The sequence below is a fragment of the Ammospiza caudacuta genome, chromosome 11 (genome assembly GCF_027887145.1).
Source record: "Ammospiza caudacuta isolate bAmmCau1 chromosome 11, bAmmCau1.pri, whole genome shotgun sequence".
Classification (NCBI taxonomy): Eukaryota; Metazoa; Chordata; class Aves; order Passeriformes; family Passerellidae; genus Ammospiza; species Ammospiza caudacuta.
The window spans coordinates 11,003,094-11,064,413 of NC_080603.1; the positions used below are offsets into that span (position 1 = coordinate 11,003,094).

The 61,320-nt window shown below is 45.6% G+C and overlaps 2 protein-coding genes across 3 annotated transcripts in view; both read right to left on the reverse strand.

Annotated features, from left to right (window-relative positions):
• Positions 1-9,587, reverse strand: part of SCG2 (secretogranin II) — a 13,455-nt gene extending 3,868 nt beyond the window's left edge. The window contains exon 1 of one of the 2 annotated variants that reach the window (XM_058812349.1): positions 9,578-9,587. The gene's annotated coding sequence lies outside the window, so the exon portion shown is untranslated. Of the gene's footprint in view, positions 1-1,733; positions 1,787-9,577 lie in introns of those variants that run through there. The other variant, XM_058812348.1, reaches the window with a different exon arrangement.
• A 31,387-nt stretch (positions 9,588-40,974) lies between these two features.
• On the reverse strand, positions 40,975-58,635 carry AP1S3 (adaptor related protein complex 1 subunit sigma 3). The gene is made up of 5 exons (XM_058812391.1): positions 58,473-58,635; positions 44,787-44,965; positions 43,502-43,610; positions 42,401-42,538; positions 40,975-41,446 (listed from the first exon to the last, which is right to left on the reverse strand). Exons 1-5 carry the CDS (start codon positions 58,473-58,475, stop codon positions 41,411-41,413), a joined length of 465 nt encoding a protein of 154 aa, XP_058668374.1. The 5' UTR covers positions 58,476-58,635; the 3' UTR covers positions 40,975-41,410.
• Positions 58,636-61,320: the final 2,685 nt, after the last annotated feature.

The following is a 61,320-nucleotide window of genomic DNA, read 5'->3' on the forward strand; positions in this document are numbered from 1 at the left end:
ACTCCAACAACCAAAAAAAAAAAAAACCAAACAAACAAACAAAACACCCCCAGCCAAACATCACCTAATTTTCTATTTCTGTAGCAAATAAGTAAATTAAGGCTTTCTTTTTCAGCAGACTGGTCATTAACAGAGTTCATTTGTCAGCACACGAGAAACTGTCCTTTCCAAGGGATGGGGGAAGGGAGAGTCCTTCTATAATCATCTGCCAAGCACCTCCCACTCACAAGGACCAGGAACTCACCCTCCTTCTCTGCACACAATTGGGATTGTTACAGCCTTTGCAAGGGCTGTCAGCATCCCACTGAAATCAAAATGTGTGCGGCCAGGCAAAGTTTAGTTTAGTGTTCCACAAGGATGTTGCTCAGTTGGATATTTCCTTTGCAGGAATAACAGATCATTGGCTCCTTTCTACATATTTTCTGTGCATTTGCCTCTAGGTCAACTTTTACTTCTAATTTATTGGTAGATGATATTTGAAAGCCTTGTTAAACAGATTTGGGGATGATTTCTTTTACAAGCTATCAGTTCAGGTCATAAATCTTGTCATTAAATATACTGTGCTATCCAAGGTAAGAGTGTTCCTCCCCAGTCGTTCAGACTTTAATTCCACATTTGTTTTTAAAACAGGACATTTTAGCCTATCTTTAGGAAATATTGTAAACATTCTCTCCTGTGCTTCTCTAAAGATAATATGCCAAAACAGCTCTTTTGTCTTCAGATCAATAACTGTGAAGCCAGTCTAGATGGAGAGCATATTTTCTCCTCTATTAGAACCTAACAAACAGGAAAATCATCTTTTAGCCAGCAAATGAAGATGAAGAAGCTCCTCTTTACAAAATGAGGCAACCATTGTCAAAATTTAAGACATACAAAGGCATTACAGACTGAAAAAAGTTCCCTAAAAAACAGACACAGAAAATATCTTGTTTCTGGGATGTTTCCATGGTAGCAGTAATTTTCTCTCTCATTCTCCTGGCAGTTGTTTCTGATGTGAGTCTAACGTTTCCAGTGAAATTTAGCTATGAAAACTCATAGTTTTTTCCTATAGATGTGTCCCTGCTCTGACAGCCTTAGGTGAAACATAAGAGCAGTTATCCATAGGGAAAATAAGTATATCATGCACTCTTCCTCCCATTTCTTTTTTGCAATAAATAACACGACTGCAGCAAATCTGCCTTGTTTATAAGCATCCCTAACCTTTTACCCTGTGGAAGGAACCAAAACCACAAACAAAACAGCAACAAAGGGTAAAATCCCAAACCCACGGCAGTCCTAGTGACTCTAAGGACTGTTTGCACGCGGATCCATCTGGGAAGGGGCTCGGAGGGTGTTTGATCAGAGGGATCCCCCTGCCCATCCGTGAAGCGCTGTGAGCGGGCACGGCTGAGCGCCGCCGCTCCCGGGAGCGCTCCGAGCCGGCAGCGCAGAGACACAACAGATATCCGGTACAATACATATGCATTTATACATGCAGACATGCATTTTATATGTGTATAATACATATAGTGATAGGGGTGCATCTTATAGAAATGTGTTCCCTTGCAAGCCCAGCCCCGGCACCACCGGCTCAAGGTGCGACTTCAGCGCTCTCTCGGTGTCGGATCCTCCTGCGCAGCCCTGGGGCTCCGCGCATCCTGCATCCCAACCTACATCCCTGCATCCCCATCTACATCCCTGCGTCCCCATCTACATCCCTGCATCGCTACAGCCCGGCGGCCCTGCAGCCCTACCTGCGCTGCCGCCGCTCCGCCGCTCCGCCGCCTTCAGCACCCGGACAGCGCCCGCTTATACCGCCCCGGCCGCGCGTCACGGCCCCGCCCCGCCCGGCTCGGCACCGCCCGGATCGGCCCGGCCCGGCCCCGCCTTGCCCGGATCGGCCCGGCCCCGCCCGGCTCGGTCTCCGCCGGAGCGTCCGCGACCCCCAGCCCGGGCACGTCAAACCGGCAGCGGGAAAAGGACGGGATGGAAAAAAAAAAGAGAAAAGTAAAAAAATATAGAGGGGAAAAAAGGCACGAGGATAAACAAGGAGAGAAAAGGAAGGCAAGGAGGAAAGGGGAAAAGGTTTAAAAATAAAAAAGAAAGCAAAAGGCAGAAGTGATGCAGTCAGTGCCTTCTGCTTCTCAGGCTGGGAGGGAGGACTCGATAAACCCGACCCAGAGCAAACCAGCAGCAGGGCACACACCCAGGGCTGTGGGGCAGGAGCCAAACCCGATGTGAGAGCATCCCGGCTGTGAGGATGACTCTGCACCCAGGGTCAGTGTGAGTGTGCCTGGCTGTGCCCGTGCCTTGGCAGGAGACGGCCTTTCAACAGCTATGGCCAGCAGGGGTTTTTTATTTTTTCTCTTTAGTTCAGTGACTGAGCTGTTGTGGCACATTTCTGGCTTTGTCACAGGGCAGGGATAGTTCATGGCCCTGTCATCAGTGTAGGAGGCTCTGGAGCTCTGCACCAACAGAGATGGGCTGAGGGGGAAGGACACCCCTCCCTTGTTTGTCTGAGGTAGACGGACAAACTGAAACACGGTGGGGAAAGAGAAGGCAGAAGGCTCCTCCTGCCCCAGCAGCCCCACCCCAGCTGTGTGCCCTGGCTGTGGTGGCTGTGACATGGGACAGGGGCCAGGCTGGCACTGCTCTGGGATGGGGATGCAGCCAGAGAGGGACTGCCCATCCCTGGGGCACTGCTGAAAAGGCCCTCATGGTTTTACCTCCATTTTCAGCACTCAAAAAGGGCAGCACCTGCATGCCTGGATCAGTGGGATGAGTAAATACCAACATGCCATAAATCACAAAACACAAGATGTAACACATGGCTTCAGCTGATGCTCAGAGTTTTAGCTTGCTCCTTCTGTTTCCTTTCTATTACAGAAAGGTTGTTTTGCTTTGGCTTTTAAATAAGGATTCCTTTTCCCCAAAAATAAATCTTTCCTGACAATTTTGACCTTTTACAGCACAAAATGCAAAAAAACCTAGGATGAATGTACCTTCCAAGCCAATAAACATTACAAAATTAAATTATTGTAAGAACAGTAAGCTAGAAATAATTGTAGCCAGGAACAGACAAGAAGAAAATCCCAGCTGCATTTGCTGTAGCTGACACAGAAATCTGGAAATAAGAGATCTTGTTTCACCTCATGTAGTTTTATGAGTAAAATACAGTATGAGTTTTTGTGCTGAAACTCTTCAGCAGCAGCTGTATTCTGGCCCCAGATTCCATCCAACACACACTCACACACACACACACACACACTTTCATTAGCAGACCCAGGAAGAAAAGAGCCCAGAAAATACTGCATTAGGGCCTGTGTTGGCAGCCCTGAGGAAGGGAAACAAAGGCAATGCTGCAGTGAGCTGAGGGCAAGGTCCAGGTGCCCTCTGAGCAGCTGGTGCTGAATTGCTGGGCACCACATCCCTTCAGCAGGGCTCTGAGTGCCCACAAAACACAGCTCTGCAAACACTGATACACCTCAGCCCATGGACAGAATACTCAATGCAATCAAAACCAACAAACAAAATAATAACAAAGAACACCCAGCAGAAAATTACTCAATTCAGACTTTCAGGAATTTTCTTGTGCTTCTGCAGGTGTTTCCAACAGGCTCTCGTGCATTCTGTCACCAAATGAGTAATACTCATGGAGCAAATTCTTTCCCATGAAATCATCCTGTTGAACCCCATCCATCCATCCATCCATCCATCCATCCATCCATCCATCCATCCATCCATCCATCCATCCCTGATCTTCTGCATTAGAGTGCATTTCAGACAAACCAAATTATCTGGCACATGAGCAAGATTCCATCCTCCTTAGCCACTCACCTCAGATTTACAGCATTTAAAGTCAGCCAGATACTTGGCTTAGGTCTCTGCTGTGGCTATTCTGGGTTCAGTGGATAAAATTTTCCAAAGGCTCTCTACAATCCATCTGTCAATTTTACTCCATATCAAAAAATGTTGCCTGGACTTTGTGCTTATGATTGGTTGCATCCACACAGCCCTATAAGGAGGAGCCCTGAAAGTACATTACTGAATGTACTTTTTTTGGTCATATTGAATGTACAGCATTCTTTTCCTCAGAATGAGTCATGCAACTGAAAATTGGATCTGTTCTGTCATCAGAAGTTTCATGGCATTTTATACAGGAGTAAGATCACATCACAGCATCTCTCAGTTTTAGGAAATTGCATTAGAATTAGTTCAATATCAACTGCTTAAGCAAAAGAGCGGGGTAATCTCGTTTTTCTGAGTGAATTTTGACCATGTGCATCCTTTTGTGCATCCTGGGAGCAGCCCAGCTCTATCTGCAGAGATTTCTCTCAACAGCTTGCCTTGTCACATGCCCTCCCTCACCTAGTAATGCATCATGAGAAGATAAAAGTTAATCAATCAACCCTGTACCTTGCAGCAAAGGCTTTTCTTTCATTCCCTGCAAGAAGGAGGGCTGGGAGGAGAACTTCACTGCAGCAAACAGAGGCTGGAGGGCTCCAGCCCACTCTGGTTTGTCACAGCCCAGCTGGAATATCCTCATCCCTGCAGTCAGTGGGGAAAGAACAGCCAGGAAACTTGTCTTGAGAGGCAGCACGGTCTGGCAAAGGGCCCTGGGGTCCCTGTCCTTGTGCCCAGGCCCCAGCACACACCAGGGCCACAGCAGCCCATGGACCACGGGCTCCCACCACACCTGCCCAGCTCCAGCAGAGGATGGAACGATGATCTTGCTGGGATAACCATCCCAACAGAAACACAGAGGCAGCACATTTGTCTTTTCTAAACACCAGAATGGTTTCTGCTTCTGCAGCTCTGGCTCTCTCCTCCTCTAATTGGTGCCACCAAGATCAGCACTGCTCAAAAATAAAGCAGGGTTGTGTCAATATTGATTATTTCCCTCCCTTCTTCTGTTTCTAGTGGCAACTAAAAATAATTTACAATTCATTACAGACATGACATCTCCTGCAGAATAAATGCCATTATCACATTTAAAATTCAGTCCATATCTGACTTGAATATCTTCATTTTCTCTGAATATAATGAGAAAGAGGAGGTTTTCTTTCCTCTGAAAAAGCTCATCTGCCATAATAGATACAGATTCATTTAAATTATTTTAATTTTAAAATACTTGAACTCTGCTTGTATCAACATCAGACTCGTCATTTTCTGCTCATTTTGCATGCTTGAAAGATCAATCATATTTGTATGCAAATATTTTTGGCCTCCCTAAATTTAGTGCACAATAAATGGCTCAAATTTCATTTCCAAAGCCATAAGGGGAGGGATAAATACGGCATTGTAAGGAAAAAAAATAAGGATTTTGCAGTTTTTAACCACAGTCCCTTAAAAGCAGGGATGTCAAGGCAAGCATCCACTGGCTGTAGATCACTGGGCTTGATTCAACACTGCAATGAGATTAGGCAGGTTTAACACCAGCCTGCCCTGCACACCTCCCTGAGGGGACATTTCAAGAACAGGAAAAGCTAAGGAAAAACAAAAAACCCCAAAATCTGGACTTTTATTCAACATTTACAAGCTCAGGATTTCAAGCTGCCTGCTTGTAAGAAAATAACAGAAGAGGAGCCTTAGGCAAGGCTTGGCTGTGGGTGTGCCCCAGTGCTTATGGGATCATCCCTTCACACCAGGGCTGTGCTACCCCTGCTCAGAGCCCTTCCCTGGGGCTGTGCCACCCCTCCAGTGCCACCCCTGCTCAGAGCCCTTCCCTAGGGCTGTGCCACCCCTCCAGTGCCTGCAGGAGGAGCCCAGCCCTGCTGCCTCACTGCTATTACCTGCCCAGTGTCCCACTCTTGCTATGGGATGCTTGAAGCTTGGGATAATCTCTCCACCCCATAGGAGAGACCCCCTGCTCATGGGATCCATCAGCTCAGCCAGGGCCAGAGGGCAGAGCCTGGGCTGGAAGAGTAGCAAAAGCATCAGATGAACCAACAGGGAAAGCGTTTGCTGCTCCACTTGTTCCAGTATAGCAGCCTCCACTTTGAGTCCCCTGCACAGGAATAGCAAACACCAACGGATTAAGGAATATATGCCTTCTCATAGAAGCACGGAATTATTTTTGTCTCCAGGCCTCCCACACACATACTCACATATTTTCTCCCGTGGAGTTTCAAGGCTTTTCACGAGCCTGTGACATCTGCTTACCAACATTTGGTGTAAAAATATCGATATCTGCTCTGCATAGCTGTTCTGGGTGCTACATTTACCAGCCAGTAAAGATCAGGACTCTCCTGGGAGCTGGCTGGATCAAACTGTCATGATTTCAGCACTGCTTTGCGTCAGACAGCAGAATTTAAAGTCAAAACACAGATAGTTCAGGGAGGAAGACAATGTGAAGCCCTGAGTCATACCCTGCTGAGGGTGAGGAGAACAGATTAATAGACAGCAAACATGAATGAAACTGAAGGGCTCATTTAGTCATGCGGCTGCTTCTGAAACCCAAAATAGGATTTATTTTTAGTCGCCGGGCATGAAAAGAGGATTTCTTTGCACTTTGCCAAGGAGAAGTTGAGAGGAGAGTTTTAATTAGCATGGGGCAGGCTCCCCTTTGCCTTGACATCCCGAGGGCTCGGCTGCAGCACTGGCTGTGCTCAGGCTGGGGCTGCTGCTCTCAGCCTGCTCTGACAATTCGTCATCCAGGGCATGCTGCACGGCCCAGCGACTCTCAGCACCATTCACACATGGAAGAGGCAGCCTTTACTCCAGCCCCAGCCCACTCTGCTAAAGCTGAGGCACAATACTCTGCTTGTAGCCAGGGGGGTTTGTCTGGGGAGCTGCTCTGCTCCCCACTGCTGGCTCATGGGGAAGGGAGGCAAAGCAGCCCTGTCGTGGCAGCTGGAGGATCTGCACAGGCTGACCCCAAAGCATTGGAGATTACACAACTGAAACCCTCCAGAGCAGCAGCAGCCAGCTAAACTGGTTTGGCTGTGCCCTCCCAGTGCATGCCAGCTGCTCCTGCCAGGATCCTCAGCTGGTGTCAGTGCCCAGCCTGGGGTGTTGGGCACCTTGGGGTACCTGGCTCAGCCAGGATTGCCCTTCAGTGATGGTTTCTCATCAGAGAACACCAAGTGCTACCTGGGAGGGGAAAAGTTTGCACAGCAGTGATCTGTACACACATTTATGTGAGTTTTCATTTTAAATAAACAGAGAGAAGTGCTTTCACAGCTGTGCATAAGATTAGGGCCATTATTTAGTCCTCTCCTAAGTCATTCAGCAATTCTGCTCTGCAGAAACTTCATGATCTTGGGGCTAAGTCATTTCTATTCCTTACTTACATTAAACCCTCATTAATTTTTACATTAATCACTCACAAACATGGAGAAGCTCAGTGATTTTGGATCTCTGCGTCTCTGGCAGAAAAGTGCCCATTTTGTTATCTGCTGCCTTGTCTGACAACACAGAATGGGGGTTACAGGAGCCAAATTGCCACTCCAAATTAACACTTACTCTTTTTTTTGAGAGTCCAGCCATTCCCAAAGCACGAGCCAGCATGCTGGCATTACTGCACGTGGGCAAAGGTTCTTCCATCCCCAAGCCATCAGGGCAACAGGTGCTTTAGCAATGGAGCATGTGAGAGTTTATGTGCTGAAGCTGGGAGGGCAAAAAGCCCGGCTCTGCTCTGTGCCATAAAACATTATCACCATTTTCTTGTGCATTGTCCTTGTCAGGGTCATTTGTTTCCCTTGTTTCATCACAGCCCATTTTGTGGCCATAGGTTTGTCCTTTGCTCAGTACACATGTATGTGAATTCCAACCCTATTGCTACAGTAATTTATACAGATCTGGGTCAAAATCAAACCCAGTATTTGGTCAAGAATGTGACAAAAATAGGTGAAAGAGACTCAGTGAAAGGCATAGCACAGACACAGTGTTAAAGAATTCCTCCTTCTACAAGAAAAGAGCAAACAATTTGATTTGTTAGCTTGCCTGGACAAGGCGAAACCGCTTCGTGCCACATCCTTTTTAAAAAATATATACTAAATTAAAAGTTTAGTCAACATAATTATGAGTGATTGCATGAAAAAGAGAGTACGAATTCATGTCCTCCCACATGTTATGGCTTTTAGCTTTGTCACATCAGCATCAAAGCAGAAATCTTGTTGTTTTAGGGTTCAGCTGTGCTGACTTTGAGTTTCAGGATGTAGACCCAGGGAGCTCTGGCTGGCTTCAATGGCAGCTTCCCTATTCAGTGGCTGTGGAATGAAGGCAAGCCCAGAGTCTCAGTGCAAAAAGCAGAACAGATGCAGGTTAATCATTTACCCCTTACTGCTGCAGGCTGAACTCAGGGGTGAGCACAGAGCCAGCACAGCCCACTGACCCACTGACACCCACTCCTGGCTGCTGAGGGTTTAGTGCCATCCAACAGATGTGCAGGAGGCAGATTGTGGGCAGCAGGAGGCAGAGAAATCAAACAGTGATCTGTGAGCTGCACAATTCCTCCGTGGACAAGTGTACATGGAAAGGCACCACGCTCCATCCAGCTGGGTACATGGCACAACGTGGCATCCATCCACTGCAATATCAAGAGCTCTGCTAACATCTACACTTTGTTTTTTCTTATGACTCAGTCATGAAAAGGTCTCTTGAGGCAGGAAAAGACAGATGGGCAGGCTGCTCCCTTCTCTGGCAAAAGTCAACATACAAGTGGTGACATTGTTTCTCCAAAAAGCCTCCAATCTACAGGACAACTACTAACATTTCTGCAAGCTGGGAAGAACATTTGTTTGGATGTCCAAACTGTTTTAGATAGCAGTCTCACACCTCTCTCAGCTATAAGCCTTGACTGGCAAGTAAAATCCATATAATCAGGTGAAAATGCAGTGATTTTCCCCTGAGGTAAATACCTTCTGTTTTACATACCTGACTGGTAAGTGACTGAGATGGGCTGAGTGCCCTTCCCAGCCCTGAGGCTCCACTTGGGAGGGTGCATTTTTCAGACTTGTAGCTGGTGCCTTTATTTTGAAGCAGTTCTGGTGCTGCCACTGTGCTGCAAAACATCACCCCAGGTCCATCCCGACAGCAGCAGGGCTGCAAAAGCCAAAAAGCACAGCCCAGGAGCTGCTCACAGATGCAGCCTGCATCCCCAAGGACTCAGGGGCCATGTCCCAAAAACACACCAGGTATCCTGTCATCTGCTCCTCCTGCATTCAGCATGATGCTGCATCTCATAGAAGTGTTCTGCTCTCCCAAAATAAATGGTTTAAAATTCAAGGTAAAAGCAATTCATTGCAGCTGTTTGAAATCAGGTCACAAAGCCCTCAGTGAATTGCTGTAGGCATCACCCCAGTGTGGCTCACAGGAGCTCCTGTGTGGATATGGGGTCACAGTGAGCTCTTTGGCTGCCTCTGGGTTTCCACCAGAGCACCTCAAGATGGACCAAGAGGCCAGGTGCTCTGCCTGGCACTGGAGATCTTGTCTGAAGGACTAAATGGATTCCTTGTCCATGCCAGGAGGTTTTCACCATCTGTTGCAGATGTAATATTGATGAGGTTCTCAATTGTACGTAACCATTTCAGGATGCTATTGTATGAAAAACACACAAACAAACCAAACCCAGCCATTCCAGGTTGCTGATGCTTACTTTGGACCAGGGAGCCAGGACCAGTCTGTTTGCTGAGGTGGATTCCCCTCGGTTTCCCCCAGTGTAATGGTGCCTGTTGGTACAGAAGCTTTGTGGAGCCCCTGCTGGCTGGGCTCTCTCAGGTCTTTTTCCTGGAGAAGCACAGAGAGAAGAAAGAGAAAACAATTCTTATCTCTGCTTGCTGCTCCTGTTGCCTTTGCACATGTGGAATGTGTCAAGGAGATTGTTTACCTGAAGTGATTGGGCAATTAGAGTCTGCTGAGGATTGTTGGGTTTCCTTGTCCAGCTGGAAAAAGCTGTGTCCTGGCTGTCTGGGGAGAGTCACGAGTTTTCTTTAGTATGTAATTATAGCATAGTATCTTTTTAGTTTAGTATAGTATAGTATAGTTTTAATATAGTAATAGAATAATATAATAAAATAATATAATAAATTAATATAATAAAAATAATATAATAAAAATAATATAATAAAAATAAAATAAAATAATAAAATAAAATAATAAAATAAAATAATAAAATAGTATTACAATATTGTATTATAATAATATATAACATAGTAATTATACTATAATACAATAATTATAATAATATGATAATTATAATATAGTAGAATAGAATAGAATAGAATTTCAGTAAAGCAATTGTTTGGCATTCTGAATGCATGGAGTCAGATGCCAGTCATTCCCTGCATCAGAGGCACCCTGTATTACTGTACCTGGCAGTGCTGGCAGGTACAGACTTGGTCCTGTGCACAAGCAGAGCCCCAGAGTTCCTGGGAAGGACATCAACCCCATTTCATGATTTTTTTTTTAAGCATGGAGGTATTTTGTATGGGGCAGGAAGAAATGGGAAGGAAGAGCTGTAACGTGAGGAGGAGACACAGCAGGAGCTGGTAAGGGAAGGCAGCAGGCAGGGATGCAGCTGCAGTGCCTGAGCCAGCAGAGCACAGAGACCAAACTCCTCTGGAAACCACAGGCACAGGCTGGAGCTGGCAGAAGCAGATGGTGCAGGAGCTGAGGCAGGAACACTGAGCCTCTCTGGGAGGCTCTGTGCCAAGGAGGTGGCACCAAAGGGTAATTGGGCTGATGAGCAGTGATATTAAATGTATCAAATGAGGCTTAAATGTAAGAGAAATTGTAGGAATAATTAGTTGAAGGGAGAAGCATAACAGAGTAAATCCCAGCACAGGGAAGCAGAAATACAGAACCTGCTCCCAAAAGTAAATCCATATAAAAATTGATTTTTACCTGATTTTTACCTACCAAGCACATATATGAATTCTAGCCATTTATTTGCTTTTAAAAAGCAGTAAACCCACAGGATTCAAAATATATTCTTCAGTTGTAATGAGACCAAATATATTTGGAATGTGCACAAAATTAAAAACATATCTAAGAGCTTTGAGCAGCAGTCAGTGTTTGCTGAACGAGAGCCCTTAACCATGATTTTTAATTAGTATTGACAAAAACCTTAACGCTAAGTTTATGTTGTTACTCCTCACAGCTGCACAGACAGCCAGGGCTCAGAGATTATCTATCCACAGCAACACCCAGACAGCATTAACTTGGAAACCAAACACAGCTGCAGAGGCTTCTCTGTGCCAGTGGCATCAGACAAAACCAAACCAACAAACCAAACAAACCAAACCTCTTTTCGTAATTATTTTAACCAAGTCCAACCATTCCTTTTACAAAACAGTGACACTTCAGGAGAAGGGAGCCAAAAAAAACCACAAGCAAGCAAAAAATTTTCAGGCAGATAGATAATAAAACAAACATTCAAATTTGATTGCTGTTGATCAAAAAGCAACATCTACAAAGCTGCCTACAATCCACTGATAAATCTGGCATCTTCCCATAGCTATATTGCATATTAGCTTAAGACTACTCTGACCTGCAGAGTAGCTGTTGAATTCATACTTTGCATTGTGCTGAAGTAAGTCTTAAATTCATAAAGCAACATGAATTTTAATAATGCTGAGCAAGTCTTGCTTGACATATCAGCTGGATTATTTTAAAAAAGATGGATCACCAAATACAATAGTATATAACCACATGTGCAGAAAATTGTACACAGCCCAAAGAGGTGGTTTGATCAGGTTTTTGAGGCAGAAAACAATGCAAAGCCAAGCAATTCAGGCTACATAGCTTTCTGAGTCCCTAAATCCTTACACAGCACAGACAAAAGTTCTGAGATGACCCTGTGCCTTAATGAGGTCTCCAAGTAGTTAGGGTGCTGTGAATCATTCCTCTCCAAAACTCACTTTCAATTGTCTTGTGAGTACAGAGGTTTGCAAAGTAGTTGCCATTCCTATACATTTCTTTCTGCTTCATTTAGAGGCGACCAAGATACCTTAAAATAATCTGGAACAGCTGTGATATAGAAACAACTCCAACTGCAAAATAGCATCCTAGAAAGAACCAGGAGAGCTGCTTTTGCGGGGTGACAGCAAGGATGGACATCCACTGTTTTGCACAGACAGAGGAGGCAGACATGACTGTAAATAAGAGCAAGTGCAGCACTTGCAGGGGACAGAAGTGGAGGATGGTTAAATTAACCTTTCTCAGACCACTTCAATGCTGACACATTCTAACATATATTTTTTTCTGCAATCTTCCCTCTCCTTCATCACATTTCTGAGCATTCTCTGCTGTGTCTAACCCAATGAAACCCTGACTGGGACCAGCAGAATCTGCTATGAATAGTTTGTACTCTAGTACAGCTGTTTGCATAAGGATTAAATCTCATTGTACCACTCTGGGGGAACATACAGCATTTTCTTCTGTCTGACTGAATTCAGGTTAAAAAACCTTTATATCTAAGCAGGAATCTGTGCCTTTATATCTAAGTAGAAATCTGTCCCTCTGTTTCTTTCATCCTGGTTTGCAGTATTTAACAGCATCCTACTACACTGGAGTGTAACTCCTACAGAAACAACTGGCAGAGTAAAAAACAAAGCAGCTTCCATTGCACTTTTCTTACCAAACTTTCCATAATCTTCCTGCAGACTTTCTTGTAGCAGTTCCAGGGCAGTCAAAGGCTTGGTGGCCTCGCTGCTGAATGACAGTAACCCTGTGACCGTTCCATTAATGTTATATGAACAAAAGTTCTGTAAGACATTTGCCAATATTTGTTATTTAGAGGCATTTTGAACAGCCACCTTCACAGGAAGCCATATCACAAAGAGACAAGAATGTTTCCTTGACCAATTGTTTGCTGTCCTCTGGTGCAACCCTGAAATATTTTGAAGTGGTTTGCTTATGACTCAAGAAAGGAAAAAATAAGTGAATAAAGAAGGAAAGATCAGAGTCAAAGATTTTGCAGTTGATGCAGTCAGCTGCCATTCATGACCTCTTGTGCTATTTAAAACTAGACTGAAGGTGCAGAAGGCAAAGGCAGAGTAGCAGATGACTGGCAAGACTCATGAGGGAAAGAGAAGTTTCCAAAACTGCACTGTGGCACTGGCATTAGTCAGGCACACAGAGAGCTTCCATCTAAAGCAGCAATATTAGCATGCAGTGCCTGACTACATTTTCATTTGAAGCTCAGCAAGGCAGGCTCATTCTCTCCAGCAAAGTCAGGCTGATGCATTCTCCCAAGAATCATGTCTTACAGAAAAATAACCATGAAATATTAATCATTTCCTATTTAGAGCTACAACTGTCACAAATGATGCAGCACTCTCATGTACAACCTCTTGCTGAAGAGCTGCATATGGAGCACAGCAAAGCTCCCCTGCTTCCTGGGCAGAGAAAAAGCCTGGAATGTGAGAGCAGGAGCAGGGACAGTGCTGAGTCCTGTGGCCAGACCCAGCCCAGAGCATCCCCTGCCCACTGCCAGCTCAGCCCAGCTCCCTGCACCGTGTGACACGGGTTTGGAGCCAGGGAAATGCTGCAAGAGCCTGCTCAGCAGAGTTCTGCACAGAGAGGCTCAGGATTGCCCCTCACAGCAGGGAGCACTGCCAGCCCTGGGCAGCAATGAGCTCTGTCAGAATTCAGGACATCCCTGGCCAGCCATGAACTCTGTTGGAACCCAGGACATCCCTCTGGCTGCCCTGGATGGCTCAAACCCTGCCAGGGGGCTCACAGACCTTGGCACAGAGCCCAAGACCCCTGCGCCTTTGATTTTGACCCATGGAAAAAATTACCAACCTTATATGAGGATCTACAAGCCACGAAAGTTTAAGCAGAATAATAGATAGTTTGTCACGGGATGAAAAGTAGAATTTTGGGGTTTTTAGAATAGGGGCTGGGGTCCCCAAGATGGAGAAATTTGGGCGTGCCTCGTCCTTCTTTCTCCTTCTTCCTAGCCTCCATCTTCTGGGTGATAGTGGCACTTTTGGATTGGTTTAGGGTAGAGATGGACTGTCTAACATAGGTGATAGGAATTGGAAAATAATTGTAAATAATGTACATGTAGTTTTTAGTATAAAAAGACAACACTGCCCTGAGGGTGGGCAGTGTGCCTCTGTCTGACCTGCTGAATGGACCTCAGCAGGCCAGGGAAAGAATGTTATAGATAACAGAAAATAAACAACCTTGAGAACCAGAACAGAAGAATCCTGACTCCTTCTTCGGTTGCTGGGCTGGGAAAAGAGACTGTGACACATCTCAGAGACCACAGAGACCCCTGAGAGAACGCAGCACTGAACAGGAGGAGGGCACAGAAATCCCTGAGTGAGGGTTTGTGCTCAGAGCACACCCATGGCACTGCTGGAGGATCTCCTGGAAGCTCCATGTGAGCCTGGGAGCCACTCATTCAGTGACTTGCAAGGACTGTCATTCAGGCAGAGCTGCAAGTGATGAGAAATAATGTCTCTGCATAGCTGATAGGCAATCCAGAGCATGGAGCCATTTGCATAAAACACTCATTGTCATTTCACACATGCAGATCTCTGGCAGTCAAAACCTCACAGCAGATCATTCAGGCATCAAGCGAGAGAAATTAAATCAGCTGTTTGCCACAAATAACTCATCCAGTTGTGTCTGACAGGACACTGCCTCATCCCTGGATACTGTCAGTGCTCCAAGGTATGACCTGTGCCCAGGATCTCAGGGCATCAAACCCTGTGTGACATCTAAAAACACACGCTTGGCTGCTGCAGGCTGCTGCAAATGGGCCAGGAAAATGAAATTTTTCACATGGGTCAGGGGGAAAAAGCACTCCCAAAATAAAGGTGATGTTTACCAGGCAGAATTGGGTGATCTAGACCACAAGAAATTAATTGTAATTGAATGTTTGTAGCTGGGACACTTTCTGGTTTTGATGATAATTTTTTTCTATTATCAAATACACTCTCTGTCACATATTTAGTGGGTTTCTTCTGATCTTTCTCAATAACAATTATATTTTTATCTGAAATAGAGCCTCCTTTTCACAATATAGCATTTCTTACACATGCAATTTCTTGAAGCCATGTGATTCTGTAGCACTTTTCCCTCCTGATACAATGGAAATTAGTTTTTAGACAGAATCAAGACATCCAACTCTTACCTCTGTTACCAGGAATTTCTTGGAGAGAGAGGGAAGCCATTTCAATGGAGCTGGCTTCTCCTGTTCCCAGCTTCTGTCCCTGCAAACAGACAGCTTTCCCTGCCCATCTCAGCCTGAGCATTAAGCATTCAAGACTGAGAGGCCCCTTTAAAAAAAAAAGGCATTAAATTTTCAGCAGGTTTTGAGGGGGGTATGAAGGCAAACAACTCACAGGATAGAAAACTGCTCAAAATAAACCACATGAAAAGACAAATGTGACAAAATAGCCCCTTGTACTGTAGCTGAAATAAAGTCTATGGCTTTGTACAGAAGTTACCTGCAAAAATTTCTGTGTTCTACAACATTGTGGCATTATAGCAGGCTCTAGCTCTGAAGCACAATGCATTTAATACCATTTAAAACCTAGTTGTTTACAGCCTAACTGAAGAACTTTTAATAATCTCATATCACAGGCTTTACATTTCAAGCTGTACCACTGAAATCCAGTGGTGAGAACAAAAAGGCCAGGTTCAGCTCTTCAGAGCAGTGAATCTTTTTCTCCTGATGTGCCATGCACTGAAAGGCATCAACACTGTAACAAATATTAAGAAATCTGTCACTTGCTATCATCCAGCTGGAAAGAACAAACTCCCCAGGGCTCGCTGTTGACAGCACTGAAAGGAAGAGCCTCACCTGGAATCACACTTTATTTCATCTCAGGGAATGCTTCAGTGTGCAGCCCTTCCCCTTCAGATATGGGCAACTGGCTGTTTTCTGCACTAATTAAAGTATGTTAAAATGAAATCAGCCACTTCTCATTGCCTGTCTCACATGTTGTGTTCACAGGCGTGTTGAAGCACAGCCAGGGGTGGCTAAATATTAACCATGAACAGCTGGAAAAATGAAAATCAATAATTTCTAGATTAGTTGCCTTTTATTTCCCCATTCTAGTGGCTAGAATTTCATATGCCATTCACTTATTTACAATTCACATGGCTGAAGCACCCCTGGAACCAACGAATAACCACACACCCAGATTTCCCCCCTAAACTGAAGGACTGATGGGAGACGGAGCACTGGCTCCCTGTGGGCAGGTACATGTGTGTTTGCTGACAGGAATTAATGCTGGAATAACCCAGCTCTGGGGATGCAGGACTGGCCTGGCTCACCCCAGCAGGGTGCATGGACAGGAGCAGCTCCCAGCATTGCCTCACTGTGGATGTGTCCCTGTCTCACTCCCAGGTGTCTGGGCTCACTGTGGATGTGTCCCTGTCTCACTCCCAGGTGTTTGGGCTCTCTCTGCACCACACTGCTCCTTTCCTGGTGCAGCACAGGAGGGAGGGAGGGGACAGGCCAGAGCTTTACAAACAGCCAGGGCTGCACTGTGAGCATCAGCCCCGGGCACCAGTGTGCTCACACTCTGTGGGGGACCCAGAGCTAAATCAAGGCTGCCTGAGCCCACAGAAATACCTGAGCCCTGCCCCAGCCTCACCCTGAGCCCCACACAGCCCCAGCACATCCATGTGCAGTTACATTTCACTACCAAAGCACATCACAGCCTTTCATAGACCAGGCTCTCCTACAGAGACAAAGCCACACCAGACCTGAGTCAGAACAGGTACAAGAAATGCCAAGAATTTCCCCAATGGCAACCAGGCTCATCCACTCCCCTTGCTTTGCTATGGCCCTACCAATGCCAGCTAGGTCTGTTCCTGCCAGGAGCACCCAATGAAAGTCCAGAGTCTCAGTTCTGTGAGCCCCAGAGGCAGAGATGGGAGCACAGAGACACTGGGGGTGCAGCCAGGGCAGGGTGAGCCCTCAGTGCTGTGCCCAGCAGCACTGGGCAGTGCCAGGGCAGGCATGGGCAGGAGAGCAGCATTGCCTCTCTCAGGGCTCTGCTGCCTCAGCCCTGCCCCTCCCCAGCACCAGGAGTATCAGAGGAATTTCATCTGATTGGCAGGAGGAATGATGAGCAGGACTCCATAATATCAGAAGGCTAATTAATTACTTTATTATTCTATATTATTCTGTACTATATTAGACTGCATCTAAACTGAAACTGCACAAGCACTCAACTGAACAAAACCCTGTGACTGTCCCCTGACTGACAGTCTGGCCCTGATACACCAAGGAAACAAAACCCCATCACTGTGGGTAAACAATCTCCACATTGCACTCTACTTTGGCACAGCACAGGAGCAGCCAATGAAATAAGAATTGTTTGGATCATTCTCTTCTCTGCTTCTCTCAGGTTCAGAGAATGGGAATCCCAGACAGAGGAGCCCTGCTGTGCTTGCTCCCCCTCTGGAGCACTGAGCTGACTGCTGGGCCTCTCTGTCCACAGCACTGATGTGAGGATTCCTCTGCTCAGGAACCACTGGGAGCCCCAGTGCGGGATCAGTTGCTCAGAAAACCACCACAGCTGGCGTGATTAAGGCCTGCCAGGGAGGACAGAGCATGGTGATAATGCATGCTGTCCCCACTGTGTGACAGGCCAGCCAGCACAGCACAGACAGATGGCTGCTGCCTCTGACAGGCGCCACCAGAAATCCTCTTTCAGACAAGTCAAATCCATCCATTCCAGCTAAACACCCAAACATCCCAGCTCGGCAGCTCCGTCTCCTTACTGACAACAGTGAAAGAAAACAGCTCAGATATCAGTCACACAAGTTTCTTTTTGCTGTTGGCAAGTTAAGAAAGCGTGTTCAAAACAACAGTAAATAATCTGCCTAACAATTCAGAAATATCTGCATTGTTTTGTGCCTCTGTTACAGCATTCATCTCCCTGGAGATCCTTCAGTGGCATGGACTCACTCAAAAAGCACTAGTGCAAAACCCCACATGGCACACAGGCAGCTTGTTTGTCACACAGGCTGCTCTCTGGAGCCCAGGGTCTGAAATGCATCAGGATAAGACAGGAAACAAGATCAGCAGCAGTGTCTGCATCTGCCTGATAGCAGCACACAGAATAAGCACAAATTAAGAAACATAGGGCCTGCACTTGGCAATGTCACAGCAAAGGTTATCTTCGTGCCAACTTGTCACCGGGATTGATTCTAATGCCTTGTAAGTCTCTGCTAAGGGCCCAGAGTTACCCATCTGCAAACAGGAGAGAACACAATCTCTATATTACCAGGTACAAAATGTTTCCAGCTCAGGCGGCTTTCCCTGTTGGTGAAGCTGAGTCACACAGGTGCTGGGGGTGCACACAGGCCCATGCACATGGAGCTGCTCTCAGCCCCCAGCTTCTCTCAAGTTACCACAACAGAGGGTCAATAGTCACAGAAACTCATTGCTGCTGCTGCAGCTCCTCGAGGGGAGAGGTGAAACCAAGAGCGATTCTTGCTCCAGGGGAATTCTTGCCTTTATTACCAACTATAATCAAAGAGAGTGACCACTGCCATTTAAAATCCTCTCTCTATGCTTTAACTTCTGTTCCCATGGGGGGATTTTCCCACTGCTGCAGCGGAGCACCACGTTGCTCTGCCACTGTTGTTCAGCAGCACAGCGAGCACTGGGAAGCCATCCTTGTGAGGATGACCCTCCTCAGACACCCCTCCAGGCTGGGCTCCTCTCACCCAACACTCTCTGGGGCTGGAGTCAATGCCCTTCCCAGGCTGGCAGCCCAGCCCACCCCAGGGGCAGCTTGAGAGAGGTCAGAGCTGCTCCTCTTCCTCTGGCTGCCCACAGCTCACCTGACTGCACATTTCACATTAAGAGAGCTCAACCTGCACAAGGTGAACACCACCCAAAATGATCACATTTTGAAAAAGCCAGCCCAAGTGCTGGAACACATTAGTGACACTGTGTGGAAGATTTCTGCTCTGTACTATCTGCAAAAGGTGACACCAGGTAAAATTCAACCCACCCACCACACCCACACATTCCTGCTTATCAGCTTGTGCTCAATTTCAGCCACCATTCAAACAGGAGAACATAATGTTTTCATCAACATAAAAGATCAATTATATTTTTAATTAAAATGACTGGTTTCAGACTGAAATGGCCTTTATAATGTCTGTGTTGCACTGGAAAGGGATGAGAGGTGAGGAACTTCCCTAACTGCTGCTGGTACCAAACTCTGCTTCAAGGTACTCCATGCAAGAGTGATGTCAATGCATGGGCTCAGCCTTTAAATCCAGCTGAAATTTTAGAAGTGCCTGAGTTCATATGAAGAAATAGCAGCAGTGGCAATGACCACCATCAGTCCCAAAATAGTTTTAATCACTTCTTGCTCCACCTTTACTGTAATTAGCTGAGCCTTCCTTTGCAATAATTACAAATCATACCATGGACAGATGGCTTTTGATTTAGTGATCTCCTTCAGTAACTAATGGTAAGATTAAGACAGTCCTTCATTAAACATTAATGATTAATACATCAACGCATCTAATAGCTAAAGATATTACAGTAGTTTCTTCATATTCAATTATTGTCCAATAATTGACTGATGGCTCAGGAGGGCTTCCATAGGGATATGGGGGTTCTGGGAAAGGGTTAATCATCCTTCACAAGTCGCTAAGCAACACTGCTCTGCTCCTGTGGCCTGTTCTGCCAGCCAGAGCCTTGCAGTGATGCAACCTCTCTGCATCTCACCCAGAGAGTTGGCTGAAAACTTGCCTGCCCAAATAGCAAACCCCTGGGCTGCTCACAGACTTAAATTTAGCTTCTGGTAGCTATTAGTTTTCAGATAGATTTATAGCATTTAATTTTCTGTTCCAAAACATACTGTTTTGTAATATGAGTTAAGTGATGGAAAAGAGGTCTAACTAAAATGCAGCTGTAGAACTAAGAAGCACTAATATTCCTCAATATTCATATCCCACTAATAAGCCACTTCAAGAGACATGAAGTCAAATATAACAAATAAAAGCAAACTTGAAAGATTTCAGAAATTCAGAAGCCAGGTTCAGGCTTCAGGAACAGTTCCTTCTCCCTCCCAGAGGGAAAAGAGAGGTACAAGGAGGGTACAAAGAGCTTCAAGCAGCTGCACTGGAGGTGCAACCCAAACCACACCAAGACTGCATCAATCATCAAGAGTTACTGAGGGCTGGTAACTCATCAATCAGTCTTATTTGTGTTCATCTGGCAATACATAGCTCATAAAGACCTTAATCAGAGGGAAGGATGCCTTCTATAATGAGCAAGGCCAAAAAACCAGGGACCTGGGAAATGCATTTCCAGGCTTTGAAAGTTAATTTTCAGGGACTCACTTCTGCACAGACTTGGGGAATGTTTAAATCCACACATGAACTTCAAGATTGTTTCAGGCACAGCACATGTAAATCCTTGCTCAGCCTCAGTCACTATCAGCCAACCTCTGTGAAACAACCCAAAATCCCTGTGCTGCCAGCATTCACTAGCAAAAACTACTAATCAGATTTCATGGAGCCAGGTTTGGCTTTGTTTCCTGCTAATTTCCTCGCTGCCTTATATAACACTGTGAGACCTGCTTACAGTGATATTGTGCTCTGTGTTTGGCACAGGGGCTGTATCCTCAGTGATATTCTGCTCTGTGTCTGTCACAGGGGCTGCATCCTCAGTGCTATTCTGTTCTGTGTCTGTCACAGGGCAGAATATCACTGCCACAGTGATATTCTGCCCTGTGATATTCAACTACATCTGCTTCTGGACTTGCAGCTGGACCAGGGAGACCTGTGGGATGCAGTCACTGTGGGAAACCTGACTGGAAAGACAAAGCATGGGGAGCTGGCAGCATTTCTGGAAGCAGAACCAGCAGATGAAAAAAGAGCTCAAAGAGCCAGAAGGAAACCCAGGAAAGCTGAGGCAGGGTGGAGGTGCTCCTGATGGTTATTCCTCTCCTGTTCAGACACAGGAGCTCAAAGGCTCATAAATATGGCTGGGCACTCAGTCAAGGTCCTTCCTTCACTGCACACTTGAGCTTGGTGCTTGATTTGCAAGACTGATGATATTTAAAATCCTCATTGGAGTTTGTTTCTGCCCTGGAAACTTGCCCAAGCTGTGAAAGAGAAATTCAGCTCTAGCTCAGGTGTGAGCCCCTTTGAAGTCCTCACAGCTGTGTTTCAGTCCTTGTTCAGCTGTGACCCACCAGCCAAAGGAAACCTGAACATTTTTAAGCCAGGCTTTCAAACACACTGGCTAATCTCTGTAGTTCATGGTGGTTCAGAAGGGACAACAAGCTCCCCTGTCTCTGAGTGAACTCCCTCCAGTTCACTGAAGGGAGTGAAGCCAGGTAGACTCCAAGTGCCCAGGAATGTAGCCAGAGCCTTTCAGGTACCAGCAGAGGGATGGACAGTGACTCAGTGCACAGAAGTGGAAGTGAGTAATGAAGCAGCATTTCCCCTTACTGAGCCAGTGCCCTAGCTGAGCCAGGGCCTCTAACACCAACCAGATTACATTAGATTGCTGCTGCTTTTTCTGAAAAAGGTAATAAAGAGATAAACCTGGAGAGGAGAGCTCTGAATGCCCCTCTTGGAAAGGCAGAGCTCCTCATGCCACCAAGGCCACTCTCTCACACAGGAGTAAAACACCCTGCAGCAGGGACCTGCACTGCTTTTCTAGCAATATGAAAAGAGAGCTGGAATGGGCCTCTGAAGGCTCCCTCCTGCACAGCAGTATTGGAAACAATTAATTAATTTAATCTAAATTACTTCTATAGGATCAAGAAATGCATACAGACACCCTGAAAAACCAGGAAAGGAAATCTCAAGTAGTGCTCGAATGCATGAATAAGACATGCTCTCCCCCTACCCCCCCACAGGCATGCTGCAGTACAGTCAGACAAGAATCTGGGGCACAATTATTCTCTATATTTTGAAAAAAAAACAAGGAAAACTGGCAGCAGCATGCATTTACTAGGGAACAGTAAGGTTGTCTTTCTGTGTGCCATTAATGTACCTGTACCTTTTCCAGCCTCATAACCCACACTTCCCCATCAGTTTCCTGTTTCTGTATCCAGATCAGATCTGGTTTAGCTCACATTGCCACAGAACTCAACAAACCCTCACTCCACTGGGGCAGATGGCTCAGAATATATCAAACACTTCTCGTGCAGTTGCTCCCAGGCATCTTTCACTGAAAACCTTCCCCAGGGGAGACTGGGCTAACCTGTCACCTCTTATTTTAACTTATTTTAAAGGATGACTATTGAAGATAAAGAAAACTAGTTACTTATTTTTACTAGTTACTTCAAAAATAAGTGCTGACTTATTTTTTGGGAAAAAATAATAATTTCTTCAGCAGCTCTAAATTCTCATAACCCTATAATCCACTGCTATACTTATAGCTCCACATATAGCTACATTTGATATTTATGTCTAGTCAGGCTCCATTTAGCCAGGGAAATGCCACTCCATGGAAGGAAGCCATCTGTTCCACAACAATCAGGTTGACCTTGTTTTCCAGTAGGCTGGATGTAAAAGAAGGGCATGTCTTTGTCTCTCTGAGGACACAAGGAGCCACGCTCTCAAAATTCAGAGCAGCTTCACAGGGACACTCAGAATCCTGCACAAAGTCCTGAAGAACATGACAGGCAAGATCAGGCTGCCAGAGCAGGGGGTGCAACAGGTATTTCCATCTTCATGGTCATGGAGTGAAGGCAGGAGGGATGCTGAGCATCCTGCTGGTGTCTCCTGGGAAGCAGGGAGCAGTTCATCCCTGCACCAGAGCACGAGCTACTCATCTGCCTTTGAAACCTGGGAGAACAGTTCCTGCCTGATGCACTGGAGCCATCTGATGTGCTGGCTTCCATGGGACAGGGCCCTCTGGAAATCCCACAGTGCCTGATCAAGGATGGAAGATGAAAGAGAAACTCATTTCTGACCTTAGAAGGAAAGAAACTCATCCCCTCAGGCACGGGAGAATAGGCACCTCTGTAAAGTTCTAAACTTTTAAAATTTAACTTCTGAAGCTCTTCTTTTTATTGTAAAAGAAACAAAGAACAGAACTATCAGAATCCCATCTCTGAGTGCTCTGTCAATAATTAATGATGACACACCTAATGAAGCCAGCTCTGGCATTACAGGAACTCCGTGGTGCTTTGCTGTGTAAGGCACTGGCTGCAGCCCTGGGCAGAGCCTTGGCCAGCTCTCCCAAGCACAAACTGAGGGCCAGGAGTGAGAGAAGAATCTGATGATTTGACCAGCAAACTGTGGTGCCTTTTCCTGCACAACACTGGGATCACTAATGAGCACCAAGGCAGGCAGCAGCCAGGATGCGCTCGGATGAGAGGGCCTGAGGGAGGGAACACCCACCCTGCGATGCCACAGGGCTCAGGCTTGGACACTGATTTGTGCCAAGGACACTGATTTGTGCCAAGGACACTGATTTGTGCCAAAACCTGCTGGACAATTTCTTGGTACTGTTGACTTGGTCTGGAGAAAGATTCCTGAACCCATCCTTTAATCCCAGTTTGTTTTGGTCCTTTGTGTTAATCTTTCTCCAATTATTATGTTTCCAGACAAACTCACATTTTTGCTGAGCACAGAGAGCAAAAGATTAAATGGCTGGCTGAATCAGTCATTAAAAAAAACCCCAAAAGCCTATACTTGCTTTGCAATTAAGAGAAAAAAATGTGTCTGGAGAATAGGGAAAATTTTCAGACTTGTTTTTAAACCTTTCCAGCCCTTCCCACAGAGAGTGCTTCCAGTAATAGAAATGTCAGAGCAAAGGCCATCAGCTGTCCTCATGAACAAGGCAGGGACTCCAGGGAGGGAGCTCAGAGGCTCCCAGGTGCTCAGGATTACATGCAGACCCAGGCTTTGGTGTCCCATAGGATTTCGTGTTGCTGATGGCTTCTCAGTGTTGTAATCCACCTCACATGGCCATTTTCTCTGGGTGGCTTTTAACAACCTCTTCAGAATGTTTTGCTTTCTTGCATCCACATCTTTCCAGAAATCCTTCTCTATTTTTAATATGATATTTGACTACACAATGCATCTGATTTCCCAGGGAACAATAGCTCTTCAGGAGGACCCTTTTTAATGAGCAACTAAAAAAAAGCATCTTCTGTAGAACCAACATTTGAGACGAAAAATATTGATTCCAGAAACGGTATTCCATTTAGATTTTAACTGGTTTCCTGATTTTCTTTTATTCTCACACTTCCTAAGTTCCTGTTTGATTTCCCATATTTTCAATATTCCTCTGTTTTTGCTGGTGTGAGACCTTCATTGTTACTGCGTGTCCTACAATGTATGCTCCATCTGCAAGCAACACTATTTGCTTTGCTGCCACCTTTCCCCCTTCTGTATAAATAACCACCCTGAGCTCTGATATCCAAACTGGGCTCTATCCCACAACATGGAGTGGGATATCTGTCTCACTGCCTTGTGATGCTGAAGGATCCAAATCTCACAGAAACAGGAATATTAATAAAGCCAGGTACAGTTATAATGTCATTTACTTATTAGAATCACATCTTTCAATATCTAAGTCTCTCCAGGGCCTGAAATTAATAGGAATTTGAACATAGGAATCTCAAAGGCTCAGAAGGCAAACATGAGAAGTTCCAGAAGAGATGTGCCACAGAATCGAAGTAACAAATCACCCATCCTCAGACACCCTTTTTCTCAGGCTTTGATGCTGTGGGGCACCAAGAGTCACTTGGTTCATGGTCTCCAATTGCTTGTGACAGGGTATGTACAGAACCTCTCATTGCTGACATCTGTAAATTGAGCTCTACCCCTGCCAAAATCAATGCAAACCTCATTTCCTTCTGATCACACCTTCCATGGGGGTTTGACAATGCTCCCCACTCACTAGAGCATGGCAGTGACCTGGGAAGGTACAACCCTCATAACTAGAACTGCTCTCCCCACCCTTCTGGCTCTGGTTTCCCCACCCAGGACAGCCAACCTGTTGCTGGCATCCCATCCCATATTTCACCATCCCAATGAACCCCCCTGCTCCCCTCCATAAGATTTCACGCATCATCTCTGCTGGGCCTTTGCTGCTACCCCTAAATAACTAAATAGCCACCCCACCTGGAGGCCTGGCCCTGCCCAAGGAGCAAGGCAAGCTCTTCTGAAAGGGTCCAGACTGGCCATTGCATCTGCAGACTGAGAAGTGGGCTCTGGAAATCATCTCATTGCAGAAATGGCAAATCATCAGCTATTGCAGCTCCAGGACAGCTCTCTTCCACAGGGATGGTATCTGGTTTCATCTGCCAGGATTTTTTTATCTATCAAAAATAACTCAGCCCATTGAACGAGCATATTTTAGGAAGGTGTAGAAGTTGGGGATAATGTGGGTATGGAGGAGCTGATATGATCAGTTAAACTTTGCACAAAACAATTCAAGAAAGCAAACCCACAGTAAATTGGCCACAGTGCTGAAAGATGAAAAACATAGCCAGTTTTCAACAAATCATTTCAAAGTTTCTCTTTCAAGAGCTCTAGTTAATTAGGTTCTGCCTACATATCCCTGGGCTTTCACAGGTCCATGAAAACAACACCCCAAGACAGAACGGTTCATGAGACTCAAATGGTTTTGTTGTGTGGGCTCTCTCTTATTTGTCTGACAGGCAGAACAACAACTTCCTCATCACATTGTACAGATAATTAAAGTCAGGGTTTGTAAGCACTCCTACACCCCATGGTCCCAGCACTCCACCTGGGTAGGCAAAGCTAAACCTCATATTTTGTCAAGACCAAGCACCATCCTGTTTTAAGGCAGCTTCAACTGACCACCTAGGGGTTGGGATTGCTTTGGGAGTAAAACTGCCCATCTTCTTCTACCTCTGGGTAAAAGGCAGCAGCTCTCGTCCAAGACATTAAAAACTAGAGAGGAAAAGTTCAGCAGTGAACAATTCAGCATTTAGAAATTTATCCAGTTTTGACCTTGTCTGAAATAAAAGTCCTACTCACCCAAAGCAGATCCAATGAATTCTTTGATCGTGGCATGTTGGCAACTGAAGTTTAAAGCTCATCACAACGAGTGCAACATCTCTTGTCATGACACCAATTTAGCAGCAGCTCCAAATGATCCAGTCATCCCCAGAAGATGTTTATGAACAGGAGAACTATCAGTGAACAAACCTGGACAACTCTGTGGGGGGATGGAATGTAAGAGAATAGAGATAGTGCAGAAGGCAGTCTCACCCCTGAGGAGTTGCAGCTGTACTAATCACCAAAGATTAGGAACAGGCCTGTCCCTAATAGGCTACAGCTGTGTCAAATAAGGATGAGTGCTATAGAAGAGTGGATGAGCTGGGTGAGGAGGGAGCTGGAGTTGGTTGTCTGTGGTGTGAGGAGTTGCCCATGAGAAACCACTAAGAAGCTATGGAAGTTTTACAGTAAAATGACAACACAACTCTGCTTTCTTTAAGAATACACAACTTTAGGCTACGAGATACATACAGAAACCCAGCCTTCCAGTAAAATCCATGTCTTGCCCTATCAAGGGCATTTGGTTTGCCAAGAACTCTCTTCTAGAAAACACAAATATGGTTAAAGTGGTTGTGGCAAGTGAGATGTAGATGATGGTCAGAACTATATTACATAAGCTTTACATGAAATTGTTAAGTCATGCCTATGCTTTACTGATACCAATGACTATCTAAAAGCTATTTACAGTGGTATCAACAAATCAGTGAGATCATTGTCCTCTTCTCTCACTTTCCAATACCTGGATTCTAGCAGATCCAGGTAAATCAACTGCGTCTTCATAATGAAAACAGAAATTTAATTATTCACAAGCATTCCCCTGGAGCTTTCTCTGGGCTTTTTGTGAATGATTAACAGAGCAGCTGCTGCAGACAGCACTCTCAATCCCTGCTTGCTGGCCTGTTAACAGCAGTGACTCATCAGCACATGACGTCAAAGCCTCCTCTCCTCTGAAATGGCAGGAAGGAGGTTTCATTAAAAAGATAAAAAAAGGTATCAACATAACAGCCTGAACTTCCTCCCAAACACAGGCCTTTGGTCAGGGGTCATCTCTGCTGCTGCTGCCTGAGCATGTACCCACAGCACCTTCCAAGTGTAAACTTTTCTGTTGAGACCATGAACATCTTCAGGCACTCTGATTTATCAGATACTGGCTGAGAAATGAAACCAAACCTCCCAGCCCTAGGCCTTCTAGCAAGCCCTGCTTGTGCACCCCCCAGGAACCTCCCTGCTGGGCAGGGCAGTGAGTGCACAGCCTATCCTGGCCCTCCCCATGCTCATGGCAAGGTGGGAGGGCCTCAGGAGATGCTGACACAGCCCAGAGCAGCTGTTCATCAGTCCTTGGAGTGCCCCGGGGATGCTGCCCAAAACACCTGGTGAGGGTGCCCAAACAGACTGGAAGAGAAGCACCAACAAGTCAGGTGCTACCAAACTGCAGAGCCTCTGTCCTCTGTGCCTTGCTAAGGCCATATGAAATGTGAAGGCATGAAAATGTCATACATGAACACAGCCCTGAATTTGTGAAACAAATGGCACTGAGAGCCATACAAGTTAAAAGCAGAAGAAATAACCTAGAAAGGGGCTATTTCTAGGTAGTTAAAACTCAGATTTTTACTCGAGTCTGCAAGTCCTGTTAGATGGACCTTGGCATTTTACCCAGAAAACCTTCAAAGTGATGGAGAGGGGAACAAGCTGGGTAACTTGAGATTTAGCTCTTACATGAATTAATTACTAACACCTGTGATATATATTTTCTGTGCTAGCTTTAGGCAGCACAGCCAAGCCCCAGCCCCCTGTGAGCCCAGGCAGCACTCTCACTCCTCAGCTGGGAATGGCAGGGGATATATTTAGCTGCAATCCTGGCTGCCTGGAGGGCAGCATCACTTACAGCTCCTGAGTCCTGACCTCCCCAGCACGGTGTTGGAAGCAGAAATGCTGCTGTTAGCTCCATCTCTTCACCAAAGTCAGTCAATGAGGGAGCAAAGTGGAGGTTAGGAAAGTGCATGGGGCAGTGTGGGGCTGGCCACACCCGGGGGGTTCACACAGACATGGAAAAGGCTGCTGGGGTATGGCTGTGCTCCCACCCGAGCTCCTTCCCCCAGGCCTGCCCAGGCTGCAGCCACAGTAGGAAAGGCAAGGATGACTGAAATGGCAGACCAGACATGTAACAGAAAAAGTGCAGAAAAAACTGTCACACACAGGCCAAGAGTTGCCATGACACCAGGCTCTGCCTAACATACTTTTCTATTTAAAAATAATCAACAAAATCAACACCACCTTTCTGTCATTTTGGTGTGAAATGCATTTCCTGTCTGACCTTTTGGCTCTGTTAGCATTCTTAGCCTTGGCTTGGTTTAACTGCTTACTTTTCTGTGGGGTCTCTGTTTTACCTGCATTCCAAATCAGTTTCTCAAACAGATCTGGAGCAGAGATGGAAAGTTCACAGCAAAAATGCCCTCTGGGTGCCCAAGTTAACTCTGGACAACAAACATGTTGAAATGTGAGTGAAAATACTCTTGTTGCTCATCTTTCTAGTATTGATTAGCAATGAAGTCTAAACAATTTTCCATATGGCTCTTAATCTCATATTTGGACTCTAAATAACATTCCAGTTTGGAAAAGCACCAAGTTGCCATCTGATCTAGTAGCAGAAACATCCAATGCAAAGCATCACAAACTGCAAAACCCACCTGAGCTAGACTGAGCTCTGCAGTTACTCGAGGGGAGAAATGGGAAATTCAACATCAGAAATGTGGTCATTCCCCAAACAAAGCCTCCCAACAGACTTTGCATTCTTGGCAGAAGCTCACACAGAAGGGAGACAAGAGAGAAAGGTTGTGGAAGTGCCATCAGCAGGAGCTGAGGGTGAGCAGAACACAGGTCCCAGGCTCCACTGCTCTGCTCTCCCTGGAGACACAGAGCTTTGCCTTCCCCCTGAGGAAAATCAGTTCAAAATGAGTAGAGAGAGGAAGAGACAGGAGGTGAAGGAGTCTTTATGCAAGACTAGACATCAGGAAAAGGAAAGGAAGGAAAACCAGGCTGGAGAAAACAAGGAAAGTTTACAACAAAAAAAGGTTGGCCAAGAGAATGGGGACAGCAGTGATGCAGAAAGAGAGCGGGATGAGGGAAAGCTGTGGGTAACACCACCAAAGTGGTGTGGAGACTGCACCTGAAAGCCTCCTGCTCAATCCTCCCCCTTGCAAAGGCCTCTCCTTGTCCTGCCCCTGCAGGGATGCTGGCAGCAGGGCAGTCTGCCTCTGCTCCCACCAGCTGCCACTGGGCACCTCTCTAAGCTCTTGGCTGCCCTCCCTGGCTAAGAGATTTCCTGCTTCCCCAGCCTGTGCCAAGGGGAAGCTGAGTGCCAGAGACCTGGGCACCTCCCTCCTGCTCCTGGCTGGGATCACCTTGGGGCAGAAGGCGAGCAGGAAGCATTTTCACTCCTCTTGACTTGTGCCAGCGTTACTGCTTGGCCTCACACACACACAGCCCTCAGCAGCTACACAAAGTCATTGCTAGAGGAAATGGCAGAAACCCCTCAACAACCATCAGTACATTTATAAACAAATTTTGTGTTTTCATTAAGGAACAGAAGGCAAATGGAGGTTCTCTCTCTCTAAGGATCCATTTGCTTTTCTGTTAGTTTTTCCTTTTACCAGAGTAATTGCAGATATTTAGGGTGCCTGATTTTTGGATGCTGCAACATGGCTGTTATGACAACTTTCTTAGCACATGACACACAGGTTTCTCTGCCTGTTAATGCATGGCAGGACAGGCCAGCCAACAGCAAACCCTTGTGTCTTGCTGCCAGCCCCTCAATTCCTCCTGCTGTCCCAAAGGATTTCATTTCCCATTTCCTCTCCAAGCCAACACATCCTGGGACACTGTTACGGCACTTAGCTCCTGAACAGGACTAAGCTGGCCACCACTCTGTCAGAAACCAGCTGTCCATGGGTGCTCTTAGCCCTCCCCTCCACAGGCACCAGGCTGCAGCTGTCCCACAGGAGGAGCCAGACAGCCAGAAATCATCCCTTCTGACATTTCTTCCTTCACTGTCTTCCCTCAAACCACACCTCATTTCATATTTTCATTTCCTGCCTTCCAGAAAAGCTCTGCCTGTTAGGGGTGAGCTCTTCCAGCTTCCCACCTGGAAAATTACATGTGGGAACCTCACACCCACAGCCAGAACCTGTTAGATGTTAGAATTTAAACAAGCTTCATTTCTCATTAATTTTATCTTAAAACATGACTCCAGAGTTTTAACAGTGAAAAGAACTCCCCTTTTCCTACACCTGGAAAGAAACAGCTGTTTCCTCAGTGCTGAGCCAGCCTGGCAGGGGGTAATTTAAACTCAAAAATGCAGGTACCCATTTAAAGCAGTCTGAAATTTCTACCATGTTTGTAACAGAGTAGAAAGCATTTGCTGAATCCAGGCCTCATGCTCAGCTGTTTTGAGCAGTTAAGAGTGTGAGAAAACAAGAGAAAGGAATGATGCTCCTGCTTTTAACTGGTTGAGTTGCTATTTACATTTTCTGACCAGCTCATCACCACCACCACTGAGTGCAGTTCAAGAGGACTGAGGTTAACACCACCCAAGAGCCCATTCTGAATGCACAGCCAGCCTTGAGCTTCCCTGCTGCTGAGCATTACCTGGCAGCTGGACAGCAGAACAGAGAGCCCTCAAAGGGCTGCTGCAGGGAAATGAATGGAGGCTTTTCTTTATCTCTGCTTGGTATCACAAGTTGTACTGGGCTTATGTTGCAATAAAGGAGCTGGCATCAGGAAAAGCATTTCATCTCAGAAGGGGAGTTCAGTTTCAGGGCAGATGCTTCAGGAATGTTCTGAAATGTCCACCACAGGCTGATTTGAAGATGTTACAAAAACATCACTCAGAATTTAAGAGCAGCTGATCCTGCCTGGGACTGAAGGATGAACAAGATTTCTTGAGGTATTAGGCTTTCCACTCTTGTACCAGACTTAAACATAAATATTAGAATATACATTAGGACATAACCTTTTTGACAATTTTCATCATCATTCAGACAGAGCTGTCGTGCTAAATGTTGATGCTTCCTCTTACTAACCCAAGCAGAATGAATCAATGTTTTACTACTGTATTTTAAAATAACTTATGCTATTTCATTGCTTTCTGTGGTACCTTTTTGCCAGCAGAACATTCTTGTCATTGCCAGCATAACCCTGTGTCAGCCTTTGCCAAGCAAGAACTCATTATCCAAGCCAGTTTTCGCTCTGAGAACAAGCAAGGACCACCTTGTCCTTGACAACAGACACCAGAAAAAAAACACCTTCACCCCAGCGTAGCTGTCAGTTTACAAACCCAGCCAGCTCCTTGTTCATTTTCCCAGAATATTTCCCTCTTGCTGCATTGTCAGATTGTGCCTTCAGAGATGTTATCCAGCATAAAACTCACCTAGAACCCCACCCCAAGCCCTCTGGAGAAATAAAAAAGATTCTTTCACATGAAACTTCTGTGAAGATGTTGCCCTGTGACTTGTCATTGTTGGCTCAGCCCAGCTAAGGCTGACCCCTCGCTGTGAGCTTGGAGGGCCCTGAAGTGTGATCTCCACAAGGCAAGGGAGACCTAGAGCTGCTGGTAATTTATTCATGCAAGATCCTGGTCCAGAGGGCAGCTGAAATTCACAGCAAGCTGTAATGAATTTGTCACCCTGTGTAAACTAGAGATTCTACATTCAGCACTGTTTTTTACAGCAGACACAGAAATTCACTTCTGCAGGAGAAAAACATTCTATTCCCCATGGCAGAACCTGTGCAATGATATAAATTGGGTTTGGAGCAGGAACTCCAGAAGAAAGAAGTCTCAGTGGGAATTCTAAAAGGAAATGGCAGATGGGTGACACCAACTTCAAAACACCTTTTGTGTGTTTCCCTCACTGTTTCCTTTCAGCATTACAGAATAGCAACCTTACCACACCAGTACACAGGAGTGACCAGATTTCTCCAAATGGCTAAGTCCACAGAAATGTTCCCTACCTCATATTCCTGAACTCTACCTGAAACCTACCACTACAGTCAAAAGGCAAAAGTCCTCAGCTAAACTGCTACTATCCCCTGGCATTCCAGACCAGCCACAAGTTTGTATTCAGTGTGTGTTTTCCACAAAAGTTCAACAAATTTTGTAGTGTACTGGAAGTGCAAGCAACATGCTATTTCTTTCTAGTCAGCCAGAGGATTAGCTTTGAATTACTTTTTTTGCACAAAACCATGTGGTTATAAGAGCTGCAGAATAAGTAAATTAAAAGACAAGGTTAAGTGAACTAGACAACAGAATCTGAAATAACTAAAATTCATAGTATTGTATACTGCTGGTCTTGCTTAGGGTTTGCTGAACACTAATTTCAAGAATAGCTTCTCCCTTTCCCTTAGCCTGTGTCATTAATCATGTTCCAAGGCAACAGGTTTCCATGACAGCAAACATTAACTCTCCTGCAGCACAGCCTGTTATTTCTGCTACAAACACAAAGCTTTCACTCATACACTGTAACCCAGCCCAGCTACCCTCATGAAAAAAGATCCCTGAAATATGCTAACAGACATTTAAATCAACAGCTCTATTTCCTTTGTACTGTGATCCTGCCTAGGAGCACGCACACTACTGAATTGAGCAGGAATGCTGTCAGCTCCCCCAGAAGGACACTGCTACCTGCTCTGAGCTCAGAGCTCTGCCAGCCCTCTACACCACAAATCCAGTGATGCAGCAGGATGATGCAGACTCCACGCTCATAAAGACACTGGCTAAAGGTAATGAAAACCCCACCATACAGATCAGCTGCAGAACTGAGACCTTTGGGTTTAGTCATCTCAGGCAGGGTGAGAGAAACTCCCCCTCACAGGAGCTGTGCAGACAGAAATAAATTCCTTCACACGCACTTGCAGGGGAGCAGAGCGTCAGGGACAGGCAGGGATGGGAGCTCTCCTTTTCCCTCTCTCTCTGGGACCTGCCTTGTTATTTTGAGGGGACTGTGGACTGAACATCTCTATCTTTGAAAGCTCCACTCACATTTACGCTCTGATCTTCCCTTATAAGCCAGCCCCCCCCAACACCTCATGTATTGGCTCTGCATGCTCCATTACCAATGCAGCACTTACTCTGTTGCCTTCTATTCCAAGGCAGGCGACCTGGTTCTGAGTTACAGCTCGACAGCCCTCTCTCTCTAGGGCCGTTCGGGCCAATGACACACGCAGACACCAATGTGGTGGACGGTCAAATGGCGTTTATTACTTCTTCTTCTGGGGTCTTATAGTCTTGGGGGTCTCTACGTCAAAAAGGGGTTTGCCTTTCTTATCTATGGTTAGTAGGGAATGGAAAAGTACTGGGTAAGGAGTGGAAAGTTGCTGGGTAAGGGATAGAAAGTTGCTGTGACAGCACTCTCCTTGTTAGTGGAGTTACATTCCTATTGTTAGTTTCTTATCTATGAGTACCAGGGGGTCTTATCTACGGGAAACCGAGGGTCCTGCCTTTCCGTCACATCCCGTCATCTTCCGCAGCGCCTCTTCCCTAGCTACCACATCTCCCCCCCCCTTTTCACAAATGAATGAGGTAGTCATGCACATAGGTAGTGAACTGAGGTATGAGGTTGTAACTTAACAAGGGAAAGGGATTTTGGGAAACCTGAGTAAGCTTTTGCCAGACAAGTTTGGAAAGTCTTGTGACTGACAGTGTTTCTTGGGTTGAATTCCCTGATTAAATTCACAGCAGTTGTCGTCGTCCTATGAACAGGATGTTGGCCCGTTCCAGGCGGCTCTGAACGAACGAGACTAGCTTGTTCAGCAGGCATGGTCCGAAGGTGACTGTTAGAAACAGCATCGCCAATGGACCTATCAGGGCAGAAATCAGAGTGGTTAGCCAAGGTGATTGATTGAACCAGGACTCGTACCAGCTCTGTTGGGCTTCCCTGTCTCTCTGCCTCTGAGCCAGTCTGTTCCGGAGTTCTGTCATGGAGTCTCTCACGACTCCCGTGTGGTCTGCATAGAAACAGCACTCCTCTCTCAAGGCGGCACACAGGCCCCCTTGCTGCATGAACAGGAGGTCCAGACCTCGCCTGTTCTGCAAGACCACTTCTGAGAGTGAGGAGACCGACTTCTATAGATAGGAGATGGATTTCTCGATCCTCTGCAGGTCCTCGTCAATCGTTGCCTGCAGCTGTGACAGTCCTTGGTGCTGTGTCGCTAGGGCTGAGACTCCTGTGGCCGTTCCGGGTGCTCCCAGGCCGAGCAGCATTGTGATAGTTATACCTGTCATTATTTCTCTTTTGTGGATCCGGCTGGGTCCCTCAAGAAGATGGTACATTTCTTCGTCTGAGTGGTACAAAACCCTAGGAACAATCAGAACTTGGACACAGAAGTCGATAGAGTCATTGAATTTGGGAAGAAACACACAAGGGCTCACTCCGGATCGCTGGCAAACCCACATCCCCGATGCGGATGGGATTGCCCACTTATTGTTTTTCCTGTTCGGCCTGCCAATTTTGGTGCAGATGTTACCTCCCCGCTTAGCTAGGGTTGAATTGCCAAAGCATCTGCCTCGGCCTGTGACTTGACTCAGGGTGATTCCTTTGCGAGGGGTGTCCCATCTGCACTGGTGAGGGGCGTCGGCTGAGGAATAACTGAAGGGAGTGTCTAAAGCGACTCCTTCGTAAAAGGGGGGTTTGACATCGTAACAAAGCCAGCAGGACTCGGTTAGGTTAGGGTTGGATTCGTTCAGGGATACAAAGGTAGCTTCTAACATACGAAGGATTGGGTCTGCGTCTGACTCGGTTAAGCGGCTCATCTGAAAGGTTTCTGCTTGACCGGTCGGGACATTGCTGACCCCTGTGGGTAAGGTTTTGGGGTAGGTTGTGTTTCTCCCTTTCGGCACACTTTTAATCACTTTGTTGGGTCCGACTGCTCGGGGTGCTGACGGCTGGAGCCTGATAATTTGCACGTTCACCCTCTCTTTTGACCCTTGAAGGACCACTGTCCACGTTCTGCCTGTGGCCCAGCTAGGGTGATCTGGCTGCAAGACCGTCATGTTGTAATCAGTGCACGCCCGAAAACTTGGGACTTTATGTTGGTTTCGATGGAAGTTTCCGTGGGAGAAGAATGGTATTTTGCAGCCAATGGGTGCCCAGGTGAATTGTAAAAATTTGTCTGGCTCTTGTGGGTCCCACCCAGGCCCCGACGGTCTGGCATCTGTAACTATGGTTTCGCAACCCCAGTGCCCACAATATCCCCACCCTGGGTAATTGCAGTAGCTTTTCCCAGGGTTTGAAGCTGGGCACCAGTAGGATAGGTACGAGTGTGTGACGTGTGTGGAATAGGGGTTTACCCTTGGCTGTCCTGGAAACCGGTCAGTGATGCGGAGCATCTGCTGATAGGTGCCTTGGTTGGGGGCAGTTTACTGCCAAGTGGCCTGCCTGGCCACACTTAAGGCACGCCATCACACTGGTTATTGCGGTTTGAACTGCTGCTTGAATGGGAACTAGATGTTCCTCCTTTGCAACGTGTCTGATCATGGCAGCTATACTGGACCCCAGCGGTAGCGACCTTAAAATGTCTTTGGTGGCTGAGTTACATTGCTGGCGTAGGCACTCTGCCATCACGGGACCCTTCGCCTCTGGGGGTAATGCAGAGGAATCTAATGCAGCCTGAAGTTTGTCCACAAACTGAGTGAAGCTCTCACTCTCACCCTGTTTTATGAGAGACCACGGGGATGGTTTAGCTACCACTTTAGAAGCATCACGGATAGCTTCTCGGGCAGCACGGGTTGTTGTCATGACCTCATGGGCCCGCAAGCCCTCAGCCTGTAGCTGGGGGGTGATCATAGTGGGGTCTGTGCCCATTAGCCTCTGTATGCTGGAGCCGTGCAGTGGGTGGTCTGCCCCTGTTATCGAGGCTAGCTGTTTGAGGCAATTATCCTCCCATTCTTGTTTAAAAACGATCATCCCCGCACCATCAAATATCATTCTACACGTCTGCTTAATATCAAAGGGAAGCATATCGTCCCCACCGAAAAGGCCGTCAATAAGTGTGCAAACCATGGCAGAATTAATTCCCTTATCCGCGATCGCTTTAACAATTGCTTGCACATCTTTCGGATTGACCGGTGAATAAATCCTTTGGTTTCCGCCTGCACCCCCCACACGAACCGGGAACACCAGAGTGGCGGACGGAGCCCATTCCGCACAAGCCATTTTTATTTTCCGCCAGTTTGTAAGCGGGGTTCGGTTTTTCTCTGGTAACTCCTTCACCCATGCAGGAGCGCTGTGGCTAGTAACCTTACACGCCACTGCTCTCTCTCCGTTAAAGCTAGAATCTGAGCCGGAGTCCTCCGACCCTGTCTCGGGCTCCGAGCTCGAATCCGAGTCCGAGCCGGAAGTCGAGTAAAGAAACGCTTCCGGGCTGCTCTGCCTTTTGCTCGGGCTCCGACCCCGCCCCTTCTTGCGGGGGTCGGGCCGTTCCCTCCCCCTGGGGTCCCCCCGCCTCCTGCTGGGGGAGGTCCTTGCCCTACAAGGACTTAATTTGAATAAAGCGCTCTGATTGGTCTTACGCGCCTCCGCGGGGGCCGCCCCGTCTCCCCGCTCGCCCGCGCATGCGTTGTTCCGTGGGCTGACTGCATTTCCGCCCCCCTTCTCCTCCTTTCCGCCCTGACCATGCGGTCCGGCGCCATTTTCAAACGCATATGGTGGGGGAGCTTTTTTATCGGTCTCTATGGGGTCCGACATTCTGGCCGCGTTCCGCGCCTCCTCCGCAAGCCCCTGCCAGAACGCCCGCGTGTGCTCCCCCCCCTCCGATGGTGAGTCCGCTCTCTGAGGGGGATCTGGCGTTCGCGCCTCCGCGTGCCTGTCCGGATCAGGCACCTCCGCGGTTTGTGTCGCTGCGCCCACCCCCAACTGCGGCACGGCTAATAAACAAGTTCGAGCGGCTTTCCAGGTCTCTTGCTCTTGTCGAGCTTTTTGCAGAGCCTGAACAACTCTGCCCCACGATTTTAAGGCTTTCCCTGAGCCCAAGGACATAGTGTCCTGCGCCAGGGCTTTTGTACAACTGTCCCACACGTCCGAATGTAGGACGTCCACGGGGCTTTCAATAGCCCCAAGCTTAATCAATCTCGACAATGCGAGAGTTAAATCCCTAAGTTTACATTCTATACCCCATTGCGCATGCATCTCTGTTACGACCTTCGCTATGGCTTCCATCGTCCAAGCTGGTCCGGGAGCGTCCTCCCCGCTGCGGTCAGACCTGCTGCCGCAGCCGCCGTCCTCGTTCCAGGAGTGTCCCCGTTCGCCGGGCGCAAGCCGCTGTCCCGGGTTCCGGCACCAGAATGTTGCCTTCTATTCCAAGGCAGGCGACCTGGTTCTGAGTTACAGCTCGACAGCCCTCTCTCTCTAGGGCCGTTCGGGCCAATGACACACGCAGACACCAATGTGGTGGACGGTCAAATGGCGTTTATTACTTCTTCTTCTGGGGTCTTATAGTCTTGGGGGTCTCTACGTCAAAAAGGGGTTTGCCTTTCTTATCTATGGTTAGTAGGGAATGGAAAAGTACTGGGTAAGGAGTGGAAAGTTGCTGGGTAAGGGATAGAAAGTTGCTGTGACAGCACTCTCCTTGTTAGTGGAGTTACATTCCTATTGTTAGTTTCTTATCTATGAGTACCAGGGGGTCTTATCTACGGGAAACCGAGGGTCCTGCCTTTCCGTCACATCCCGTCATCTTCCGCAGCGCCTCTTCCCTAGCTACCACATTACTCCTCCTAAGCAGAGGATAAAAAAATATGTTTTCTATTTAAAGGGCTGTGAAATAAAGGGAAAAAAATAGTAAGTAACTCTTTTGTAAGTAAATTATTCTGTTCAAGGAAAATTCAGATGCAGAATCACACCTGAACTTTACCTTGAGTTTCCCACTGGTGTTTCTGAAAGCACAGGTGGGTTGCAGGAGCAGCTGGGGAAGGTATTGAAGACATTCAGTGGCTCTTGGTTAAACAACTGATAGGAAGCAACCTAAATGTCAGTTTTCTTAAATTATTTTGAAGAACTGACACCTTTTAATGAACACTCAGAAATTCACAATGAAAAAATAAACAAAAATTATTAAAATTCATGAATCCTGTGTGATCCTGCTGCTCTTGCCTCTCACTCATCATGATTTGTCACATCTCTTTCACTTTGGACACTATTACATTTATTTTTATCTCAGTCTAATGTTTGTCTCTTCTTCCATGGTATGTGCAGAGGTGCCTCAACTTATGTGCTGCAAATAGTTGCATGACAGAGAAGCAGCTCTGTCCCAACAACTGAGCAGCAAGATCACACTAAGAGTCCTCCAGGCAGGGATGCTCACATGAAAATCAAGCAGCTTTTTGTTACATGCGGCTGGTGAGAGCAAGGAAGGGAATCTAGGCTAGCACCATGACTATGATTAATGGTTATTTTAGTAAATGCAATTTTGCAAACTAGGACATGTGCTGGAAGCTTGTCAGCAAGGTGAGAGTTTAGGTAATGGCAAAAGATTATCAGATGGGGAATATTTAGGAGCTTGCTAATAGTTTTTTTGGATAATAATTTCATACAGTTTCTCAGAAAACTTGACATTGAGCATTGCCTAGCATAGTCAGGCAAGCTGGAAAGAGAAACATCAACAGCAAATATAAATGGCAATGCTTCAGAGATTAGTGAATATGTACACCAAGATATATGCATCTCCTGCTCCAAGAAAAATCATGGAACTAAGACATCAGGAGACACAAATCCTCTGATGAGCTAGGCACTGCAGTGCACCAATCTGTTTAGGGTTCAGTTAGTGGCAATGAAGCTCAGAGAGATGGGAACAGGTGCAGTCTAACAGCAACCTAAAGGTGACCCAACAACAACTGGGCTTCATTTGGGCTTCTTCCCTTTGGAGAAAGACCTGAGGTAAACTGAATTCCATTACAATGTTACTTACCTGAGTGATCTCTTTCTCACTGAAGGTTCTAAGAAGTTTAAATACATGTTTTATGTTTCAAACCCACCTGTTTTTAAGTATGCAGGCAAAAGTCACATCAGCTAAGGCTCACCTCCTGCTTTGTGCAGCTCTCCTACACACAATAGCAGCAGGAGCCTGTAGATGTTTCTTGAAGCATGAACATAATTCAGCAGTTCTTTTATAGTACTTAACATGCTTTCCATTCATCTTTGTAGCACAGAGGCAGGTGGCACAACAGGCACACCATATTCCCAGGAATTTTTGCACTAGGGTGAGGAAACCAGACTAACTCCTTCACACTTACCAGACTAACTCCTTCACACTTCTCAAGCTGACACTGGATACACCAGTTTGGCAATGCTATTTACTTCAGATGCTACACTGATATGGCTGGTATAAGTACCTCTACCCAGTCCATTATTTTCTTCCATCAGGAATTCTCTTCAACTTGAAATGATGTAGCAAGAAGCCTTCCAGCTCTCCTTAAAATGACTGAAAAGAAGGCTTTTGTACCAAGAAATCTTTTTGGTACTCCTATTTTGATGTAATTCAGAATTCAACCAACATGACAGCTGTTAAGAGTCAGAGAATCACAGCACGGCTCCAAAAGGGAGTAAAATCAAACTACTGATGATTTCAGTTAGTAGAAGTCACTTATAAAGGCAAAGAGCAGAAGGAGCCTCTTTGCACATTCTGAAGTGATTTCTTAATCAATTAAACACTGTACTTTAAAAAACTTAATTTCAAACCATAAGAAAATAATATACTAATAACATAATTTCATTAATTTACTATTAAATTGGCTGTCTTCAGAGCTATTAAAGGTCCTTCAGAAATTTTCACTGTCTTTTCCAGGCTGAAAGCATGCTTTTGACATCAATACAGAGAAAACAGATGGATAAAATAATTATAAAAAAGAGCAACATGATGCTACAAACCAGTCTGTCACAGTTTTACTAACAGACTGGAAAGCACAGACAGAATAGTGGGCTGACAATCAGCAAAGTTGTGTTGTGTGAAAGTGCCCCCACTTTCCAAAAAACACCAATGTCCCTTCTGTAGGAATATGCAAACTGATGAGGAAGGAGGGAGGAATACCAAAGTCAGAATAAGCATTCTTATTCTGGGCATTTAAAAGATTATAAAGGGCATATAAAGATTAGAAAGACCTCTGAAAGAAAATATTGATTGTACATCCCAGAAATCAAGGGGAATGTTGAAGGGAAAGGCAACAATTCTTACATCATTCTGGCATATTTGTCTGATAACTTCCCTAATTTTTGTAGAGTAATTTCATGATTGGACAGAAACAAAACATCTAGCTGAGAGTTATGGGCTCAGATACACAGAATTTCTCTGAGCTTTGGATTCTGTTAAAGGACAATCTCTCTAAGGGAGCCAGTTCAATCAGTTTATAGAGTCTGAACTGCACTGACAGGTGAGTTAGCACACCTGGCTCCACACACACTCTGCTGCAATGGTTTGTAACACTCAGCCCAGCTGACTCCTCTCTACTATGTTATCCTTTTCACACCTTGCAAAGTTATAAAAAGCTGATTAAATTGCTCAACCTTCAAAAACCAGGGCATCTTCAACTACTAGAAAGCTGATCATCTCAACAGGTGAGTGAATTTGAGACTGGAAAACTCTACTGGGAAATACAGGTTTGGGATATCAAAAGATACACAATATTATCTTCCAAAGGCTGATCTTTTCTCTTCAGATTTTCTCCTACACTCATGCTGCACAATTTCAAAGTCTGGAACCTTTGGAGAGGATCTAGGAAGGGGATAGGAAAATGAGAGGAAAGACAGAAAAACAGCATCTGCATGCAGCAGCAAAAAGAGGATTCATTAAACTTAGGAGAAGGCTACCTTCAAACAGTCTTCCAGATTAAAAGGAGGCATGGAGTGTACTCTAGGAGCAGTTGGAGCAGTCTTATTAGCAGACTAGAGCAGAAAAGAGAAGGAAGACAGTGAAAGAAAGGAGCTGCCCCAAAGAGATGCATATTTCTTCATATACTTCAACAGTTAACCTTGTCACAACAAGTTTGTGAAATCAGGGCCCACAACAATTTGGCTTTTAGAAAAAAATTATTATTACAGAAGAATAACCATTACAGTCAAAATAATGGACATTTGTACAAAAGTAGAGTCATACAGTCAGCAGTGAACAGAACTAGTAAAAATACCTCTTTAAAGTACTGTCAGAGGAGCATCTTGTGATGACAAAACCCGTAGCTAAAAGACGTGGTACAAAACAAGAGTTGAGTCCAGCAACGAGAAGAGAAACTAGACTGGGGAAATAACAACTCTGAGAAACTCATGTACAGAGTAATGCAAAGCACAGAATTGTTAAACCCTTTGCTACATTAGCTGACCTTCATCTTCACCATTATACAAACAAACCCCTTCAGTTATTGGTTTTTGGTATTTCTCTGAGGATCTGGCACATTGGGAAGAATTTCAGGAAGTGCACTTCAGAGGTGCATACAGCAGTTTTCTCTCCAGGTAGTTTAACATTAAAATGCAGGCTTGTTCATGTATTCTTCCACTGTCTAGAAAACAAAATAAAAACAACAAAAAAACCCTGATGCATTATGGAATGGTACAGTAATATTCATAGAAATCCTTTCGTCCTCTTTGAGGACTGCTATAGTTTTGCAGGAAATTATATAAAATTGATTAAAGTGCAGAAATAATTCTTCTTTAACATGTAACAGAGCGGTTTAAAATGTGCCATTTAAATCATGCCATAGCACAGCTGTGGCTAAACTCATCATGCCAGTGGCCTTTGCACACAGTGGCTGAGTTCCATGTGCCCAGGGCAGAGCAGGTGAAACCTGCTCAAATCCCACAGCACAGCCCAAGCCAGTTCTACTACTGTGCTGCTCCCTTCAGGATTGTGATGGATCCTTCACTTCCAAGGAAAAAAATGAATGAAACGCATCACATTCAACTGGTTTTGCCATTCCTGCCTCAATGTTACTCATTACATTCCAAGTTACAATAGAATTCCTGCAGGGCTCTGAATAAGGGTTACATATCTGTGCCCTGCAGAAAAACTACCCAGGTGCTTCTGAATGAAAGCAGAGTTTGCCAGCAAATACTCTTTCCAATTTTAAATGTTAATAGTAGGTCATGTTTCCAATGCTATTAGTGAAATAGAAGAGATTTTTCTGTATTTACATATACATATGCATACCTAAAATATAACCTTAGATTATGTTCCTGTATTAAACAAGTATCTTAGATACATCTTAAACTATTTCTTAATAAACTCTAGCAGTTAAGCTGCAAGAGAGCAACAGCTTTTTATGAAGACCCTGCAGATGATACCAAAAGGGTTGAATTGAAAGCTTATGTAACTGCACTGCTGTACCTGTTGAAACTGAATGCAAGACACTCTTGGATAATTAAGCACCAGAAGTGCTTAGCTGTGTTTTCATCTCCTGTCAAACAAGGAAGATTAAGAAGATGAGGTGTTTGCCTTTTGTCCTCCTCTGCCTTACCTCCTGCAACATGTCAGAATCTTCTATGGCTTTCACTGCAGTTTTCTTTGAAGTCTCTTGTACTTCTCCACCAATTATAAACTCATCAAGAATAAAATAAGCTTTTTCAAAATTGAAGATAATATCCAGCTCGCACACCTGCCAGAACAAGAGGCCACAACTAGATTTAAACCATTTTTACAGTATCATAAGCACTTCTAGGCCAAAAGCTCTTGTGATGATCAAATATCCTCAGCATAAGCAGCCCTGTGCAGGTAGCAGGGTGAAGAAACAAACTGCATGTTATGTAATATTGAAGCTTCTGCACATGTTCTCTCCACATATACACTTACAGCAGAGATATTCCACTTATTATTAACTTCAAGCTGGCTGTCAGAGATCCAAGCTGACTTCCTGGCCCACTAACCCTGTCACAGGTCCTACACAGCCCTTGTAGTATGGGTTACCTGGGTTCACAGAGCAAGAAAATTCCCTGCCCAACAGGAGCCACCAACTGCTTCTTAGTTTTGAGGCAGTACAGACACGAGTCATGGCACATTGATTTAACTAAGTTATGAATTAAGGTAGGCAGGATCATTTAAAAAATATTCAGAGAAAAGATGGGTCTCTTGTATTCTCTAAAGACTTACTGAAAGACTTATGAGGACTTTCTCTAAGTCTTTAAAAAAGATTATTTTATCTTTTGCCTCTATGTCCTTAATTCTTACGCAGTATTATGAGACAAACAAAACTGGTATATCTGAAGATGTCAGGAAAGAGAATTAAACCAAACAAATCAAACAAAACTAAAACAAACAAAACAAATCAAAACCAAACCTGTTCTGAGTCTTTTTAATAATTTTTCCTGAAGTTTTCCCTTCAAATTCTATACCAAAACAGACATACAAAGCATCAAGATTAATTCTGGGTGAGTGGGAAAAGGCTGAGAAAACAATCTTATGATCATTTATGTTTTAAAAAGTACTCTAATAATTATTTTCATTCTGGATTGAGAGTTCCTGCAGGGCAAGTGCAGCAGATGGAACACAAAGCAAATCAGCTTCACATAATTTTGTTTATCAGACAGACAGGAATGAGTTCATGGGAGAAAGTAAAACCTACATTTCCAAAGTATCTGTCCAGGAGCTCCACGTATCGATGAACGACCTCTAGTGTCAGCAGCTCGTTGTCCTGGTCTTCTATTGCACAGCAGAAATACAAACTAGCATACCTGGGGAAACACAGCAAACACATGGCAGTGAACAGCTGGGACCTCAGTGCTCTGCTCCTCTCTTACAGGTCATTCACCTGATAGTTAATTCTTATCTAGTCTCTAAAGTAAACATTTTCTGTCACTCTTATAGTGTCCCAGAGGACACCTTCAAAGATCAAATTATTTCAACAAATTATTATTTTAGTTAGAAGAATCAACTCCACTCTTGGTGAAGTGGGACACCTGTAACACTGAAACAGGCAATAAATCAGTAGTAAGTAGTTCCTTCAGGTCTCCTCCTCCTGCTGCAATAGCACTGCAGTAAGTGGGGTTAATTAGACTGTAGGAGAAGCCACCCCTTCTAATTAAAAAATAAAAATAAGGCAAAGGTGAAAGAAGTTACATCTCAGCATTTGTCATCTGCTGGCTGTCAAATGACAGTGTTTTACAGAGGGCCAGAATGCATGAAGCTGCTTAGACCAAAGAAGCTTCGTAACTAACCTGCACCAAAACTATGTTTAAACCAACCCAAGATCTATTCAGCTTGCTGATACTGTGGCTGGAGGCCAACTTGTCACAGCTTCTGGTCAGATGTTTATATGCTTCCCATCACAGCAGGGAACTCAGTTTATTGGGAGATGATTAATTTACTCAGTGTACTACACATTAAGGCTACATTTGTTTGCTGCAACTGTAGAACAAACAGGCAGTTAACATTGGGCATTGTGTAACTGGGGATCAGTGATTTCTTTGGAAAAGGAAATGAGAATTAACACTTTCCAGAGCAACAAATATTTCAAAACCAAATTTGACAGAATTATGGAAGTGCCTTGGAACAATTTCTCCAATCTCCACGGATAATAAAATCCAGCACACACATCTCAGCCAGGCTACCCTGTGGAATTTGAAGGGGCAGTGAGGTCTAATGCCTTCTAAACACCAATACCCATTACATTACTCATGTTTTTCTCATTTGACAGACTGTACAAGTATTCTGCACCCCACAATTACCCTGCTGGTTTGTCCAGGGACACTGCCTTGCTATACCCAGATTGCCAATGGCAGGCTCCTAACTCAGCCCAGCTCTACGAGCGTTGTTTGCTGCTTTTCCTTAGGTGAGCCTTTGTTTTTCCTCTTCTAGCATGTGTTACTCATATGAACAGTGATTATATGTTCTTACAAAATTACTCACACCTTTTGTAAACAAGCTTGAGGTCTTTCCAGTCAACAAAACTACTTGTTTTTTGATTGCGAGACAAAATAATCTGAATAATTTCTCGAATGATCTTTTTCTTCTCTTTATCAGGTAGCGTCGTGTACCATTTCTGAAGCCTTAACTTCCCCTGCCGACTGAACAGCAGTATAAAGTGTATCTAGGGTAAACAAAGCAACATGGTTAACACCAGGGCCAAGGCCAGGGAAGAGCATTCCTCTGCCTGGCACCAGAAATCCGAGTCCTGGCCACACACCTCCTGGCCTGGCACGATGGCTGGACACGGTGTCAGTGAGGTCTGGGGGAGGCTCAGCATGGGAAAGATCTCTCCTCTCTCCTGTTTCTTTCCCATGCAGCTCTCCCCTCCCTGTGGCACATCTTCCCTAGGTAAACCCTTCACATCCTCTCCTACCCATCCTCCTTACCTTGTGCAAACAGCAGCTTTGCTTCCTTTTCTGCCCCTGCCCTGGGGAACAGGAGGAGCCCCAACACTTTGCAGTGGTGACAAGAGGGCACCACCCCCTCCTCCAGCAAAATAGATCCCTCAGTGAAGGGAATAAAGACATCCACAACAGCAGTAGGGAAATCAGGGTCAGTGTGGCAGAAGGCTAGAAATATGAAGACTGAGATGGTAATCATAATCACTAACAACTCTGATATTGCACTATTTCAGATCACAAAACAACAGGCTCCTAGAAGAGGTAATAAGGGGGCAGAAAAAACCTACTTTGGAAAAGAAGCTTGACTGGTTTTATTGAAGAAATTGGGATATTATGAAACTCAGACAACTGTAATCAGTGAGTGATACTGTATTAAATAAAGGGCAGTATCTATACTGTTCAAAACTTTCCACTTTAAAGTGAGTCATAACTTTACAAGGTTTGATCTATGATTGTTTCCTGCCCAGCATAAACAGTATTACTGAAATATACAAGAGCCAGCTTTTAAATGCCAGTGGGGCTTTGAGAGAAAAGTATCAATTCACATTTTTATAAAGAGTACTATTAGCAGGTTAAAATAACTGACCATAATGTATATTAGCAGTACAGTATCCCATTCACCCAGAGCATGAAAATGGCTTTAAGAATGCAAGACATCACTTTGAGCATAACATCCTTCTCCAACAGGACACCTGCTAAATGGGAAAAAAACCCTACAAACCCACTGGGGGGTGGGGGGAGATAGAGATGTGTTTAATGGCTGAAGACATCTGAGTGCCCTGCTCTTGCCAGGCATCCTGACTGGGCTCTCACCAATACCAATACCAGGCCCCAGGTGTCTGCAGGAAGGGTAGCTGCAGCTGTATCCATGTGTGTGACAGGTACACTGCCAGCTGTCCATACAGTGACTGCTGGCTTCCCCTGATCCTGGGGGGACCAGGGAGAAGCACAGGAGCCTCACTTTCCTCACTTGCTCCCAATCCTTGCAAAGCCCTGATCCAGCAGGTCTCTTACCACATCCGTGACCATTAGCCTGACCTTATCCTTCCCTAGAGGTTTTTCAATCTCTACCCTAATCCCTTCTGCTCCTTGCTTCCTGTTCCAGTATATTGCTGTACCTATACTTCACCACTACATTTCCAAATGAGGATTATAAAATTAGTCTTCACAATCACTGTCAAGATTACAATGCAGATTTCTGTGAAGATACAATCACTCCACACTGGCAAAGTCTGAGTAGAGAAGTCAGAGAAGTTTCTACACAAGGAAAAAAAAAGAAAAAGCTACTGGATTTTAAACAAAGCATTCATTCATAATTCAGAACCATTCTCTAGCTATCAAGTTGCATAGTTGTTGAGTAATCTGGAGATAAGAGTTCTGACTATACTGAGAAAGACTTCAAATGTGGGATCATTTTAGGGAAAGGAGGAAGGTTTTATTCATGTGTGTCTTTGGCTGGATATAAGGCTCTTGCCATTGTTAGTCTAATGTGCTTGATAAAATTACAAGGATTTTGTAGCTGCATTCTGTTGAGTCCTATAATACTCTCCAGACAAGCTTGCTAAATAAAAACAAGTATGCTGCTGGCAGGGCACATGGCCTGATTACAGCGAAGAGCAAAGCACCATGGTTCTGCCTTTCTCTGTTCATATTACCAGCTGGGTTTCAACATGGGAATCTTGCAGCTGCCAGGGTTACCCCTTCCCAGGTGATGTAGGGACAGCACTCACCGAAAACACACTTGCACACTGAGGAGCTGGCTGAATGAAAGGCTGTTTTGCTTGCTGCACAGCACATTAACTCCAAAGCCCTTGTACAGATGAGGGTGTTTTGAAAACAGAGCATAGGCTCCACAGATAAGGGCAGCAGGTCAGCAGGAGTCCATCTATAAGCCATGGGGTAGAGGTAGCCGCTCTTTGATAAACAAATTACTATAAATATGGTGAAACATCAGATAGGAGAGGATGATCAGATTTGACTGAAAATGCAGGGAAGGAGTCAATGAATCTCTATCAAAAGTATGTTCAGCATAAGGCTGTGAGCTTTGTGGCATCCTTTGCCTGCAGTGCTTCAATAGGAAAAGGAAATTAAAAGGTATTCTGGTTTAGGGTCAGCTGTTGGACCCAAGAGACCTTAAACTGGAGTTTTTAAACCTCATGCCTCTAAAGGTTAAATACCAATAAACCAGGGAATCACTGTGAATATTTCCACCACTTTCTGCCAATTAGTTACTGCAGGATGTTATGCTTCATCCATAGGAAAGTGAGCTGCTCTCCACTTAAAACTGCTTTGAGAACTCCACTGTTTCTTCTACACTTGCAGGTGATGTCTCACCATCACTTTTATGAGCTGAGGCAATGTTCTTTTGCAATCAGAAAATATCCATTAATGCTCCTAAATGCATAAATGTTCATACACAAGCTCCAAAAATCTCATTGTTTAGGTCTCCTGTCCCACATTGCTTCATATGAAGACTGTAACTGCATACCTCACATGGCAATTTTATTATTACAGTAATATATACAGCTAGAAAATGGCACAATTCTAAATTTTATAGTCTGCAGCAAAATAATGCACCCTCAAGCCTAGGTACGTATCACTGACCAGCTAAGAATTACTGTAATAAAACAACTTATTAGAAAGCTGCAGGTACTCAAAAGCAAAAATATCCCCTTCAATTTGGGGAACTCTGTAGGAGGTAAATACATTCTTAAAAGGTTAAATGGTTTTCAGCATTTTCAGTTTCAAGATCCAGTGCTGTTCCATTCAGTTCAGCTTTGCTCTGCCCAGCCCCACTGTCAGGACACAACACATTCCTCACTCTCATTGCTCTGTTCATTACATCCCACTGGAAAGACTCTGATGCATCAATAAACCTGCTAATATTGAAATACTGCACAAACACAGATCTAACAGCTCATCTGTTCCTTGCTCCTTGACTGTGAAAACATATTTGCTTTCCTGTAGTGCTGATGACAAGACACATGTTGATTAAGAAATTTTTGGTTTGTTTTCAGCAGCCAAACTGCAAAGAGAAGTAGATTATCCTGCAATGCGTTACTCATCTTTAAAAGTTCTAATTCCAGAGGAAAACAAAGGTAAATGACTTGCTACAAGCAGAATATCTTAGAAAGCAGAGTGCATGGTTTCCTTTCTTACCATCCCAGGGCGTGCTGGCTGTGACTAACAATCACCAGAGCCAGGGCTGATGCCAGAGGGAATTTTTAGGTCCAAGACTGAGTGGGTTGGGATGAAGAGTACAGTTCCTAAGAGAGCATTAGCTTACCTCACATGTGGAGTCTGTGGAGACAAGCTTGGTCTGGGAGCTGAGACTAATTTTATTAGCTTGTTTTACTGAATCAGACCAAACCACCCACAGCACTGTGCAAAATGACCTCCATAAACGTCAGCAAATAATCCAAATTACAGCATTTTTTATTTGTAGGCTATTGGAAAAATAGTTTGTTGGGGTACTTTTTATATCAAGCATTTAAACCATGGAACTCTACCCCCTTCTCATGCATCTATGAATCAATTGCAGCAGTAAGTTACTTAACAGACTGGAAAGTTATGGCCCTCTGTTCTATCAAGATTTACACAACTGTACCAGGATAAAAACCAACACCCTTAGTTTCAGGGCTACAAAAAGAAAATCAAATGCTAGACTTTGACATGAAATAATTTACCAATAAACAGAATAGACATCAAAAAGGCAAAATACAGAAGGTTTGCATTTTCATGAACAACAAATACAAGAGAGACAAATGAAACTAACACACACTGTGATTTCTTTCCACCTTCCTTGGGAGACCTTTCCCTCCTTTAACTAATGGGCTGTAACAATCTGATAAGCAGCTCACCCAAGCCTGTCTTCTGGCCTGCTCCCTGCCAGGACTGGAGATCCCCTTTGGTGCAGCCTTCCCCACTGTTTGGCCATTACACACTTCGGATTTATCAAACCCATTACAACTGGCTCAGTAGGCTCAAACTTGGATCATTTTTGCCTTTACAGAGGGTTTAAAATTTAACCTAATCTGCAACAACTAGTACAACTGTCTAAAGGGCTGCATTTCATTCCATACACAACAAACCAACTGTAGGGGTAGCAGATAAAAATGAATACATGGGAAAGGGACTTTCCTACAGTAATTTCTCCAGTTCACTGTTTAATAACACAAACATGTAAAAGATGCCAAATTTCTTCCTGCAAGGTGATCTCCAGGGGTGTGCAAGAAGCTCTAATTCATTGCACTGTGAGAAAGAAGAATGTGCACTACAACTGCTGCTCCTCTTCCTGTAATTCAACCTGCATAACATTTGCTGACTGGTTCCAAACCTGTTCTGTGGCATCTGGCTTCTCCATGTCCCTGGGGGAGGAGAGGAGGACAGAGATGGGAACTCACCAAGGAGCCTCAGGGCAGGGGAGGCACAAGAGGAAGACTGAAGAAATAAGAGCAAGAATCCTCTTTCCTGTCTGGGTGTGTGGCTGGGCAAGAATTTGCTTGGTGAGGCAGCTCTGGGCTTACACTCTGCTTCAGCTGTAACCTCTCCAAATTTGGTTAAAAGCCCTCAAAAAATCAAAGCCACCTTTATAAAACAGACACCTGAAATGCGCATGTAAGTAAAATCTGCAAATTAGGAATTGCTATCCTTAAACAGACATCTTGGCAAAGTGAGGAAACTTTCAGCTTTCCTTAAAACTTTCTCTAGGGCAACAGACAATACAAGACATGCTAATCAATGAAATTTCCCAGACCACATAAAATGGGAAGTGGCATGAAAATCCAGAACTTCAGCTGCCAGCAGAAGCCTGGGGAAAACCAGCCTGACTGGCTGTACCTGGTGGAGAGGAAGCAACTTGCTATGTGAAAGTTCTTTTTTCACTTACTCTGATTCCCCTGCAGTCTGCTTCATCTGCTGCCACTGTTTTAGTCTAACAGAGTTCATATTCTGCTTTTCTTTTACTATTCTTCATTCTTTCCTCTGATATGAAAGAATCTATTTCCCAACAAACCGTATTTTATCAGTATTTACTTTTACATCACAACTGAAAATGAACAAAACCTACTTTCATTAAATTTTCACTTTTAAAAAATGTGAATATTCACATTATTCAAAAGCCATCTGCTTTTTTTTTTAATCTCCAAAACATTTCCAGAATAAAAAATTCCTTTTAGTTTGTGCTTTGTGTAGTGAGTTTGTTTTGTTTTGAGGAGGGGGGGGAGGTAAATACTGAAATTAAAAAAAAAAAAAAGTGAACATACAGCTGGTTTGGAATGCCAGGTGGTTAGGGTGAAATGAGAAGCATGCACTGAACAGACCTATTGACTTATTAACAATCTACCCACATCAGGACAAGACAGAATATTAACACACTCAAGTACAGGTGTTTTGGTATTCTGCTCTTACATGAAATCCCATCTGGCTACTACTGACTTTTAATACACACTCTGGGGTTTCAGACCTAAAGCAAATATGTAAAATTCTAAACAGACTACTTTATTAAAAATATTAATTTCCTTGTTTGTTCTGTCACTAAAACATTTATTCAGAGCAGCACAGGAGCTGACAGATGTTTGTTAAATACTGTTGGCTCTCAGCTTTAAAATTTCAAACACGTACTTAGTCTGCATGATGTAAGCAAATAAGGAAAAAGAAAATATGCACAAATCCAGCAACACAGAAATTCTGAAGCAGTGCATTGCTGCCTACCTGGCACAGGATTCTTCCTCACTTAATCTCCATTAGGAATATTTCTGAGCAATTTCCCCTGAACAATACATCCAAAGTCCATGCAATAAAAGCTGTGCCAGATCATTACAGGCACATGTGACCATAGTTACACATTGATTTTATGCTTTTCATGATGCAGCACTCACCCTTATCTTATTACAGAAGATTCTAAATGGACCAGCACACCAGCATTTGAAGGATATTTATAACACATGGTATCGATCCAGACAGCAACAACCTTCTCAATGGCCTCACTTGAGTTAAATAAAACTATAATCAAAACAGGGTGGCTGAGCTCAAGCTGCTCCCTCCTGATCCCTAACTAAGGACCAGAAAACAAAGCTCAACGAGCTTTCTAAATGCCCAAGCTCCCTCTAGCTCTGCTCCAGCTTATCTCTACATCCAGCAGGTCCAGTCCTCTGACCTTGGCTCATCTCTCATAAACTGGTGACATTCCTTCACCTATGAATCAATTCCTCCCTACAGCACAGGCATGGACTGGTGACATTCCTGCCCAGTGTCCTCCTACAGCACAGGCATGGACTGGTGACATTCCTGCCCAGTGCTCTCCTACAGCACAGGCATGGACTGGTGACATTCCTGCCCAGTGTCCTCCTACAGCACAGGCATGGACTGGTGACATTCCTGCCCAGTGCTCTCCTATAGCACAGGCATGGACTGGTGACGTTCCTGCCCAGTGTCCTCCTACAGCACAGGCATGGACTGGTGACGTTCCTGCCCAGTGTCCTCCTACAGCACAGGCATGGACTGGTGACATTCCTGCCCAGTGTCCTCCTACAGCACAGGCATGGACTGGTGACGTTCCTGCCCAGTGTCCTCCTACAGCACAGGCATGGACTGGTGACATTCCTGCCCAGTGCTCTCCTACAGCACAGGCATGGACTGGTGACATTCCTGCCCAGTGTCCTCCTACAGCACAGGCATGGACTGGTGACATTCCTGCCCAGTGTCCTCCTACAGCACAGGCATGGACTGGTGACATTCCTGCCCAGTGTCCTCCTACAGCACAGGCATGGACTGGTGACGTTCCTGCCCAGTGTCCTCCTACAGCACAGGCATGGACTGGTGACATTCCTGCCCGGTGTCCTCCCTACAGGACATTCCTACCCAGTGTCCTCCTACAGCACAGGCATGCCTGTGCCTCCTCCTCACAGGCTGGGCTGTCCCACCAACAGCACAGATTTCGTGCTCTGGAGAGCAGAGGCAGCTTTCCAAAACAGCCCCAAAGAGATAGATGCAGGCAATGGCATCCAGTTCTTACAGAGGATAATTACTCTTAATTTTCTTAAATTTTTATTCCTGCCAGTGGAATTACCCCAGTTTTCAGGTAATAAGCAAGCACAGACCAGGCTGGAGTTTGGCCCAGGCTCTGCCATAGGAGAGCAGGCCAGGGAAGCAGCCACAGCACTGTCCCTTCAGTGCCACCACAGGACACACACAGCAGGGATGGGAGCTGGCTGAGCTCACAGAAAGCAGCAGTTTGAAGAGATTTGAAACAATTATTAACTAGGCTATCACATCCCCTCTGCCTCCTAGGCTGGGCTCTTAGAGATGTTTTTATTTGCTTACATGTTTTTGGGAGGCAGAGGATCCCTTCCTTAGGTTACTACAAGGAGGAAGGACCAGAGGAGAGGCTGAACAAGCTGCTGAGAGCTATTCCTAATTCACTACAACCCCAGTGCACTTTAAAGGCACAAGAAGCTATTTTTCCAGCCTGTTCTTTGAACTCCCAAGTGAAGAAACAGAGCTAAAATCTCACCCAGTGGAGCGGCAAAAGGTGCAGCTCTTTTAGTTTCATTTCCACTTTGCCTTATCAGTTATTTGCAAAGCCCTGTTACATGGAGGCACTGCAGGCATTTCCCTTGCCTCTGACCTCTCCAGGAGCAAAGTTAAAAACCTTTGCTCTGGGACAGGGAGGCACACCCAGAGGGTGACAAGCTAAGCTGGCTCCTCAGGAGCTCACAGACACTGCTCCAGCCTGGTGATTCCCTGTCTGGTGGAGCAGGAACAGTGCAGATGGGCAGCAGCCTCACACCCGTTCCTGAGCTCCAAAAGAACTAAAGATACATGTGAGTTCAGATCATGTTTATAACTCTGAAAGAGCACAGAATAATCTTATGGAAACACTGAAGCATTTAACTTAGGCGTTTTCAATTGAGAAATTCTCCATTTTCCCTTTTAAAATGGCAATTTTTCTTTAAGGTAAAAAACCAACATGGATTTAACCTAAGCATAAACATAAAAGCAGCAACCACTGTTTACAGAAGGAGGGGCCAGAGCAGAGAATCCTCCAAACTGCTTTATATCTTGGCCCAACATTTAGCCTGTAGAATGAGAAAGGATCACAAATTCATTCTGCTGTTTCTCCAAGTTCTGTCATGGGACTTCAAAGCAAGGAAATGCCTGAGGTACTGCCTCTTTCCCATCCCATCTCCTGAGCCCAGAGGCTGTTGAGAGTTTCATGCAGCACTTCCCACAGATTCTCCTGAGCTCAGAGCACACAGGCACTCACCCAACATTTCACCTGCTCTCCTTCCAGCACACAGCCTTGCACAACAAAGGCACAACATGGTACATTTCTGCATTTTACTCAAACAGTGGGTTTGTTTCTCATTCCTTTGTAGTCTGTGCCCATCACTTACCCCAGGGGGCTAAGCAGAGGATGGTGACCTCAGAGCTCCTGTGCTGCTGAGAACTGCTTGAGTGTCTGAGCAAAAGTATCCCAAGCTCCAAAGGCAAGCAGCAAGGAAACACCAGGCATTTACTGGTTAGTGAAGAGGGACTTTAATGCCCTCCCTAAGAGAGGAGAGCAGATGGACATCCTACACAAACTCAGCAAGCTAGAGAAGAGAAAAACACCGGTGAATGAAGTAGCTGGGGTTATGTCTGCAATACTGAGAAACACACATCAGGACATTCCAGGCCAGACAGGCACGCCAAGCTTGCCCTCAAACACACAAATGCAAATTGCACCTTCCCATCCTGCCCAATGCCTTTGCATGCTGTACTCCTACTCCCAAATGAAGTGCCATGCTTGCAGGACTGGATCTTGCAACTCCCTCTCTACATTGCAACAGCTGCAGAAATGCAAAGGCCCAGGGGTGGCACTCAAGACAGCACAGAGCCAATGCAGCCAAGTCCTCCTGCAGAGGACAGCCTGCAGGAATGGGACAGCAGGAAATGAAAAGGCAGGGATGGAAATCAGGAACTGGGCACACATGATACAGACAGAATCCTTTCACACAAGCAGCATTGTTTTCATTTAGACATCACTAGCAAGACCATGGCTGGCTCACAGAAATGCCTGATGTGGATGCCAAAGCAGAAATCTTGCAAGTACTTGAGGGAAGGGCAGCTCTATCTGCCCTCCCCAACTCACCAGTTTCCTCAGTACTTTCATCACATTGTCCTTTTGCAGCTCTTGCAGGTAACTGATGGCTTCAGAAGGTCCATGGGATCATTTACAAAGCATGGGATTTTGAAGTAACTAAAGATATGGATTTTCTTGCCTCAGGACAGACCCAGCTGCCCATTATCCCATTTGCCCACCCTAAATGCCATGGCTTTCTCTAAAGCCATCCCACATCCTAGTAACTCCTAGCTCTGACATGCCTGCAGTTTCCTTATTTCTGAGCAAAAAATAAATATATTTTGAAAAACAAGAATTATTATATTGCTGATTATTAAGAAAATAATCAGCAGATGATCTATCATAACATTTATTTTGCTTTCCAGGAATAAACTTAATATCCAGGGACAGTAAAGCATGAATGGGACTTCCTGCATGGTGTGAGTGGGCTCCAGTATTAAACAGTGACAATCTGTAATGGTCATGGGCACTTGGAACATCCAAAATTGGCAAGTCAGAGATTACACACTTCCAACATTTTTCCTCACAAATCCCACAAAATGCTGCTCTAAAATCCAACTCAATGACAGTGAGTAACAGAATGAGAGATTATGGATCTGCCCCTGAGCTGTACTCTGCTCTAAGCAGCTTCCAGAAGGGCACAAGCATAATGAGCAGAGCATGTGTAAAAGCATCTGGCAGTCCCTCCAGGAATCACAGGTTTAAGAATAAGGAACAGAAACTGCATGCAGACAACCCACCTGGGCCCCACCCTCTATGAACTGCCTAACTACTGGGACATCCACAGCAGTGAACTGAAAACAGTCATTTACACTGTGTGAAAGAGTATTCCTATTTATTTTTTATACATTTAGTGCCTAAAAATTCCACAGGATGTACCCTGATTCTTTGTGTAGCAACCAATCTTCCTGGTGTTCATGCTTTCACGTGTTTCTATCACTTCCCCTGCAGTCACTTCTTTGCAAGCAGAAAGTCTACAAACTCAGGATCTTCTAACAGGCTTCTAACATAATTCCTTTGCCATTATGTACTACCACAGTAAAAGTTCACTACAAGGCAAATTAAAAAAGAAATACCACATGAACTTTTTTTGTCATCTAGCATAAGAACTGCTGCCTTCAACAACACATTAATTTATTTGTCATTTTGTCTCCTCTCATCTGTTCTAATCTCGTGCCCTCCTCGTCCTTCAGAGGTAAATGCTTAGAGGCAAAGTTCATTGTCCACTGAGACCAATACACAGGTGTATCATGTGGAAAATAATAAGTCATTCTTAGAACTGTAAATAGTAAATTCTGTGCAGCACTGAAAATGTCTTTTGCAGATCTATGTCAATTTTCACAATTAAGGGCATTGAGGGTGTTGATGAGATCAATATTCAGAAGAGCTGAGAGTTCATTTCCAAACACTAGGGAGGTGTCACAGCTGCAGTCACAGCAACTGATATTTCCACCCCAGCTTCTAGATCAGTGACTGGTTATCAAATGACTTGCTAAGTGGAAACAGTGCTTGCCAACTCCTTTTCTATTCAGGCCAAGTACATTTTTAGAGCAACTGTGCTCAATGGGATTCTTTTGATCTTTCTCCAGGGTTTCAGATCATGCCCACAAGTACTCATTTGTCTCCCTGTAGTGATGAGTAGCACACGTAGGAGGGAATCAGACCCTTTACTACAGAGGCACCAATTCTGCATGCAGAGCTACGCAAGCAGAGCCCTGTATTTATTCACAAAAGTAATCCTGATAACACGGAGGCAGCAGTAGGATCGAGGTGTTGCAACACTTACAGGCACAAGAGACTAACAGCAACACGTGTCCTTGGGGAGACTTATCTTTTTCTCCTCTGTGCTCTCTCCCCACTCTCTTTGTTGAGACAGCAATCCCTCATGACATGTAACTCTGCTGCACCCACATATGAGAGGAAGCAGAATTTAGTCTTTCTAAAAAGTAATTTTTAAAAAACCATGTCACAAAGCAGAAGCTGGGCATTAAAGCTTTCTTTCTCAGCTGGATATGAAGTCAGTTTTGCTAAACAAACTCTTCCCTGAAACTTACATGGAAATCTGCAAGAGAGCAAACAATAGGAGCAACCCTCTTGCTAAGACATGGTACCATTTCCACAAGCACCTTTAATTCCATCCCAAAACACAGTTGTGGCAAGCATAACTCATTCCAAAATTTCAGAACAGAGGAACCAGTCTATGGAAAGTTTAAATTACCTATATAAAGATCATCACTCATGAGCCTGGATAAGGCTAACTCTTGGTTTGTAACCCAGCAAACACTTTTTTCTTGACTCACAGCCGAGTGTTAACAAGCCCTTCCCAGAGACTAGATTATAGAGAATTTTAAAGCCAGAGTTCCCTGACAAAAGCACTGTTTCATCAGCACCAGATCCTCAAGAGAAGAACAGGGTAAGGCTGACAGCACTAATATAATGCAGGAATACCAGAAAGCGTTTGTACTATGGCCTCAAAAAAAGGAAAAATAAAATTCTTACTTGTAAGAATGCACACTCACCTTGTAAAATTCTAACCATCAGTACAGCAGGCAGACTCCAGATCGTCAGTAGCAGCACTGCTGTAAAAGCAGTGCTCCTCCGGGACTATGGTGAGTGCTTTGAAAACTGGCATGTGTGAAGCACCCGCATCAAGGAGAGTTCTGAGATCAGATTCCCTGAAATCAGCTTCCACATTTACTGACCTTCAAGGGCAAAATAGGAACTCCAGTTGTTTACATAAGCTTTACCAGAGGGAACTGGGTATGTAGGGCTGTCTCGGGGTGTAACCAGAAAAGTTACATCTCTACAGGGACTTAAGGTGTGGAGACTGCCCTGCCATCTGTAAACTCATTACTGTGCATATTCTATTTGCAAATATAATGACAGGTACGCCTTTCTAAATACAGGAGACTAACACATATTTAGCATTCTGGCTTAACCACTGAAGAGAAACAACACAGCTCTGCCTTTGAGAATAGAGACAAACAACAGCACTTGGCCTCCACTGAAGGAGTTGAGAGGCTTCTGTTCAGCTGCACTGCCAGTAACTGGTATTACAGGTGCACAATGGGCAAATTGTGCAAGACAGCAGCTCGAGGCATGCCCGCAGAACCTGCCTCAAGCCTGAATTATCAAGCACTGAGATGGTTTCTCTATTAAGAGGCATCACTGGCCATCTCACTACTTGGGAGCAGGCAGTCCCCCCACCCCGTGGGGAACATCCAGCTATTGCTCTCTGGATGTTGGCCACCATTCTTTACAGAAGAGAGCATCCACAGCAACCTTTTCTGATCTCAGCAAACCAACACCAAGGCAGCACTGGAGAGGCAAAGGGTCCCTCCGCGGATCCTGCCCGTAGCCCTTCAACCCGAAGTGCTGCTGCCCCTTCCAAGCTCACACTCGCCACTGCCAGCCCTGAGCCGGGCAGCACAGTGCCACTGGTGACCGACAGACGGTTCAGAACCAGACCCACACACTCTCGCTGATGCATTACCTGATAGAAAGGTGCAGCCAAATCCCACCAAGCCCCATCAGACCCGGCAGTGGTGCAGAAGCACCCGGGCTGGAGGTAACGCTGCAGAGCAAGCCCCCCACTTACCTGACACAGGGAATACACCTGGGGAAAAGCTCTTCCCAACGATCCCGTCACAGGAAAACCCATCCCCAACACGGACCCGCCTTGCCCCCAGTCAGCCTAGGGACAGACACATCCACACGAAACCTCACTCGATCCTTCTGCAGGCACTGGAGCCGACCTGCACCTCAGCTCCTCGAGTTACAGCAAGACTTTATAAATAAAGCTTCTCTGTAACAGCCTTGTTTTCCTGATTGCCTGAGAAAGGCTCTCGGCGTGACCCGGGCTCATCCCGAGGGTCGGAAAACAAAGCGGAAGAGAACTTTCATTTCCCCGAACAGGTGCAAACCTGGTTCGAACCCGCCTGGGAATGGCTTTCAGCGTGCCGCTGCCGAGGGCAGCCCCGCTCCGCCCGGCCTCGCTCCGCGCCCTGACAACGCGCCCGTCGAGGGGCACGGCGGCTCCGGCGGGCTACGGGCGGCTGCTCAGGCCCGGCCCGGCCCCGCTCCGCTCGGCCCCGCTCACTCACCATGGTGCGGCGGCTGGCTGGGAGCCGGCCCAGCCCGGCCCGGCCGCCTCCGTCCCGCCCGCCCCGCTCAGGTGAGGCCGGGCCGCATCGCCTTCCCTTCCCACAATGCCCCGAAAGGGAACTACCGGCGCTCCTCCCGCCGCTCCGGGCAGCGCCGCGGGGCACGGGCTGGGGCCGGGCAGGGCAGGCAGGGCACGGCCCGGCTGTGGGGGTGCTGACAGGCCGCGTGTGCCGGCCCCCGCACGGGTGACCGCACCTGCTGCCCCGTGCGAGCGTGAGCCGCTCAAAGGGCCCCTTTCCCGCCGCGGCATTCCCGACACCAATAAAACAGTTCGTGTATTCACTGGCTCCAGCTACTCCCCTGTCAAGCATTCATGCCCTAAAGACACGGGTAGATCTACAGGCATGGTTGCTTTGCTGCCCATCTCCATCAAAATGGAACTGTGATAGTTTAAATACTTTCAGCGGGTTTGGCTCAGCGGTGCTTTGTGATGCAGCTGCATGAGAGGGCAAGGCATCAGCAAATCCCCTAACCTGTGGCAGGGATTTGCTGATAAGCAGCTGGTGCCAAAAGAATGTGTAACATCCACAGACTCAGCACTTGAATCAAAAGCTCTAAATCCAGGCCTAAGGGTTCTCAGATTTGTACCAGGAGTCTGATCCAGATGCAAACTACCACAGGGGCATAAAGTGAAAAGACTTAGCAAGCTTAAATCCCATGTCTGTAGTCTAAAGGAGAGGCATCTCCACAGCACAGCATGTATCAGTTCAGGATAAGGATCCCAACTGCTCAGGGAGGGAAGAACTGTGCCCTGCTCCTGGGTGCAGTGGTGCCTGCGAGCCATCAGTGAGAAAGGGAAAGAAATCCAAAGGGATTTGGGGACTTCAGGGACCCCTGTGGTGTCAGTGACAACCCCTCTGCAGCCTCTGGCTTCAGAGAAGGGAGACGGATCCCTGGCCAAAAGAAATTGCACAGTTGGGTTGAAACCTGCTCCCAGCTGGAAATGCAAATTTGCAGGAACAGAATGCAAGTGCAGGTGTGCGCTCCTTATGTTCAGTCAACAGCGTGGAGGTAAATTCCACATTTCTCTAATTGTGCATGACCCTACTCCCCCTAGCCCTCCCCTTAGTTTTGGTTTGATCTATGCCACTGTTCCTGGAGGCCTTCACTGCTGCTTGCTGAGCTCTGGTTTCTGCATGTTCCAGTCCCAGCCCACCAGGCAGCACATGGCATGCTGTGTTGTGATGCTGCTGGCTGCCCAGTGCTCTGCTTTCACTTCTGGAGTGCACCACACTCAGAGATACTTCACTGGCCCAGCTGCCCCACAGATCTCCGAGATACATCTGCTCACTTGTCCCTGCCCCTGCCCTTCCCAAGTACACATCCCGGGCCCATAAAGCAGCACTATCTGCAGAGGGCAGGAACATCTCACCCTTCCTGCTGTGGGGTGCAGCACACACTGTGCTGTGCTGCCAGACAGCACTGGCCTCACTGGTTTAACTGGGGCACCACCTTGCCTTCAGTGAGCCTGCCAAAGACATACTTAGTACAATCAGAGTCTCTTAAAGCAGACCAAAACCTTTTACCACATTCTCTGAAGGACCCACACAAAGTGCCACAGTAGCCACACTGCCTCTCCCAGGAGATAAATGTCTACTTTCCCCATTACCATGTTCATATTCCTGTCCCTTGCACCCCTAGCTCTGCCTGCTGTGGCCTGTGCAGAACAACAGAGGGCTGACTCTGCACTTAAACCCCAAACACTGCCTTGGTGAACAGGGAGTGCTCACAACAGCACTGCAGCTCTGGGAAAGCCAGAGAACTCAGAACTGGATTTGCCTAACACACAAGAATGTGGACACCACAGTGCAGCTGTACTGCAGATGTGAGGCATCAATACTTGCATCTCCAAAGGGAATTTAAAATTAAGGGATGAACATACTTCTCACCTGTCTAATTTACTCAGGTGATGGACAATAATATTTTTTTTTGCTTAACAACTGTTCCCCAGTAATTTTACTTTTCTATGCAAAGATCTTACCTAATTAGGCCATAAACTCAAGAGAACCAGCCTGCTGCTTGTGTGTTTTTGCAAGTAATCAGAAAAAAGTGGCAGCAGCAGCAAACACAACATGCATAGAGTGAACATAAAGACCAGTGGCCAAAGTCAGCCCATTATGGCCAATCTTGGAAGCTGGCAGAAAGAAGCCCTACAGAAACAAGCCTGCAGATACAGGATCATGCCTAAATTAGATGCTTTCCAGCTCAGAAAGCCAGGCTGCACTTAATGACTGCCTAACTAGCCATGGTAAGGATTTGGAATTCTCCCCTCCTTGCCTCTCTGCCACTAGCACTGTGTAGCTGCATAATTTCCTGATAAAGAAGATAACCATCAGTAGTTCCTAGCTGGGAAGTTTGAGCTGTTAGTGTCACTCAGCAGGGGGAGGCACAGTTGTGCCAGGTGAACCAATGGGGTGAACTTGTGTCAGTTAAATGCCACAACATGAACTCCTTGCACTGCTTCCCTTAGGCTCAGTTAGTTAACTTGAACATGAATGATTGCAAAGTAATGCATATTTATTTCTCCAACTCAAAACTGCTGCAAAAAGCAGTTTTGAGACCCTTCTTTTTTGGCTTCCTTTCTACATGGAAGGAGTACAAACATTTTCTTTCTTAAGGGTTCTTTGAAACAGGCTTTTAAGAGAGGCAAGGAGCTTTTTACTGCTTTGGCATATTTCATCCTCTTTGCTTATATTCCACTCTCCTAGCAGCCTGTCATGTTCAGAAGTAGAAAACATGCACACCAAGAGTTACAGTGGATTCAGTGAGCCTTGAGTGCCTACACCT

What these genes read in the sequence shown, in the direction of transcription:
- AP1S3 (XM_058812391.1), bottom strand. An exon ending in CTCAAGCTTGTTTACAAAAG is followed by an intron (nt 43,611 to 44,786) that starts GTGTGAGTAATT and finishes GTGTTTCCCCAG; the next exon opens with GTATGCTAGTTTGTATTTCT. An exon ending in ATTCTGACATGTTGCAGGAG is followed by an intron (nt 41,447 to 42,400) that starts GTAAGGCAGAGG and finishes TTTGTTTTCTAG; the next exon opens with ACAGTGGAAGAATACATGAA.